The sequence below is a fragment of the Equus caballus genome, chromosome 27 (assembly GCF_041296265.1).
Source record: "Equus caballus isolate H_3958 breed thoroughbred chromosome 27, TB-T2T, whole genome shotgun sequence".
Taxonomy (NCBI): domain Eukaryota; kingdom Metazoa; phylum Chordata; class Mammalia; order Perissodactyla; family Equidae; genus Equus; species Equus caballus.
In genome coordinates this window covers 18,280,299-18,352,387 of record NC_091710.1, presented here as the reverse complement: position 1 = coordinate 18,352,387, position 72,089 = coordinate 18,280,299, and the positions used below count along the sequence as shown (strand labels likewise).

Genomic DNA, 72,089 nt, shown 5'->3' with positions numbered 1-72,089 from the left:
AACAGAAGATCAATAAGGAAACGTTGGCCTTAAATGACACATTAGACCACATGGACTTAGTAGATACACACAGAACATTCTATCCAAAACCACAGAATACACATTCTTTTCAAACATACATGGAACATTCTCCAGGATTATCACAGATTGAGCCACAAAATAAGTCTCAGTAAACTTAAGAAGATTGAAATAATGCCAAGCATCTTTTCTGACCACGACAGTATGAAACTAGAAATCAACTAGAGGAAGAAAATCAGAAAAACCACAAATATGTGCAGATTAAACAAAATGCTACTGAACAACAATTGGGTCAAAGAAGAAATCAAAGGAGGAGTCAAAAAATACCTGGAGACAAATGAAAATGAAAACATGACATGCCAAAATTTATGGGATGCAGTAAAAGCACTACTAATAGGGAAGTTTATAGCATTACAGGCCTACCTCAACAAACAAGAAAAATCTCAAATATACAATCTAACAGTGAACCTAAAGGAACTAGAAAAATAAGAACAAACAAAGCCCCAGATCAGCAAAAGGAAGGAAATAATAAAAATCAAAGCAGAAATAAATGAAATAGAGAGTAAAAAAAAATAGAAAAAACCAATGAAGCCAAGAGTTGGTTCTTTGAAAAGATAAACAAAATTGAAAAAAACTTTAGCTAGACTCACCCAGGAAAAAAAGAAAGAAGGCTCAAATAATAATATCAAAACGAAAGAGGAGAAATTACACTGGACACCTCAGAAATACAAAAGATTATAAGAGAATACTATGGAAAGCTATATGTCAAAAAATTGGATAATCTAGAAGAAATGGGCAAATCCTCAGAATCATAAACCTTCCAAAACTGAATCAAGAAGAAATAGAGAATTTGAATAGACCAATCAAAATTGGTCATCAAAAACCTCCCCAAAAATAAAAGTCCAGGACCAGACGGCTTCCCTGGTGAATTCTATCAAGTATTCAACATGACTTAATGCCTATCCTTCTCAAATGCTTCCAAAAAGTTGAAGAGGAGAGGAAGCTTCCCAACTCATTCTATGAAGCCAACGTTACTCTGATACCAAAACCAGACAAGGACAGGAATTCTAATCAGGTGACGTCAGCGACATGGCAGTGTGAGCTCACCTGGGACTCTCTCCCCTCCAAACTACAACCAAAAGGGAACAACTGAATTTCAACTAATACAGAGATCATCAGAGACCCACAGCAGCAAAACAACGATGGAGGGTGGAGGCTGGAGCCCCCCTCAGAGGCACTGGAATGGGGTAAGAGAGAACTCCACTCCCTCCCCTAGAGACTGGGATCACTGCTGCAGGTGAGGGAAGGAGCAGGGGAGGGGCCACATGGCCACGGGATCATCCAGGACTCCCACTGCCCATGCAGCGAGAACCCACTAACGGGGGAAAGCTTTCTCATGCAGGGACCCCATCAAGCCAGGGCCCTGGGGAAACCAGAGAGCGAGAGCTTATCGGAATCCAGGCCGGCATGCGAGAGAAAGTGCCCCTCATCCCCCAACCTGCATTGCACGCCACCATCGTGGCTGAAGGCAGAGGGCTCAGAACACATGGCTCTCGGCTCTTGACCCCCCCATCTAGTGGCGACAGGCTGTAACTGCAACCGAATAATACCATCATGTGCAAAAACCACTCCTCTACCATCCAGCAATTTATGAAAGCTCTAGACCAGAAGGAAAACAATAAAAACACAGAATTAAGTCCTGAGGACTTGGAAATAGGTAAACTAAGTGAAAATGAGTTCAGAGTAGCTATCATCAAAAAACTCAGTGAGGTAAAGGGAAATATGGAGAAACAAGTCAATGAGTTCTGGAGTTACTTCACAAAAGAGATTGAAATTATAAAGAAGAATCAATCAGAAATACTAGAGATGAAAAATACAATGGATCAGATAAAACAGAATATGGATTCCCTGAATGCCCGTGTAGACACCATAGAGGAGTAAATTAGCATAATCAAAGACAGACAGGTTGAATGGCCCCAGACAGAGGAAGAAAGAGAATTAAGAATTTAAAAAACTGAAGAAAATCTCCAAGAATTAGCAGATTCAATGAGGAAATCCAATTTAAGATTATCAGAATCCCTGAGAGCGTGGAAAAGGAAAATGGAGCAGAAAGTGTGCTTAACAAAACTATAGAAGAGAACTTCCCAAATCTAGGGATTGAGAGAGAAATGTGTGTGGAGGACGCTTTCAGATCTCCTAGATTTGTCGATGTAAAAAGACCTACTGCAAGGCATATAGTAGTAAAAATGGCAAAAATGAATGACAAAGAAAGAATACTCAGGGCAGTAAGGCAGAAGAAAATAACCTACAAAGGAACTCCTATCAGACTTTCAGTGATTTCTCTACAGAAACCTTACAAGCTAGGAGAGAATGGAATGACATATTCAAAACTTTGAAAGATAAAATTATCTTAAGATAATACTCTATCCAGAAAAAAATCCTTCAGATATGAGGGAGAAATTAAATCTTTTCCATACAAACAAGTTAAGGGAATTTGTAACCAAAAGTCCTCCACTACAAGAAATCCTCAAGAAGGCTTTCATCCCTGAAAAAAGAAAAAAAGGGAGAAAGGGGTCACAAACCACAGAGTAGGGAGACAAATAGACAGAATCAGACTAGGATAGCAAATATTCAACTATAGCATTAGTATAAAAGGAAGGACACCACCAAAGTAAAGAGAATCTTATCACTCTAACCACAAACTCATAATACGAGTTGGAATAAGAGATGAAAATAATAATTTAGGAGGGGAGGAGGAAAGGGACTAAATCAGTCTAGGCCAAGTAAGTAAGAGATCACCAGAAAATGGACTACATTATACATGAGATTCTAAATACAAACTTCAGGGTAGCCACTAAACTAAAAAACAGAACAGAGACACAAAACACAAATAAGGAAAAATGTAAGAAACCCAGCATAAGAAATTGCAGAAGTCAATGGGTAGGCTAAAACCCACAGGATGAGAAACAAAGGTAACACAGGAAAACAAGATAATGAGCAACAGAATGACAGCATTAAGTCCTCATACATCAATAATCACCCCCATGTAAACGGATTGAAGTCTTGAATAAAAAGACACAGAGTGGCAAAATGGATTAAAGAACAAGATCCAACAATTAATTACAACAAATTAATTACAAGAAAAAAGCTGAGAAAGGCACAAGGATGTGGAGACTAAACAATACGCTATTGAACAAGCAATGGATCATTGAAGAAATTAAAGAAGAAATCAAAAAATACCTGGAGACAAATGAAAAGGATAACATGCCATACCAACTCATATGGGATACAGCAAAAGCTGTATTAAGAGGAAAATTCATCGCAATACAGACACATCTTAACAAACAAGAAAAATCCCAAATAAGCAATCTTAAACTAGACCTAAGTGAATTAGAGAAAGAAAAACAAACAAATCTCAGAGTCAGCAGAAGGAGAGAAATAATAAAAATCAGAGCAAAATTAAAGCTATTGAAATGAAAAAGGCAGTGGAAAGGATCAATGAAACAAAGAGCTGGTTCTTTGAGAAGATAAATAAAATTGACAAACCCCTAGCCAGAATTACAAAGAAAAAAATGGAGAAAGCTCAAATAAATAAAATCAGAAATGAAAGAGGAGAAATAACAACAGACTCTGCAGAAGTACAACGGATTATAAGAGAATACTATGAAAAACTATATGCCAACAAAATGGATAACCTAGAGGAAATGGATAAATTCCTGGGCTCCTACAATCTCCCAAAGCTCACTCAAGAAGAATCAGAGAATTTGAACAGACCAATCACAAGGAAAGAGATTGAAACAGCAATCAAATACATCCCAAAGAATAAAACCCCGGGACCAGATGGCTTTCCTGGGGAATTCTACCAAACTTTCAGAGAGGATTTAATACCTATCCTTTTCAAGCTATTCCAAAAAATTAGGGAAGACGGAACACTTCCTAACACATTCTATGAGGCCAACATCATGCTGATACCAAAGCCTGACAAGGACAGCATGAAAAAAGAGAACTACAGGCCAATATCGCTGATGAACATAGATGCAAAAATTCTAAACCAAATTTTGGCAACCAGAATTCAGCAATTCATCAAAAGGATCACACACCATGATCAAGCGGGATTCATACCAGGAACACAGGGATGGTTCAACATCCGCAAATCAATCAACATGATACACCACATCAACAAACTGAGGAATAAAAACCACATGATCATCTCAATAGATGCAGAAAAAGCATTTGACAAGATCCAACAGCCATTTATGATAAAAACTCTGAACAAAATGGGCATAGAAGGGAACTACCTTAACATTATAAAGGCCATATATGACAAACCCACAGCCAACATCATACTCCATGGGCAAAAAGTGAGCGTCATCCCCCTGAAAACAGGAATGACACAAGGATACCCTCTATCACCACTCTTATTTAACATAGTACTGGAGGTCCTGGTCAGAGCAATCAGGCAAGAAAAAGGAATCCAAATAGGGAGGGAAGAAGTGAAACTCTCGCTGTTTGCAGATGACATGATCTTGTATATAGAAAACCTCAAAGAATCCGTCAGAAAATTTTTAGAAGTAACCAACAACTACAGCAAAGTTGTAGGGTATAAAATCAATTTGCATAAATCAGTAGCATTTCTATATTCTAATAGCAAACTAACAGAAAAAAAACTCAAGAACACAATACCATTCACAATCGCTACAAAAAGAATAAAATACCTTGGGGTGAATTTAACCAAGGAAGAGAAAGACCTATACAATGAAAATTACAAGGCCTTTCTGGAAGAAATGGATGATGACATAAAAAGATGGAAAGACATTCCATGTACATGGATTGGAAGAATAAACATAGTTAAAATGTCCATACTATCTAAAGCAATCTACAGATTCAACGCTATCTCAATCAGAATCCCCATGACATTCTTTACAGAATTAGAACAAAGAATCCTAAAATTCACATGGGGCAACAAATGACCCTGAATTGCTAAAGCAATCCTGAGAAAATAGAACAAAACTGGAGGCATCACAATCTCTGATTTCAAAACATACTACAAAGCTACAGTAATCAAAACAGCATGGTACTGGTAAAAAACAGGTGCACAGATCAAGGGAACAGAACTGAAAGCCCAGAAATAAAACCACACATCTATGGACAGCTTATCTTTGACAAAGGAGCTGAGGGCATACAATGGAGAAAAGAAAGTCTCTTCAACAAATGGTGCTGGGAAAACTGGACAGCCACATGGAAAAGAATGAAAATTGACCATTCTTTCTCACCATTCACCAAAATAAACTCAAAATGGATCAAAGACCTAAAGGTGAGACCTGAAACCATAAGGCTTCTAGAAGAAAATGTAGGCAGTACATTCTTTGACATCAGTATTAAAAGGATCTTTTCAGACACCATGTCTTCTCAGAGAAGGGAAGCAATAGAAAGAATAAACAAATGGGACTTCATCAGACTAAAGAGCTTCTTCAAGGCAAATGAAAACAGGATTGAAACAAAAAAACAAACAACCCACTAACTGGGAAAAAATAATTGCAAGTCATACATCTGACAAAGGCTTAATATCCATAATATATAAAGAACTCACACAACTCAACAACAAAAAATCAAACAACCTGATCCAAAAATGGGCAGGAGACATGAAAAGACATTTCTCCCAGGAAGATATATGGATGGCCAATAGGCACATGAAAAGATGTTCATCATCGCTGATCATCAGGGAAATGCAAGTCAAAACTACACTAAGATATCACCTTACACCCATTAGAATGACAAAAATATCTAAAACTAATAGTAACAAATGTTGGAGAGGTTGTGGAGAAAAAGGAACCCTCATACACTGCTGGTGGGAATGCAAACTGGTGTAGTCACTATGGAAAACAGTATGGAGATTCCTCAAAAAATTAAAAATAGAGCTACCATACGACCCAGCTACCCCGCTACTGGGTATCTATCCAAAGAGCTTGGAGTCAGCAATTCCAAAAGTCCTATGCACCCCAATGTTTCTTGCAGCATTATTTACAACAGCCAAGTTGTGGAAGCAACCTAAGTGCCCATCAACTGATGATTGGATAAAGAAGATGTGGTATATATATACAATGGAATACTACTCAGCTGTAAAAAAGAACAAAATCATCCCATTTGCAACAACATGGATGCACCTTGAGGGAATTATGTTAAGTGAAATAAGCCAGATAGAGAAAGACAATCTCTGTATGACTCCACTCATATGAGGAATTTAAAAATGTAGACAAAGAGAACAGATTAGTGGCTACCAGGGTAAAAGTGGGGTCAGGAGTGGGCACAAAGGGTGAAGGGGTGCACCTACAACAAGACTGACAAACAATAATGTACAACTGAAATTCCACAAGATTGTAACCTATTGTTAACTCAATAAAAATTAATTTAAACAAGATTTTAAAAATAAATAAATAAAAACAGATGAGGACAACACAAAAAAAAGAAAATTAACTGCCAATATCACTGATGAACATTGATGCAAAAATCCTCAACAAAATACTAGCAAATGGAAAACAACAATACATCAAAAAGATGTACACCATGATCAAGTGGGATTTATTCCAGGGATGCAGGGATGGTTCAACATCCAAAATCAATCAACGTGATACACCACATTAACAAAATGAAGAATAAAAATCACAGGATAATCTCTATAGATACAGAGAAAGCATTTGACAAGATACAGCATCCATTTATGATAAAAATTCTAAATAAAACAGGTATAGAAGGAAAATACCTCAACATGGTAAACGCCATATATGACAAACCCGCAGCAAATATCATTCTAAATGGTTAAAAACTGAGAGCTATCCCTGTAAGAACAGGAACCAGACAAGGATGCCCACTGTCACCAATCTTATTTAACATAGTATTGGAAGTCTTAGCCAGAGCAATCAGGCAAGAAAAAGAAATAAAAGGGATCCAAATGGGAAAGGAAGAAGTGAAACTGTCACTATTTGCAGATGTCATGATTTTATATATAGAAAACCCTAAAGAATCTATCCAAAAACTTTTAGAAATAATAAATGAATACGGCAAGGTTGCAGGATACAAAATCAACATACAAAAATTAGTTGTGTGTCCATACACTAACAACAAAGTAGCATAAAGAGAAATAAAGAATACAATCTCATTTACAATTGTAAGAAAAAGAATAAAATACCTAGGAATAAACTTAACCAAAGAGGTGAAAGATCTGTACACTGAAAACTAGAAAACATTGTTGGAAGAAATTGAAGAAGACACGAGGAAAAGAAAAGATATTCCGCGCTCTTGGATTGGAAGAATTAACATAGTTAAAATGTCTCTACTTCCTAAAGCAATCTACAGATTCAATGGAATCCCTATGGAAGTTCCAACCACATTTTTCACAGAAATAGAACAAAGAATCCTAAAATTTATATGGAACAACAAAAGACCCCAAATAGCCAAAGGAATCCTCAGAAAAAAAAGAACAAAGCTGGAAGTATCACATTTCCCAATTTCAAAATATACTACAAAGCTACAGTAAGCAAAACAGCATAATACTGGCACAAAAACAAACAAACAGATCAAAGGAACAGAATCGAGAGTGCAGAAATAAACCCACACATGTATGGTCAGCTCATTTTCAACATGGGAGCCAAGAACATACCATGGAGAAAGGAGAGTCTCTTCAATAACCAGTGTTGGGAAAACCAGACAGCCACATGCAAAAGAATGAAAGTAGACCATTACCTTACACCATACATAAATATTAACTCAAAATGGAATAAAGACTTGAAAGTATGACCTGAAACCATGAAACTTCTGGAAGAAAACATAGGCAGTACGCTCTTTGACATTGGCCTTAGCAGCATATTTTCAAGTACCATGTCTGACTGGGCAAGGGAAACAATAGAAAAAATAAAAAAAATAGGACTACATCATCAGAAACCTTCTGCACAGCAAAGGAAAGCATCAACAAAACGAAAAGACAATCTAACAATTGGGAGAAGATATTTGCAAACCGTATATCAGATAAGGGGTTAATATTCAAATTATATAAAAAATTCATACATCTCAACAACAAAAAACTAACAACCCAAGTAAAAATTGAGCAAAAGATCTGAACAGACATTTTTCCAAAGAAGATATACAGATGGCCAACAGGCACATGAAAAGATGTTCAACATCACTAACTTTCAGGGAAACACAAATCAAAGCTACAATGAGATATCATCTCACTCCCATCAGAATGACTCTAATTAACAAGACAGGAAACAAGTGTTGGAGTGCATGTGGAGAAAAGGGAACTCTCATACACTGCTGGTGTGAGTGCAAACTGGTGCAACCACTATGGAAAACAGTATGGAGATTCCTCAAAAAATTAAGAATAGAATGACCCAGCTATTCCACTGCTGGGTATTTATCCAAAGAACATGAAAACACAAATGCGTAAAGATATATGCACCCACTGCAGCATTGTTCACAATAGCCAAGACTCAGAAGCAACCCAGGTGCCCATGAAGGGATGAATGGATAAAGATGCGGTATATATACACAATGGAATACTACTCAGCCATAAGAAATTATGAAATCAGGCCATTTGTGACAACATGGATGGACCTTGAGGGTATTATGCTAAGCAAAATAAGTCAGAGGGAGAAAGTCAAATACCAAAGGACCTCACTCATAAGTAGAAGATAAAAACACCAACAAACAATCACATAGAAACAGAGATTGGTGGTTACCAGGGGGGAAGAGGGGATGGAGGAGGACGAAAGGGGTGATTAGGCACATGTGTGTGGTGACAGATTGTAATTAGTCTTTAGGTGGTGGACGTAAACCACACAGAAATCGAAATATAATGATGCACACCTGACATTTATATAATGTTATTGTCGACGAAAATAATCCATAACCAATCTATAAATGAAAATTTGGGTGAGTTTATTCTGAGCTTAAATCTGAGGATTATAAGCCGGGGCCTTTCTTCCCGAAGGAAGAAAGGGCACAAAAGAAGTGGGGTGCGCAGACTGGTTATATACCCCCAGAGAGGATGTTTCACATAGGATTGAAATGTCCCTTTTACAATAGTCTCCAGACTGCTCTGTCAGCGATTGATGGAAATAGCAGGTAGGTCTTCTGTCTCAGTGAACACAGCAGGGTGGCAGTCTGTTGTCTCCAGCTGAGTGGTCACAGGTGAGCTGGGTGGTCAAAGGTGAGTGCAGCAATCAGTTCCTAGCCAAAGGAAAAATGCTTATCCCTAAGGAAATGCTAATGTGGGGGGAAGTTGCACCTTTATCTCAAGGGCCTTTGTTCTGGCCATAGGAAATGTCTAAGCAGATATACAATGCATGCTCAATGGCCACAGTCAGGCCCTTTTGGAAAAACAAAGTCAGGCCAAATTAGGTTTATACCAAATGGCTTCCTCATATACTCTAATATAGCCTATTGCTTGCCATTTTTATTTGTCATTATAAACCAATGTTACTGCAATAAGAAAGGAAGAAATGAAGGAAGGAAAGAAGGAAGAAATGCAGGAGGGAAGGAAGAAAGAAAGAATAAGGGGAATGAATTCATTGGAGGGTTTTACAAAAAGGTGTGATATGATCATGTTTGCTTTCTTAAAAGCTATCTCTGGCTGCTGTCGGGGAAAAGCAGCTGATACACCTTTGCAAAAGTCAGATGGGAGATGATGGTGGTTTGGACCTGGCTTGTCTTAAAATGTATATCCCAACATTTTCTAATCTTTGAACTAGGACGTGAAGTAACTAGATATGGAGAAATAGCAGAGAAAACAACCGCGCTCCAGAGAAAAGGAGCCATGCTTTTCTTCAGGGTTTTCTGGCTCTTAAAATAACACCTTCTCTTTTCCTTCCTAGTACACACAAGTCACTATTGATGCGGGGTCGGTGAGCCGAGGAGTCGAAAGAAAGATTTCTTAGACTCTTAAGATCTGGCAGTAGTGCTCTTTTATTTAGAGAATAGTGTGGAATAGCATGGGGACAGGACCCATGGGCAGTCAGAGCTTCTGCTGCCGCTTCTGCTGCCCCCGCTGGCATGGGGACAGGACCCACGGGCAGTCAGAGCTCCTGCTGCTGCCCCGAGTTGAGGGTTAGGGCTAATTTTATAAGGCATGGGTATGTGAGTCATCTCTTTACAAGACGAAAGAACATGAAAAAAAGTTAAAATGGTATCAGTGCAGGTGGGGTCTGGTCAGTGGGTGATCCCATGACTTTTAGACAAGAATCAAATCGGATTAAGTAAAGGTCAGAAGCCACCACCCTAAACCAGTTACATGAGATTGCCAGACAGCAACCAACTTAAGTTCTTGCCTTCCCCATTAAGAGCTTCTAGAGATAAGACCATTCCCCCTTCTTCTTGGCACAGAGAGGGAGGCATCTTCACAGATAGAGGTTTCCCTTAGAAATGTAAATGTTTCCCAACAAAGGGGCAAACAAATTCCACTCCTTGGAGCCTGAATCTCATCTGTAGTTTTAAAACTAACCAGCCTAAAAATCCTCATCATAAGCCATTTTAAAATTAAGCAGCCTAAAAATCCTCATCAACTATGACTCTGCCCGGGTTGGTAGTTACCACACAGGCCTCAGCACCTGCTCCCTTCTCAACCTGCTTTTCTACTTTCGCTCTGCATGTTCTACTGAGAATTTTCTCTTATGGGCTCCTCTGCCCAGCTGGACTCATTCTAGAAGCAGATGTATGCTGATCATTGCTATATGAATTTCCAGAGTCCCCCACTGGCCCAGTGTGAAATCTTATGTGTATTAATCATGTCAAGTGCTTTGAAAATGGAACATCTGTCTCCTACCTCAAAACTGCATTTCTAACAAATTCCACAAAACAGCAGTCTCTCATACCTGACTTCTGCCTAGCATGTAGTATCAGTATGGCCAGGATTTTCTAAGATTATCCAGATTTTATGCTATTTGATGCTGTTAGAGAAAAACAATTCACCATGGATCTTACAACTGCATCTAATAGCTATTTTAAATCCTTTCTGGAAAAAAAGGCAAGGTGTTAATAAATCTAATTATGATTTGAACTTTAAATTTATAACATTTTTCTACTACCTAAATTCACACATCAGAAGAGACCTTGATTGTAGTGAAAATAAGGTTGCCATATCTATGAACCATATTCTCACTCAATAGGAACAACAGTGTAAAGAGCCTGGCACTCATATATGAAGGCATCCAAAGTTGGATGATCTAAGATGCACATATGAGCCAGATACAGACCAGAACAAGGTCTCTTGCATTGCGGACAGGAAGATCTGGAAAATAAACATGTCAAACAGCCAGATATAAGAGACTAGTTAGTGCTGGAATCTACTGGGAACTAGAGTAGATGTATCCACCTAAAGCTGTTTCTATTAAAAAGAAAATTAAGCAAGGTACTGCCAAACAAAACATGCTTACAATCATCAATTGGCCAATAACTGCTAGTTTGAAAATTCTGGTCAAGGGAAAAATAAAGTCAAAGGCTTCAAGACGTCCACTGGAAACTTCAAATGCAATTAAAGAGAAACTACTGCTAAAATATTGAAAGACAAAACGAAATGGATGTATGCTTGGGACATAGTGGACAATTATTTAAAAGTCTATCCTCTCTTCCACTTTCTGATGTATTATTTATGGTGATCGTATAAATACAAAATTATTTCTTTCACTCTCTCCCTCTCATCATCTCCTCACCACCTATCTCTTTCCTCCTTACACGCAAGACATCACCATAATATTAGCAGTGTGAGGTCAATCAGTGGAAGCAAGGATATTCACAATCTTTGCTGAACTGCTGTCCTTAATGTATACTGCAGCATCTGTAAGCTCAGAATAGTAGGTCATCAAAATATGAAGGGAAATATTAACTGTAACGCCTGGTGCATGATAAGAGCACATTAAAGGTGGACTTCCAGCCTTAACTCTTAATCTCTTTTCCAAATTTGGTAGATTTAAAAATCCGCTATTCTGAGCACAGCGTTATGCTTCCCAGGGCTACAGCAGTGCATTGCTTTGTCTCTTGGGAGGAGATGTTTTTGCACAAGTCTAAGGAAATGCAACACACGGGAAATGCCATTTTAACACATTTCAAGGGAGGGGAGAGAAGCGCTCTTCTTCCTTTTGGCACAATAGAATTTTGCTGGAGTGGCAATGTTGCATAGATTTAAAACAGATAAATAATGAAATTTTCAATGTAAGGAAACTTGAGTATTTTAACATTTATATAGTGTCATTTATTCCTAGTGCCATTTATTCCAGAAACCTTCACACATATTACGCACTATCCTTAACCCAAAGTTTACTTTTTGGGAATGTCCAGACCACTTTCCTTTTTTCTCAGCTTTGCTTTGTTAGACAGATGGAAATAGGGAGAGAGAATCAAAATGGAGGGAAGGAACTGGGGCTTTTTCGGTGGTAACAGATGGCTTTTGCAATGAATAAAAGACAATGAAAGTATATGCGTTGTGGCTTCTTTGTGTATGTCCCAGAAACTTCCTGTAAGATTCAGATCCACTGAACCCTTATTGGGTTCGCAAAATCCTACATTCAACAGACATTGATGAAATCCAGATGCTGTTCTAAATACTGTAAACAAGGTGGTAACCGAGACAGACAAGGTCTCTGTTCTCATGGAGCTGACATTAAAGAGTGGGAGACAGTCAATAAACAAAGAAACCAGAAAAATGACATATATAGCATGCAGAGTATTAGCTGAAGGCCTGGATGTCTCCTTAGATTATATGATCAAAGAAGATGACACACAGGTTAAGACAAGAGTGACCAAGAGGAGCCAGCCCTGGAAAGATTCCAGGGTTGGGGCACTCCAGGTACTGGGAACAGCTGGTGGAAAGGCCCTCAGGTGAGCGTATTAGTTTCCTATGGCTGCTGTAACAAATTACCGCAAACCTAGTGGCTTAAAACCACACAAGTTTATCGCCTTATAGTTCTAGAGGTCAGAAGCCCAACATGAATTCCACTGGAATAAGATTAAGTTGTCGTCACTTTTGCTTTTCTTTCAGAAGCTATAGGGAAGAACCTCTTCCCTTGCCTTTTCCAGCTTCTAGAGGCCACGCGCATTCCTCAGCTCACGGTCCCCTCTTCCGTCTTCAAGCCAGCAAAATAGCATCCTCGAATCTCTCTGAAATTGACTCCCCTGCCTCCCTCTTTCACTTCTCAGAACCCTTGTGATTACACATTTGGCCCATCCAGATAATCCAGAATAATCTGCCCATCTAAGATCCTTAAGTTAGTCACATCTGCAAAGGATGTTTTGCCATGTAAGATAACATATTCACAGGTTCTGAGGATGTGGACATCTTTGAGGAGCCATTCCTCTGTCTACTGTGGTGGGAAGGAGCCCTTCTGTGTTCTAGGTACAGACAGAACCAGGCTGGTAGGATTGGAGGAGTGAAATAGAAGTGAGGGAGTGAGGCCCAGTTCTGACCTCCCAGTGGTGGTAAAGATGTCCTTACCATACTCACTAGCTAACTGGACATCCCAAAGATCTGATACTGCTATGGGAGCATGAGGACATTCAGGCTTTGGGGTTTCTGACCTTGGTTGATTAAAAGTAAACCAGGATTGCAATTCCTTACTCTAATGCTCTAGTTTTAACTACCACAAAACTTTAGCATTTATTATATACATCTTATATTCTGCTTCACAAATCATAGAATTTCATATCTCAAGAAAATTTGAAATATTTCCTCATTGGGTTGTTAATTTTTACAAGAAAGGACATTGAGATCTAAAGAAGTTAAATGTCTTTCCTAAGAAGATGGACCTGAGACCAGAAGCTGACTGTGCAGCATCCCCATGCATTTCTCTTGTGCACGACAACAGTTTAGATGTGTCTTACCTTTCTAATTGCAATGGCTTCTGTGGGCACAGGGTGTTACGTTGCTCTGGATGTTCCCCAGGTAACCAAGCATGCACTACTTTGCATGCACAGAACAGTAGGTGGTGAATAATACTTGTTGATTGAAAGGTTGATTCGGTCCATTGCTCTTTCTTTTCACCCATAATAGATATGGTGACACAGAAACCTCCTGATTTAGAGGATGCCTTAGGCACTTATATCATTTGCAAAATACTCTAAATGGACATCATGCCAATCAGACAAGACAAACCAATCATATGAGGGTTTTCTTGAGACTTTCCTAATTACTTAACACTCTTGAATGAGGGTGCTAAACAAAACTTGCTACCCAAACATTAATTATTTGAAATCCACTAGTTATTCAGATTAATTTATTTTGGGGGTTCTCTTATGGCTGCAATAGATTTTTTACATAAATGTCTTTATAGTTCAGAGAAATTTGAGAGTTTCCAACTCTCCCTATCAACCAATCTCCTCCAAATTTTACCTGTGGCAAAGGATATGTAGATAGAACAGTTAGCAAAGGACTTGAGGAAACTCAAAATATCCTGGAAAAAAAAGAAATAGCCTCAATGATTAATAAAAATTTGGGAGTCTGGCCTGGTGGTGCAGTGGTTAAGTTCACACGTTCAGCTTCAGTGGCCCGGGGTTCGCTGGTTCGGATCCCAGGTGTGGACATGGCACCACTTGGCAAGCCATGGTGTGGTAGGCGTCCCACATATAAAGTGGAGAAAGATGGGTGTGGATGTTAGCTTAGGGCCAGTCTTCGTCAGGAAAAAGAGGAGGAGTGGCAGCAGATGTTAGCTCAGGGTTAATCTTCCTCAAAAAAAAAAAAATAGAAATTTGGTTCTATAGATTAGAAAATTGACTGACTTCAGAGGTAAATTTTACACTTTAGCTTTTTACTCTGAGCTTTGTAGATAATTCAGTAACTACCAGCAACTTCCAACTTTCTTACAATTTTTTTTAAAAAATAACCTATTAAAGCAACTTCTGAAAAAAGCCTCTTACAGCCTGTCCTGGGTAAGAAAGCTGGTTTGGGCGGATCACAGAGGCAGGACTTCTTGGGTGTGGAACAAACCGTAAAGTTCAGGGAAGAAGGTTTGCTAATTTCTAAGCAGGTGGGTGGAAGGTGATCTACATTCTGGACTTTATATGTCACTGCCCCTTAACTTTCCCAAGATCTCCACAGTGCAAATGAAGTTTCTAGATCCTTCTTCAAACTGTGTAATGTAGTTATCACTTCAAATTATTCAGCAATATCTTACCGAAGATAATTTATAATCTTGCATGTGCTGCGTAAATCAGTTTACTGAACCAAAAGCAAACCTCAGGTTATTTATATAGAGGGCCAGCTTCCAGAATGTTCAGTTGATTTATTTCATTTCAGTGACAAGTTAAGAGGAAAACATGTATAAGGAATATTTTCTATGTTAATCACAGGGCTTTTGGCTTTGTTAAAACAAACACTGAAGTGTGTTTCCAGCACACTTTAATTCCAGGTCTAGAAAGTTCTTAGAACATGTAAACCCATATATCAGGTATTTTAAAAAGTAGTTTATTAGAGCCATTATATTGCAATGTTATATTTTCTACGGTAACTGTATTAGAGAATTTTAACTTATTCAAAATTAAGAGCTTGTAGCATGCTGACTGACTGAAAATTATAAAATATGGTCCTAGAGCTTAAGAAGCTCAAGAAGTGCAAACTCTCTGAACAGGTTCAAATTCAACAAATATTTACTGCTCGTTTATTGAAGGCTAACACCTACAGAAACCCATAAGGTTTGGCTTTTTTATTCAAGGAATTTAAGATCATGTTTGTGCCATGCAAAATAGTATATGATCACATATGAAAAACATGAAGAAAATAAATCTACAGATTTGAACTGGGAGTGAAAAGTTTTCAAAGCAAACTTGAGTACGAAACTGTTGATTGATGAGTAAGATTTAAAAGATGATGAGAGTGGAGAAGACATTGAATACTAATTATAAAGATGACATAATAACAGATTATTGAGCGTCTCCTGCATGCCAGCTAGAAGGCCAAGTTTTTCATGTATGTTTTCAAGCCTCAACGTTGCATTACATTAAACATGCAAAGAATCATTATCCCCACTTTAAAGATGAAGCACCCGATTAGCACAGCTAGCTAATGACAGAACCAGGACTCAAACACAGATCCAGTCAGCTCCAAAGACTATATTTTCCACCATAAAAGAGCATAAGCACAGAAATAAATATGTTGTGATGAGGTGGCTTGAGGGGAAGGTACATTATGCATGATAATGGGCCATAAATTTGGATGGGTCTTATGGAAGTAAATTGTGAAGGGATTTGCATGCCAGGATAAAAAGTTTAGACAGGCTCCGTGATGCAGTAGGGAGCAACTCTTGGTTCTTGGCTAAATCTCTAATTCTAATAAACACTATATGTTCTCTTTAGATTTCTGGTTCAGCTTTCTGTCCCCAGGTAGAAATATACATATAACCTCTTAGCCTAACACAGTGCCTGCCATATTGTATGTGCTTAATAAATAGCAAGTTTCCTTTGTTTCTGGGACTCTGGACTCCTTCTTTATTCTCTCCCTTTAAAAGAGGCCTCTGCAGATTAGGTAGATCAACAGCCCAGCTTTTTCTCTTCACTCCTCTCCCCACCAGAACAACAACCCAAAACTCAGATTTTTGTTGCCTTCTTTGCATCTTTATGGAGTATGGCTATCCTTATGAGATGAAGCCTGAACTAAAGGACTGTTGCTGCTACAACATGGATGGACAGATCACAGGTAAAGCACTGTCTATCAGCAATGAAGGGGAAACTTAATCCTACATTTTAAAAGATGAAAAACTATTTCAAGAGCTATGCCAGTAAAATAAGTGCTTCAAGTACTTGAAGTCAGGAAAGGATGAACTAAAAGGAAACAGAGCCATCATATACCTTTACATAGACCTCGGAAATGGAAGAAATAACTGGGAAAGGGAGCCGATAGTTTAAAAGTAAGGATAGGAGAAGCTGCTTGAAGGAGATAAGGGATGAAGTAGCTAGAGATGAGGAAACATACATGAGGTTTGGAACTTTCATATCAAATAGTTTTGGAGTGCTATTTAGGAACAGGGCAAGAAAATAAAAGGTGATAACCAGTAACTAGGCATTCATGCATGCACTGGTATTGAGAACCAGCAACTGGATGAACATCATAAAAGATATGTTATTCTTTTCTCCATGCAGAGCAACTCTCCTTAGATAATCAAAGGCAGTTAACCTTAATTTATGCCAAAGAAATGCAAAATTAGCACCAAGAAGAAATTGTGGGTGGAAATTAGGGAGCTGTGGAGTTGATTGATTATGTCAAGCAATAACTAATTGATCTAACTTTGTACTCTAACTAAATAGTTTAATACTAGGCAAAATTTACCACTACTTTTTTGTTTTTTCTTATAGTATCAGTATATTTTCCTATAAAGAAGAAATCAGAACATGATGAGAGGAAAGGGGATTTTTCAGGAAATTACAGGAGAGATTGGTGTGATGGCTCAGAGAAAGCAAAACAGAAGCATCCTTCTTGGAGAAAGTTCTCTCCCTCTTTTCATCCCCTTCCTGCTCTCAGTGTGGCCATGCCTTTGTCCTTGCCAATTTTCTTTTCTTCACTTCTTTCCTTCAACTTTCAATCTAGAAACCAGTGAATCATTTTACAGATGAAAATATTGATGACAGAAAGTGAAAGTGAATGTGCCTATCACTCAGGCAGTTGGTAACGATCCTGGTACAGAGGCTTGTCCTCATGGGCCAATCCTGTCCAGTGCTCCTTCTAATCTACAGCAAAATTACTGCCTGCCCTCATCTCTTCTCTCCTGTTTCCATGTATGTAAGTGCATGCACATGTGTGCATGCATGTGTGTGCATGGGGAGAAGAAATGAAGAATATAGGCAGAAAGAGTTGCCATTATATAGAAGTTTCATAAAATATTGAACTCATTAGTTCATAAATTCTCAATTATTGGTCAGGAACTAGGAACTAAATGGGGTAATTATGTTTGCTTCACTGAATTCATCTTTACCTACAAAGAGAAAAAAACAAATTCAATAAACTCTCATCGTTAAACTTGGACTACTATAGTGGGCATAAAATCAGACTGATTTTGTCTTGTATCTTATAGCTGTCAGCTATGTAAGCTACAATAACTTTTGCTTGTACCTTGTTAAGCCTTCCTTCCTGGAGAAGCTGGCAAGATTCTGGGATTGAGAGGCAGGTAGAGTTGTGCGGAGAGGATATAAAGCAAGGTTCAATTACCATGTTCTGCTTGGGGTGATTGGTGTTTTGTTTTTGGTAACTGGGACTGAATTTGAAGGCCATGTCTGGAGCCCAGGCTGTCCTCAGTGGGCTGCCAAAGCATCCAGCTTCATTGCTTTCAGGGTAAAGGTAATTAGGTGTTCTTGAGGAGTGCTACTATTTTTCAGATTGAGTAAATCCCAAACGGATGCAGCCCTAACCCAGGGCCTTGGGAAGAGCAGTTGGAGGGCCAGGCACAGTGTTGGCTTGCTCCAAGAGGAAAGCACTGAGCAAAGAGAAAGCTGCAGGAGGGAGCAAGCCCAGGAGTCCAAAGTGCAGTGTTTCAGTAACAAAAATATGCTGACATGGGAACAGTGAAATTCCTCCCACCCTGCTGTAAAGGGGGCTGGCCCATGGAAAGCCAAGTCCAGAAAATGAGATATATATGTGTTGCCCGCAGCCAGCCACAAAGGGCAAGGAATGACAGGTACCGCCAAGGCTACTTGGTGGTTTAAGCAATCAAAGTTTATTGATAGAGGGAAACAGAACAAGGAGCAGGGATAAAAGGGGAACAGCAAATCGGTAGAACAACAAACCGGGGAAGTCCCAATGGTTTGTGTGGCAGGTGGGAGTGCCGATTGTCCGGGTCTGAGGCAAAGCGTCCTTTCCTCAGCGAGACTTCCTGGGCTGATTGTGGTGTGGATGTTGTAAGTACCGATTTGTTGTTCCCCCTTTATCCCTGCTCCTTGTTCTGTTTCCCTTTATCAATAAACTGTGATTGCTTAAACCACCAAGTAGCCTTGGTGGTACCTGTCATTCCTTGCCCTTTGCGGCTGCGGGCAACAATTTTGGTGCTGTGAGCAGGATAAAGCCCACACTTGATTTGCCCCATTGTGGGATGGGGAATTGCTTGCTTATTCAAAATTTGGCAAATTGATTTGAGACACTCTGGAGCTGATCACGCGTTACAGGTAACCCACGCTGCTGTGCCCACCTGGAAGTGATTTTGGCTCCCAAGTGACTGCTTTTCTGGTGAACCCATTGGGCTAGTTCTGAAGAAGCAGCTGTTGTAAGTACTGATGCAGTCTTAGCCAGATGATCCACGTGCTAATTATATAGGTGTTCTGTAGAGGTAGGCAACACATGAGCATCAACATGGAATACAGTAATAATCATCGAGGAACTCCACAGCCAGATGTCTTGCCATAATGGCTTTCCCCAAATTTCTCGGTTACCAAGCATCCATTCATGTTTAGCCCATTTTGGCATCCAGACTGCTAACCCATTAGCTACTGACCATGAGTCAGTGTATAGATAACATTGTCCTCCTAACTGTTTGATGGCCTGATAAACCACATACAATTCTTCATACTGGCTACTCATTCCTTTCCCCTGGGTCTCCAAGGTTTTTTGAGATATAGAGTTATAGGTGACCGCCTTCCTGCAACGGGCTCTGGCTATCACCCAGGCTGAGCCATCTGTGAACCAAGCAGGCTGTTTTTGTTCTGCCATTAGCTGCTAAAAAGGCAATCCCCACCGTATGGGAGATTTTTGCTCCTGCTGGTTTTCTTTATTAATTTCTAAAGAACCTGGAAGTGTGGGATCAAATACTTGTTCATGCAACAATGCTTGCCCTTTGGACCCTGGCTTCATTCTGTCCTGAATATACCATTTCCATTTAATTATACTGGCTTCTTGAGCATGTCCAATTCCGTGAGACACAGGTGTCCCCTGTACCCAGGTTAAAATAGGTATATGGGGACGTAGTATAACCTCGTGCCCCACACTTGAAGCCTCACTTTCTAAGAGAGCCCAATAACACGATAATAACTGTTGTTCAAAGGGAGTGTAATTACCAGCAGCCTCTGGGAGCTTCCACCAGAGAGGCACTTTCTTCCCATCCTGTTTTTGCCAAGTGCTCCAATTTGCATATCCATTTGCCACAAGAATCTGCAACTCAATTGGCCCATCCCTTAGGGGCCACAGGTGCAGGGCTGTTTGTATAGCCTGTTTAGCATTTTCAAAAGCATTTTTCTCTGGTTTACCCCACTGAAACTGATACTTTTTCTGAGTGGCTCGATATAAGGGGGCCAGGATTTGACTTAAATGTGGAATGTGTTGCCGCAAGAATCCAAAGACAATAAATTTTTGTGCCTCCTTTTTATTTCGAGGAGGGGCAAAACTCAAAATCTTTTGTTTTGCTTTTGGCAAGATTTCTCATTGTCCTTTATTCCAAATTACGCCTAATAATGTGACAGTTTGTGCTGGCTCCTGGATTTTGGTGGGATTTATTTTTATCCTTCATCCTGTAAGGTTTCTAAAACTGCTTGTAAAGCACAATTTACCTCTTCCTGATTTAATCCCTGAATTAAGATGTCATCCATGTAATGGATTGGCTGTGTACTAGAACTCACAAAAGCATGAGATAACATTTCCACCACCTCTCTATGACAGATAGTTGGACTATGTATATATCTATGTGGCAATCTAATGAAAGTATACTGTCTCCCAGCCAGGTGAAAACAAATTGGGATTGAACTGTTTGTTTTTTTTTTAAAAGATCTTATTTTATTTCCTTTTTCTCCCCAAAGCCCCCCCATACATGGTTGTATATTCTTCGTTGTGGGTCCTTCTAGTTGTGGCATGTGGGACGCTGCCTCAGCGTGGTTTAGACGAGCAGTGCCATGTCCACGCCCAAGATTCGAACCAACGAAACACTGGGCTGCCTGCAGCGGAGCGCGCGAACTTAACCACTCGGCCACGGGGCCAGCCCCAGGATTGAACTGTTTTAACAATGGGTATAGAGAAGAAAGCATTAGCCACATCAATCACAGCATACCAAACACCAGTGTATCAGGATCCCAATCAGGACCAGTCTATGCAATTGCCATATGAACCTTTATACATTCACCTGCCCCCAGTGGTGGCAGTATTTATATTTTGCCACACACACAGCCGCCTTTTCAGCAACATGCTGGTAGGTCCTAGCCTGATCTCCCAACACATAATTCTGGCACTGCACCATAGCTAGCGGAGACTGGCAATCAGACAGTTCCTTCTCTAATAACACCTTCTCCTTTAACATGTGATCCCGGTCTTCTATGGCCTTCTGGTAAGCATGTAACAAACACCATCCTCTTCTAGCCAAGAAGGCAACATCATCTTTTCCTTTTACTGTCTGCAATGCATTCATTACATGAATGGGCTCCCACATAGGGAGCTTATTATTCCATGCCTCACACAATCCTGATCTACAACTCCATTCCTGGGCCAACACAGAAAACTGAGGGTGCTCCCATCCTGGGATCTCAATAGGAGCTTCAGTGGTCTTTGATTTCTTAAACAAGAAGGCCACAGATGCAGATCCTGCTCAGTGTGCCAAAATTGGTGCCCGCAGCCGCAAGGGCAAGGAATGACAGGTACCACCAAGGCTACTTTATGGTTTAAGCAATCACAGTTTATTGATAAAGGGAAACAGAACAAGGAGCAGGGATAAAGGGGGAACAACAAATCGGTACTTACAACATCCACACCACAATCAGCCCGGGAAGTCTCGCTGAGGAAAGGATGCTTTGCCTCAGACCCGGACAATTGGCACTCCCACCTGCCACACAAACCATTGGGACTTCCCTGGTTTGTTGTTCTACCGATTTGCTATTCGCCTTTTATCCCTGCTCCTTGTTCTGTTTCCCTCTATCAATAAACTTTGATTGCTTAAACCACCAAGTAGCCTTGGCGGTACCTGTCATTCCTTGCCCCTTGCCATTGCGGGCAACAATAGGGTCTGTGGATGATCCAGGAATGACACAGACCATAAAAGCTGGGGACTCAATGTGTCTGAAGGATTTATCTTTGTTTTTAATTTCCCTTCTCTTCTTATAAATATTCCAAATCCAGATACCAGGAAACATGTCTAGGCTGCATCTTGTGGTGATGGCAGGCTTGCCAAAATACAGTAGGGATGAGGGAGGGCAATGTGCACAGAGAAGCCCAGATCTGCTCCAGTGATGAGTTTGCAAACTATGTGTTTGAGCAAGTTAAGGGATATTTTTCTTATCGTTAAATGTATGGGTCCTTTGTACATTTTAATACAAGCCCTTCCTCAGATATGTGTCTTGCAAGTATTTCTCACAGTCTTGGGTTGGTCTCTTCCTTCTCTTAGTAATTTTCAAAGAGTAGAAATTTACTATCCACTACCTCATTTTATTCAGTTTATAACCATTATGAGATAAGCAACATTTCCAGTTTGAACATAAGCTCATATTTAGCTTTTAAATAGACATCTGTATGAAATTCTGTGACTCCAGTGAAGAAAGCGGTAGTGAAGAGATACATACCTTTGGGGACTGGGTGGGAGGGGGACAGCTAAGTTTCCACATCCCAGCCTTGCTCTCCTCCTAGTGCTTCCCCTGCTTCTCCTCCTCCTACTTTCTCTCCCCTTCAGTATTGCTGGAGCTTAATGGCTTGTCTTGCTGAACACATGCTTACACTGTTGCACATCTTACCCCTCACTGTGCAGTTGGGAAACTGTGGTCCAGAAAGAGGCAGGCAGTGGCCCAGACCACAGGAGGTAGTCAGAGTCCAGAAGATTAGAGAGAGCTCCAGCTTCCTCGGCCAAGGCTCTGCCCCTTCCCTTCAGGTTTCTTCTGGAAATGAGAGGCCTTCAGATTCTAGGGGAGCCCTGCCCACCCCCTCCCCATATGGGGTCATTTTCCTCTCTGCATCCTCACATGTTCACAGGCACACCCACTCACACTGACTTCTCATGTGGGGATCACGGAGGAACAGTCAAGAAAGAGCAGATACCGGGGAAGTGACAAGGCAGGAGAGAGGGAGGCTGGAGACAGCTCTCCCACGGGGCAGTGGAATCCGTTCTCCTAGATATGTGCACTGGGGCCCAGAGATGGGCAGAGGGATCCCCAACATTCCCAGGTCTCTACCTGTTGCAGATCCATCCCTGGCCTAGCCTGGAGAGGACAGGACTGGAGTCCTGCAGTCCATCACCGTGGACACCTGGGACAGTGATGAGCCCACCCATCCTCCCCTTGTGGATGAGAATTTGGGATAGGGAAGAACACGCCAGAGCACTGGACACTAACTTAGAGTCCAGGGACAAGAACAATCCTTGTTGGACCCTCGGGGTCCTTATGTTGACGAAAATAATCCATAACCAATCTGTAAATGAAAATTTGGGTGAGTTTATTCTGAGCTGAAATCTGAGGATTATAACCCGGAAGAGTCTTTCCACAAAGGAACAGAGCACTCCAAAGAAGTGGGGGTACATAGGGCAGTTATATACCCTCAAAGAGGGTGTTTCACATATGATTGAAATGTCCCTCCCACAATAGTCACAAGATTGCCCTGTCGGCACAGCACTTGATGGACACAGCAGGTAGTGGGTCTGCTATCTTGGTGGGCGTAGCAGGAGGCAAGTCTATTGTCTCCAGCTGGGCGGTCACAGGTGAGCACAGCAATCAGCTTCTAGCCTAAGGAAAGATACTTAATCCTTAAGGAGACGCCAACATTGGGACGCCAACGTTGGGAGGGGGAGGGAAGTTGCACCTTTACCTGAAGGGCCTTTGTTCTTGCCATAGGGAAAATCTAAAGCAGATATACAATGCATGCTCAAGGGCCCCAGTCAGGCCCTTTTGGAAAGACAAGGTCAGGCTGAATTAGGTTTATATCAAATGGCTTCCTCATATTCTCCAATATATCCTATTGCTTGCCATTTTTATTTGACACTTATCTGGAAGTAATGGGGAATTACTGTCCCGGCTGAGCTTAGGATGCCTAATGAGTGAAGAGGAACCCTCGGGGGTGGAGATAAAAAGGGGGTAAATGTATGCTCCTGAGGTTCCTTACACGCCCTGAAGCCTGTGGGTCTGGCTCCTTTACCCCTGGGACTCCGGAGAACCTCTACCTTGAGGACACCCAAAGAAAGGCTCCTTTCTGCTTGGTGCACTTCCTGCCTGGGCTGCAGCCCTAGTGCTGGCAACCAGGGGGCAGACAGCCTCCGTGTCAGTGGTGCCCACTGAGATTGTTTTGGTTTTTGTTTTGTTTTATTGAAATATAATTGATATACAGCACAGTATATAAATAAACAATGAAAAATTATATTTGAAAGTTGCTTAGAGAGTAGATTCTAACACTTCATCACAAGGAAAAAACTTTTTTTTTTCTTTTTGGTGATGGATGTTAACTAAACTTATTGTAATCACTGATGCGGGGTGGGTGAGCCGAGGAGTCGAAAGAAAGATTTCTTAGACTCTCAAGATCTGGCAGTAGTGCTCTTTTATTTAGAGAATAGTATAGAATAGCATGGGGACAGGACCCATGGGCAGTCAGAGCTTCTGCTGCCACTGCTTCTGCTGCCCCCGCTGGCATAGGGACAGGACCCATGGGCAGGCAGAGCTGGTGCGTGGGGACAGGACCCACGGGCAGTCAGAGCTCCTGCTGCTGCCCCGAGTTGAGGGTTAGGGCTAAATTTAAGGCATGGGTATGTGAGTCATCTCTTTACAAGACAAAGGAAAAAAAGTTAAAATGGTACCAGTGCTGGTAGGGTCCGGCCATTGGGCGGTCCCACAACTTTTAGATAAGAATCAAACCGGATTGAGTAAATGGCAGAAGTCGCCGCTCAAATATTATCTTCAGCTAAAGACAAAGGAGGATTTTGGGGTGGGGGGTCAGTTACATGAGGTTGCCAGACAGTAAACAACTTAAGTTCTTGCCTTCCCCATTAAGAGTTTCCAGAGATAAGGCCATCCCCACTTCCTCCTGGCGCAGAGAGGGAGGCATGGAGATTTCCTTCACAAATGCAACTGTCTCTGATCAAAGGGCAAACAAATTCCACTCCTCGGAGCCTGCTTCTTATCTGTAGTTTTAAAAGTAACCAGCCTAAAAATCCTCGTCATAAACCATTTTAAAATTAAGCAGCCTAAAAATCCTCATCAATCATTACGTAATTTATGTATATCAAATCATCATGCTGTAAACCTAAAATTTCCACAGTGCCCACTGAACTTTGCTTGGGCTTCTGGGGCAGCAAGGAGTTATGCAACAGTCTTTCTGCCTCAGAAACAACTTGCACCTCCGATTACTAGCGCTCATCTCCACAATCAAAGTGGGTCAGAAGCAGGATGAGGGGTGCAAGATCTTCCCATTGCTTCACTCAGCAGCTGTGTGCCGAGCACTCCCCCTGTGTCAGGTGCCCAGGGGGCCTCAGTGTGGGCAGAAAATGGCCAAGTGGTCCCTGCCTGCCAGGAGCTCTGCAGGGAAAATGGACAACAGCAAAGACATGAGAAAGAAAAGAGCAGGTGCTGCAGTAAACACAGCAGGGGACTGTGCGGGAGGGCTGGGTGTCACTGGGAGGGAGGGTCTGCAAGGCCTCACTGGAGTGACATTTGCTGGGACCAGGATGACAAGAGGGAGCCAGCCCTGCACGAGTCAGGAGCAGTGTGTCAGGGAGAAGGCACCACAGGGGCAGGGTCTCGCAGGCAGAAGTGAGTTTGGCCGCGGGAGGTTACAAAGGTGGTGGTGTGGCTGGAGGAAGCCTGGGAGGAGAGAACAGGAGATGGGGTCGAATGCAGGGCCAGGGCCTGGGGCCTGGTAGGCTGTGTTAGTTATCTTTTCCTCTCTAACTACATTGCCCCAAAACTTTGCATTTTAAACTATAAACATTTAATATCTCAAGTTGTGTGGATGAGCAATCAGGCACATTTTTGCTGGGTGCCTCTTCCTCAATGTGTTTAACAGGTTGGGGCTGAGGCCTCAACTGAGGCTCAACTCGCAGAGGATTTGCTCCAAGTTCACTCCCAGCTTTCAGGATTCAGTCTGGACTGAAAGCCTGATTCCCACTCCATCTGTTGGCCTGGGGACTGCCTCCACTCTCTGCTATCTGGGCCTCTACATAGGGCAGCTCCTAGCATCTGCACTTGATTCCCCAGTTCAAGGAATATGACCTAGAGAGACAGAGACAGAGACAGGGACAGAGAGAGAGACACAGAGAGGTAGAATACCAGAGAAGGAATAAGAAGGAAGTAGACGACTTTTTGTAATTAAAATTTAGACAATGCATCCCATCACTTTAGCTGTATTCTGGTCAGAAGCTAGTTTCTAACCACTTAGTGGTTACACAGAGATGTATGTATGATGAGTGGGGACCACTGGGGACCACTATGGAGGCTTCCCATATCATAGACTGAGAGGATGTACTTGAGTCTCATTCTAAATATAACAGTAAACAATTGAATGGTTTTAGGGCAGAGGATGACAACATCTGAATTTCCATTAATTTCAACCCCCTCGTGATGCTGACATGAAAATGAGGCCAAGTTGGAAGTGACTCTTCCAATATCACATTGCTGGAACCCAAGCCCTTTTCGAGTGATGTCCCATGATACATCCCACCTCTTCTTGTAATTCTTCCATCTCTAAGTTTGTGCCTTAGATACACATGACATCATCCCTCTGGTATTATAGATATTATTTCATATACACCTGGTGGTGTCCTTAGAAAGTAGATTCTAGCCTGATCCCCATTGTGTAGGTTTGGAGACTGAGAAGGACCTGAGAGGCGTAATGACATTCCCAGGACACACAACTGGTAAGAGAAAGCAGGTCTGAATTCAACTCCGTCTCCTCAAAGCTAGGACCCTAGTTGCATTTCCAGGGAGCTGTAGCTAGGGTTGTGTTTTCTCATTGTGTACAGTTAAGAAGATGACATGGGAGAGGACGGTGAGCTGTAACAGCCAGTGGGACAGGAGACCTCTAGATAAGTCTGACTGAAGGAAGCTGCCCAATCTTAAAAATATAACTTCACTTCCTTGGTGCTAGGCCACAATGGGTCTTAGAACTCTGGTCACCAGGTACCCACAGTCCCGTCCAGCTCACTTCACTGGAGATGCTGAAAAGAACGAGATGCTTTCCTGCTGCATCCTGACTTTCAGAGGCTCTGGGTTCAGGAACGCCCAGAGAGAGAATCTTTTCTGTTGCTGTAGACATTAGCTCAGCCTTCATCCCAGACGCCTAAGGCCATTTGGCAGAAGGAACCCAAAGGCAACAGACCAGTGCAGGCCAGGACACAGCTGTGATTCCACCTGAGCAGCCCCACCCGTTCCCCTCCTAGTGTGTGTGTGTGTGTGTGTGTGTGTGTGTGTGTGTGTGTATTGAGAGGGGAAGGCAGGGGATGAGGGGCATGCTCTTCTTGGACAGGAGCAGGTTGTTAGGTGTCAGAAGCCTGGTGGGCCTGTCATGTTCATACCCCAGGTCATGGCTGGCAGCATGAGAAGGTGAGCTCCTCTACTCATATGTTGCCTGAGCCCTAGGGGTTTCTTCTTCCCTCCCTGACTAGAGTTCTTTGCAGATGCCCCTCTGTGCCTGAACTGAGGACAGAATTTCTCACGGGAGTGTCCCCTTATGATAATGTCCAGGCAGGCCCCTCATGCCTCCTAGACTGGTTCCTGAGTATATCTTTGCAGAACTCCACTCAAGAGATCACTGAGGAGCTGGCCGATGGGTTCAGCTACTCCACTTCTCTAGACAAGAGGCAAGCGCACCAGCCCGTGAACGCCATCCAGTGCTGGTCTGAGGTGAGAGCAGGGTCTTCGCACTTAGGACGTCTAGATAACTGGGGTGGGACTAGAACCCAGATTCAAATCTGGGGATGCCCCTGGGGCCCTCCCAGGACTTTCCCACGTGAGTGTCCCACAGGCGGGCTCCCAAAGAAATCTGGGCATCCACATGTAACCCACCTGTTGTGTGGTAGGGTAGAAAGACATTCTTCACATATTTGTTGCAATAGTAGAGAAATGTTTAATGTCATTTTCACTTTTCATGAGGCCATGTGTATCTTAGCATTTTGTCACTGTTTCAATTGTTTTAACGGACCCACCCCAGGTATCCCATGGAGCCGTCAGCTCAACTGTCCTTGCAGACTTTCTCCAAGCCTTATACATCATTGCACTTAATAGGGTGATTTATACATAAAGGAAGGGTGTGGGATTACTTGTCTATGCGCTTCTCTGCAACTTGTCATCTCACAGAACCCATCAAATCATTGTAGGCCTGCCAGGTCAGGAGCTGTGGCCTTATGTGACTTCTTAATATCCCATAAAGGAAGTCATTTGCCACAGCAATTCAGCCTTTCAATGTTGTTGGACCTTGATGTGATTCAACTCTGTTGCCATTTCAGCAGTGCTGCAGGGAACATCGTGTGTCCTCATAGACTGTGTTTGTTTGCTGGGTCTGCCATAACATAGGACCACCGATTGGGTGGATGGCCCCTGATGCTTACTGGCCCAGTACCGGTCTCTGCATTTGTAGAGCTCCACCCAGGACATCGCTGAGCTGGTTGACGGGTTCAACTACTCCATCTCCCTAGACAAGGGGCAGATGCATCTGACTACCAACAATGGCCAACACTGGTCTGGGGTAAGGGTGGGCACATCTTGGTCTCCACACCCAGAACCCCAAGATGACTAGAGTAGACCCAGAACCCAGATTGGAATCTGGTGACTTCCCTTGGGTGTTCCCAGGAATATAGTTTCCTCAGAGCCTTCCCCTCCATGTCAGGAGCGGAACAAGCCTCAGGTACTTTAGCAGGAATGTCATACAGCCCATGCTATGGACAGTTCTCAGTTCTGACCTGTGTGATCTTGAGCAAGCACTTGAAATCCCTAACCCTCTATTTCCCAATATCTACAGTGAGGGAGTTTGTTGATGACTCACTGGAATAATGCTCTTAACACAGGCTATTAATACAGGAAGTGCTATTGTTTCTCAGCTAACAAAATGCCTTGAAGGTACTAGTTGCTTATCATTCCCCCCAAAATTAAATTATACTTTCAAAACCTAGAACCTTTTTCTGTGTAGGCACACACGTCCCTTCTCTTGCCCAACTTCCTGAGATGATGGGAGTCTTTAGTCTGAGCTCCAGACCTTTATCCTCCTGGTGGCTCATGTGATGCCTCTGACTATATGTCCCTCCTTGTCCACCCAGTGTGAAAAGAAGTCAACCCTGTCCCTGGATGAGGACTGCACAATGCTGACTCCCAACAGAGGCACAACAGAGAAGCTGGTAAATAGAGTCCCTGGCACCAGCCTTCACAGGTAGAAGCATCTTCTTTATCACCAACATCATCAACTTTCTGTAGACCGTGTAGGTCTTCAATACCACCCAACAGATTTGGGACCACCTGTTCCATAGGTGAGTGCTGCCCCCTTCACAGCACAGTGGTGAGTCTCTGGCCTACCAGCTGTGTGTCTAGGGAATGTCAACTCACCTCTTTGAGCTTCACTTTGCTGTCCTGAGAAGTGGAGTGGTAAGAGAATGAACTTCATAGGACTATTGCAGGAAATCATGGGATCAGCCATGGCAAGTGCTTGTGTGGAGCCTGGTTCTGCAGAAAGGGCTGCTGGACATGCTGTATGTCTTCATGTTTATTAATTCTCTCTTCCCCAGGAAGAAGTTCTGTCTCACCTCAAACTAGCCTGTTACCTTTCTTACTTTGAAAAAGCACATGAAAAGCAACCTGTTTTCCCTTTTGAAAAGGAGTTTTGAGATTCCATTCATCTGGTCTTGTCCTTGTCCTTTGTGTAGCCAAATCAGGGATCTCTGGGGGCAGGAGAGAAGCCCCAGCACGACTCAGGTAACTGAAGGATCTTATTAGGGTTCATTCATTCAAAAATATATATTAAACACCTACTCCATGCAGGCACTTTTCTACACTCTAAGATAATTGAAGAAATGAAGCAGACTCATTATTGTTGGGGTTTTTTTTGTTTTTTGTTTTTTTTTTTGCATTAAGAACTGGTAAGTAAAGAAAAGGAGAAAAATCTCTTTGTGCACACATTCTTTTGAATCCTATATTTGACTTTCTTTGTTTTGTCAAAGGTTGCAAAACTCCCTCAAGTTTCCAATAGCAAATGGCTGTGGCCAGCATCCAGCAGGTCACCTCTGCTTCCCAACAGCTAGGACCTGTAGACATGCCACCATCTGGGAAGTTCCCGCATAGACTTTTCAGTGAACTTCACATTTCCCAGGTTAAGTGCTCTTGGTTTTCATCTTGAGAAAGTAGAATTTTAATTACTAGAGAATCTCTTTTGATTTTCATAATGCAGAAAATAATTAACTTTGGGGAAAAGCTTTGATATCCTTAGACTAGCAGGAAAAAGACTTCTTCAATCTCCGTGTCAAATACACTGAAGGAGCTCATTTCTAGCATCATTCCTTTAGCCAATAATCTTAGGTGTGTCCTACAAGCTGAAGCCACCACACTGTGGATATGTGGTGGGAAATGCAGACATAAAACAGAATCCACTTGTAGTGACCTTGGGTCCAGCGGTGTAAGTCCTCCTGGGGACAGCGATGACTGACCTTCCTAACAGAGGAAACATCAGGCTCTTACCATTTTATTTACCACTACAAAATGTGGCCATATAAAAGCAGCGCTTTAAAATATTTTATTTTGTTCAAAATCACACTGGCATGTAGATTTCAAGAAACCAAATAGTATCAAAAGCTGAACACTGCCACCACCACCAGTCCCTAGTTGTCAACCCTGGCCTTTTTCCCAGAGACATCCAGTTTTAGCCTAAAAGCAACAATGGTTTAGTTTTCTACTTTTGTTTGGTTAGAAACCAGAAGTTATATTTTGATACGTCATATTTTCACAAAAGCATTCCTGCTAATTAAGTTTCTAAACCCCCCTCCTTACCCCCAAGGATGTTTAATTTGCCATGTCACTTGATCTGTGTTTTCTAGGCAATGTGTATTTTCTAGCTGTTTTGGTTCAGGCTTCTCCACAGCCTGTGACCCTCACTCAGGTGACAGCAGCCAGGTAGCTCGTCCAGATGATCCCCACAGGGACCATGACAGTGTGGGTGGTCCAGCAGAAGCTCATGCAGCAGCAACTTGTGATGACAACAGTGGCCCAGCTGCAGACCCCTGCTGTTCCCAACCAGCGCAGGCGCCAGCCAGCTCTGAGAGTCCAAACCAGCAGCCTAACTTACAAATGAGAGTCCCTGATGTCAGGTTAACGATGCCCACTAAACCTCCCTGTGCCTAGTCAGGGAAGTGGGATGGCCTCAGCATGGGCCATCCATTCATTCCACCATCTAGCCAAAATCGGGTAGATTTTATTTATTGTTGAACCTTGGTACAGAGTTATGTGAGATGTTCATCACTTGGAAAGCTATAATTGAAACAAAGTAGTATAAGTGTAACTGCCAAAGGGGGTCTTCTACTGACCACAAGACAAGCCAATAGTCAGGAGGCAAGGTGGTAGACAGAAAGGGTCTTTTTATTACAGCTTGCCAGCAAGGGGGAGGATGGTGGACTCACGTCGTAAAGAACCATCTTAAAACTCCAAAATTTTGAAGCAGTTATGTAAGGCAAATGGGCTAAAAAGGGGGGTCTCGGGATGTTGACCATCTGGAGTTGTAGTCCTTGAGACTACAGTGTCCCTTTCTCTCTTCACTGGCAACAGTTATCAGCAGAGGTTTTTTCCTGAAGGTCGTTACATCCCTGGAAATGCTGAAAGAACAACGTTATTGCCTTATCGGAATAATAAGGTCTAGGTACAAGCCAAGGCTACAAAAATAGCAGAGCAAGCAGATGTGTACTTCTCTACGCTGCGCAATCTAGAGCATTACTAACAAGGGAAAGGGGGTGTCTTGTTATAGTCCCAACATAATTCCCTTCTATAAGATGGCTTACCTTATGCTAACCTGTATTAACCATTGGCTGTACTTAGCTATTTAGGCGGCGTGAACATAATCATCCTATTACAATGCATCCTACACTGTGGGAGCAGTGATTCTCATTGAACACCCCCTTTTCTGATTGACTAATTGAAAAATTGACAGTGGCAATTGTTTTCTCAATAACGTTACCTTTTAATTTCTCTTCCAGAGCAACAGTGCTGGGCCTTGAAAGCCATGTCGAATCCCGCTGTTAGTGTACAGTGTGTCGCACTTCACAGGAGCCCTCTGGAAGGTGCAGCGAGTCATAAAACAGGCTTTGTGAAGCTAGAACATAAGAGGCCTTTGACGGAGCCTGCATCTGCTTGGCTCTTTATACCTGACTGGAAAGGCATCACAGCCCTGAGAGGGGAGAGAGACTGACTAAGGTGGGTCATTTCAGATCAGAGGAAGCCAATGTGTTTTTCTTTCCCTCCTAAAATGTGACTTGTTTGAACTGTGAAAGAGAATGTTTAGTACTGACGCCCATTGAAGCACATTTGTGACACATTCCAGCTTGTGCTGTAGGGAAACGATCTCTGATTGAATTTTCATCCCAAAGAGCAGCCAGTGTGGCTTACCCAGAGCCTCCCCCGTGTGACTTGCTTCCATGCAAACACAGCCTTCGGGATTGCTCCTCATCCCAGCACACCCGCGGTATTTCCCAGCTTTTGGATGAAGCTCGTGTTTGGACTCAGCGTACTGAAGCAGCTCCGGTGAACTTGTGAGGCTCCCGTCTCGGGTGGTGTGGGGCCCAGAGCACCACGCAAATGTTGTTCTGTTGTAGACGTCACTGCTGAGTGCAGGGTGAGGGAAGGAATTAGGGCAGAGGCTTGTCATTCCTCCCTTGTTCTCATGCCCTCCCCAGGGTGATCTGTAGAGATGAGAGACCTCCTTGTACAGGGTGGTTTATTTATGAACCTACAAGTATTACCCACAGAAATGGGCATGGTGAACTCTTCATTGCAGACCTGTAATGCCGAATTTCTGAGCCGGGTTCTCATACATGAGCAGAAGCGCTCACTCATGATTCTGCCTAAAGCCGGGAACTCTCCAAGCTGTTTGGGGAGGCACAGTTGAGTGGCAAAGAGGAGGCTGCATGTTTGCTAGTTTTTATTTTTTCACTGCAGCAAAATAATAGAGTGACTGCAGTGAGCTTGATTGGCTGATGATGTCTCCTTACCCAGAAGTTTTCCCCCAAGCAAGAGGTACATGCCCCATGACACCCTCTCCACTCTGGCTCCATGCCTCTCTTACATTACTCAGTTCAGGAAATCAGGTTGAATTAGGTCTGTGTGTACTAAGGATCAGTTAGGGCCTACTGAGAGATTTTTAATTTTATTTTTATTTAACCTGTTCCCTCCCCATGGTATCAGTTTCACACAAAGGAAAGCCTTCTGTCATGTAGTTTTTTGTTTCCCATCAACTTACGTGGACAACAAGATGGTGATAGTTAGTGCAGCCAACTGGGCAGCTCATTGCTGACCTCTTGATTGGAAATTTGGAAAAAGTAGAAATCAAATGTTGAAAAAAGGGGAGAGATTTAACATTTTAGTTAATTGAACATATCAAAACAGAGCCCTATAATCTATTTTCTTATAACCAAACTTGCTCATTCTGGCTTGGCACGTGCTGCCGTGAACACGCACGGCGGGCGTGCAGCACAGCTCTCTGTGCACGCCTGGTGTCTGGTTCCTGAGGAAAGTGCCTGCTCTGTTTATCCTGAAGCATGCAGAACCAGCAGAGATAGGAATCCCTTTGTTCAGCTTATTTTAATTTCTGCATCCTGTTCATTTTCCACTTGTCCTTCAAGGGGGGTTGGCGGCCTCTTTTTAGATGATGATAAAATGTTGAGTGCACATACTTTAGAGTATCCCAGACATAGCTGCCAGAATATAAGTTCCCATTAATCTAGAGACTGGAAGAGAATTTAGAAACATCTCTCAGAAGCTTTCTAGGGGAACAGAACTGGGGTTCTGAATATTTGCTGTGTGGAAATCCTGCCCTATCTTATTATGTGAGTGACAGTGTCTCTCATCCCTGAAGTGCGTTTTCTTCAGCGAGTCCCTAATGCACAATATGGAACAGAAAAGAGTTTTACTTGTATCACTCGATTTAGCAACATCTAGTTGTCACCAGACCTACAGTCTTTAAAAGTCATTTAAGTAAAAAATTCTTCAGGGATAGTGTTTTTCAGCCTTCTGTTTTAAAGGTTAAACTTTCCATATTTGAGAATTAAAATGTGTGTAGGTAATTGTCAGCTAGGCTTTCTCAGATTGTCATTGTTAGCAGAATCCTGCATGACTTTGTGAACCAGGGGTCCTACCAGCACAATATGTAATGACTGAAGGAAATCTTAGAACATAAGTGATAGAGACAGCAGCCAGAACACTGTTAAACTCCAACTGGCCACCACGGAAAGCAGTTGTCCTTTCAATCTGTTCTGTTAAGGCCAGGCTCTTTCTCAAGCCTCCCCCAGGAAGCAGGAGGTCAGATCTGAGCCCTCCTTCAGATTTGCTGCCTAGTGAGGCAGAGGCTTTCCTCTTTGCAGTGTTTGTGATTTTTTGTTAACTGTTGTAACCAAAGAGCTGTTGTGTTTTAAAACATAAAGGAAGAAGATTGGAATTGTAAATACTTTGTAAACATAACCGTTTGTACTTGAATAGTAGTGTTTTAAAGGGCACTGATATCTCACCAAACAAAAAGTATAATAAATGATCTTTTTATATGCTTGTTTTGTCTTTTATAGAAAACTAGTATTCAAGTTAAATAAGATGCTAATTGTGTTTATTTCACTTGTATGAAGAAAAAAACTAAACAAAACAAAAGAGGAACAAGCGGTGATGGAGGCAGAGTTTTCTTCTCTCCCTCTCCCCCAGGCTGTGGGAGGAACTAGAAGGAACGGAGACTGCGCAGAGGTCATGAGTGAAAATCACCGTTTACCTCTGCAGCGGCCGCTGCACCCCAAAGCCACAAGTGGAGGGAAGGCTGCTGCCCTGTCTCTGGTGACCTGCTGCACACAGCACCTGGTCTCCTGGAGGCTGGGTCGACCCAGGGCAGTTTCAGACCTGGAACCTTCCTGCTCTCAGACGCTCCACCCGACACTCCACTAACCAGGCGGCCCACAGGTGCTTCTTTCTTTATCTTCTCTTTCACTTTCAGACTCCTTTTCCTTTTGTAAAACAAAAGTTTCTGATTACAGAGAAAATTACCTACTTTTTATTAAAAATGTATACTTTATACAAAGTTAAGAAGTGCTCTAAAAAATCTGTGGTTAGTTTTGGTATCTTCTCTTTCACCACAGAAATGGAGGCACAGGGGCCACATGGGCCTGCAGCTTCAGGCTCCCCTTTCATATCCTCCCCACCCTGAGCCAAGTGCTCGGGCTCTTGTGAGCACCAGCTGCACCTGGAGACCTGGCTGGGGGCAGGTGCAGGGGCCTCACTCAGGACCCTTTGCCAAGCGCCCACCGGGCGCTTTGTGTGGGGAAGACAGGGTGCTTGGGACCCCGGTGCTCCATGGATCAGTGGGTCAGGACTCAGGAGCCTGCCTAGCCACGTAATGGGGGCCAGTGACTTCACCCCTCAGTGCCTCAGTTTCCTCCTATGTATCCCCCCCCCAAGGCAGTTGTGACATTCAGAAAGCACTCAACCTCTGGCGCCTGCGTGCAGTCATTGATTCTTTTGCTGTGATTATTTTCAGTGGAAAAAACTGTGTGCTTTCAGAGCCATCACTCCATCACTGTGACCCTACAATGTCATCTCAGCCAATGGTACAGATCGCAGCAGGCCCAGGGTGGGCTGATCTGGACATGAGGCTGTCTTTCTGTGTGTATCCAGTGGGGGCTGGGCTCACTCAGGTGAAGTGATTCTGCATCTAGCCACAGTGGGTAGTGATGTGGATTAAGGCTGCCCCAGCTAGAGAAGCCCAAGGTGACCTGGCCTACATGTCAAACTATATGACCCAGTGAGTTATTTTATGGTATGAATTAGGGCTGCCCCAGGGAGAGAAGCCGAGGGCATCCTCACCTACATGCCGATCTATATGGCCAGGTTCGTATCTAAAAGTTATATGACCGCACAATAACCAGACCCCATCTGCACTGAAATCATTTAATGACTTTTTACATCATATTTCTTTTTCCAGTAAAAATAAGTCACGTACCCATGCCTTATAAAATTAGCCCTAACCCTCAACTCAGGGCAGCAGCAGGAGCTCTGACTGCCCATGGGTCCTGTCCCCATGCTATTCCATACTGTTCGCTAAATAAAAGAGCACTACTGCCAGACCTTGAGAGTCCAAGAAATCTTTCTTTCGACTCCTCAGCTCACCGACCCCGCATCAGGTAGCACCTCTGAACCCATGAGTCTTTTGCCACCACCTCCAATACGTATGAGTACCTAAATTCAGGTTAACATAAAACACACCCTGTAGGCTACCCCACAGGCCACCCAACTATGCCAGCTGTAGAGGTCTCACTTAGGTCTTTCTCTTGACTCTAACCTATCTTCCTCTCAGATGTTCAGATCCCATGTCAGCGCCCTCTCCACTCTGGCAGCTATGATTCAGGGGCCCTCGGGAGAGATGGGGGAGCCCCTGCCACAGACTCTGGGCAGCAATTCTCCCCTGCTCTGCCCTCGGCCCCCATCACCCAGGGGCCCTCGGGAGAGAAGGGGGACCCCCTGCCACAGGCTCAGGCAGTTCTTCCCTGCTCTGACCTTGGCCCGCATCATCCACACCCTAAGGTAAACTAATCTTTCAAAGTTTCCATTTTACTGGATAAATTTTGTACGTACATTCAGTGGAACAGACTGCAGCTATTAAGAACAAAGTTAGAGTTACATATTCTGGAATGGAAAGGTCTCTCTAAGGTGTAGTAAGTAAAAATGTGCAGAATTGTGCACGGAGTGTGCTACCAGAGAGGAACTACTTGTATGCCTGCACGTAGAGTAACCTGGAAACATGCTGTGTTAACAGCGGCTGCCTCTTGGAGGGAGATGAGGGCATGCTCAGGGATAAAGGGTGCTTACCTCGTACTATTTGGCATAGTCTCTTATTGTTTGAATAATTTTGCCGTGTGCATGAATTATTTATTTTTTAAATACAACCCTAAAAATAGCCTGTTCATCAGAGGCTCCCCAGCTCAGGAAACTTAATTGTTTATGGGGGCAGGTTCCAGCTTCCTTTACTGATCCCTTGTAGCTACCTTGACTCTCAAGAGCTTTCAGCCTATCATTCTGCTCCCTGGATAGCCTTCATTCTCTCCCCGACTTTCAATGCTGTGTTTTTTTCTGTTCTTCTCTGTTGCAAACTATTTCTCCTTTCCTCCTTCTCTGAGGACCAGCCCACATAGCAAAGCGTGCACTCATTCATCCATTCTCTCCATAATGTTGTTTTCCAGTAGTATCTTATATTAGACAGTAGCATTTCTCATTTCCCCAGCTGCAATGCCGTTTTAGTTTATCCCTATTTAATGAGCATTTATTAAAGCATATTCTATGCCAACTTTTATCACTAGTGGCAGAAATTTAAAAAAAATCAACACCAGGCTCTTTCCTTCAAGAGATTCAAAGCTAATGAGAGAGAGAGAAATTATTGGTTTGTTCAGTTGATGTTCATGGAGTGCATAGTATGTAGCAGTTCATTGTTTAGGCCCTGGAGCTATCGTTGTGAGCAAAATGGAAGGGAAGTTACATTCCAGCAGGCCAGAGGGATGATAAAATAATTCAAAAGGGGATAAGCACTATGAAGAAACAGAAGTAAGATCATGACGGCCGTCTGCGCCCAGAGCCGAGTCCCGTCCTTCCTCACGGAGAGCTGGCCCGCGCGTGAGCGGGCCTGGGAGCGCTCCGAGGTCGAGCGTGTCACTGCCTTGAATCTCAAGGTACTCTGGGAAACCTTGATTTCCCAAAGTAGTTTTTTTTGTTTCTTGGAATGAGGAGTAAAGTTATTTAAATATAACAAAATCCACCTTCATAAGAATTCGAACAATGTAGAAAAAGAATTCTTCTGTCCTCTGCCCTCCTTAGTCCTATTGACGCCCCTCCCCCTTTTTCTTCACTTAGCAATATGTCTCCAACATCTATTCAAGTCCGGAAATAGATAATTATTCCTTTCATGGCTGCGTAATTGTCCGTAATGAGGACGTGTCATACTTGCTCAGTCGTTCCCCATCGATGGGTTTTCCCACAAGTCGTACTGAGAAGAGCGCTCTGGTACATGGGTTCTGCTCCTTCACCTCCACTGTCTTGATTCCATTGGTGGAAACTAAATTGGGATAGTGGGCCAAAGGATACGCGTATCTAAAATCTTAATTTTCATCGGTATTCACACAGTATTGCATAGAATATTATGGCAGTTTACACTCCATAAGGGCAAGGGAGGCCCTTGACTTCCTGTCTGAAGTTACTGCCGGTTGAACGTGTGCAGCCGCATCCTGCCATGAATTTATGCTGCTTTTCCGCGCTTGGCTGTTGCCGGTGGGGTGGCCTCTTCCGTAAAGGGCTCTTGTATTCTTCGCCATCTCTTTGGTGAATTTTTTTTTTTTTTTTTACTAATTTATAGGAACTGTGTGTATATTAGGGATATTTATCCTTTGCAGCCATAAACAAAATGTTGCATATATTTCCCCCTTGATTATTTATTATCTTTTTGTTAGAACATCTTTATGTAGTTATTTTTTCATTTAAGACATCTGGGTTTCCTGCCATGTTTATTAAGAGAGTTTTCACCTTCTCAGGATTGTAGAAATATTCTCAATTTTATTCTAATAAAGTTTCTCTAACCCTCCTCTCCTTCTTTTTCTTTCTTTTGAGGAAGATAACGTTGAACTCTTCCATCTGAAGTGGTGTGGGTAAGGAACTAGTGTTTCCTTTTTCTAGATGCCACTACCATTTCTTCACTAAAGGATTCTTTTTCATTCAAAGTAAACACCACTGTCTTTACATTTTTGGTTAGGACTCTGTATTCTTTCCCTTTCCTCTATTTTTTTTTGGGGGGGGGAGGGGTCGGTCTATTTCTGTGCCAGGACAACACTGATTTTTTATTATGGAAGCTCTAGAATAAATATTAATATTTTGTAAGTCAAGAACCGCTTCTTTATTCTTTATTCTTCTCAAAAGAGTGTTGCCTCTTTTCAGGCATGTGCTTTTTCATATGAGATTTAAACTCTTTTTTTCTATTTCTAAAGCAAAACAAAATCAAACTCGTTGTAATTTGTAATTCTCCTTGGAATTGCATTATATGTATATGTTTTCTTCTGGGAATTTTTAGTTTTAGGTTTTATATTTATGTCTATGATCCACTGAAAATTTTTGTGTCTACTGTACAACGAATAGATCAAAGTTCGTTTTTTTGCATATGGATATCCAGTTGTTTCAGCATCATTTTTTAAAAGACTATCCTTTTCAAATTGTCTTTGCACCTTTGTGAAAAACTGATTAACCGTAAATGTATGAATCTATTCTGGTCTCTCTATTCTGCACCGTTGATCTATTTCCATGCTGTCTTGATTGCTGTAGCTTTATATTAAGTGCTAAAGTCGGGTAATCTAAGTTTTCCAGTGTCTTTTTCAAAATTTTGGCTCTTCCCGGTCCTTTGCATTTCCTTGGAGATTTTAGAATCTGCTTCTCAGTTTCTATAAGGAGCCTACTGGGATTTTGATTGACATTGCTTTAAATTTTTAGATCAGTTTTGGGAGAATTAGCAATATTGAGTCTTCTGATCCATGAACATTTATTTACATCTTTTAAAATATCTCTTGGCAATGTCTTGTCATTTTAGTGTACAGGTCTTACACATCTGTTATCAGGTTTATTACTGATTATTTAATATGTTTTGATGCTATCATAACTTTTAAAATTTTAATTTCTGATTCTTGTCAATTTATAGAAATATAACTTTTGTATATTGAGCTTACATCTTGCTAAATTCACTTATTAGTTCTAGGAGTCTTTTTGTGGATTCATAGGATTTTCTATATAGATAATTATTTTGCCTGAGTATGAAGGATTTTAATTCTTCCTTTACAATCTATATGCCTTTTATCTATTTTTCTTGACTGATGGCACTGGCTACTGGTGAGAGTGGACATCCTTGCCTTCTTTCTGAGTTTAGAGGGAAAGCATTCAGTCTTTTACCATTGAGTATGAGTTAGCTGTAGGTTATCCGTAGATGCCCTTTATCAGGTTGAGGGAGTTTTCTTCTAGTCCTAGATTTCTGTGTAGAACCAGATTTCCATCTTAGATCTGGTAGGAAAAGTCTCTAGCTTTCACCAGATTCTATGAAGCATCAACAGGGTTAAGAATCACAGGTCTAATCTGGCTGTTGTAGGGCTTTCCCATGATCCCACATGTGCTTATGTGTGCTGGTGACAGTTGGGGCGGGAGGGGCAAGTCCTGTAGTAGAAATGGTTTAGATGGTTGCAGCAGGGGTGAACACCAAGGGCCTCTTGATCTATGTCAGGGGTTCTCAACCCTATGAACCTATCTGGTTCACATTTGGGGCCAGATGATTCTGTATTGTGAGGCTGTCCTATGCATTGTAGGGTGGTTAGCACCAGCCAGGCCTCTACCCACCAGATGCCAATAGCAGCCCATCCCCTCTGCAGACAACCAATTGTCACTAAACATTGCCTAATGTCCCCTAGGGACGTACTCACCCGCAGTTGAAAACCGCTGATCTATTTATCTTAGGAAGAGACTATACTTGTCATATTTCCACAGGGAAAGGTGTTCTGAGTTAGAAATAACATACAAATAAAATTTTGAATTTTATCTTCTTTGCATCTTTTAAGAAGTTATTTTACCAAGTTCAGAGTAGTGCAAAATTTTGCCTATGTGGTAGTTTACTTACTAAGAAAAAGAAAGTTTTAAAAAGAAACATTTTCTTTCCTGAATATTAAAAAAATACCAATTATAGAACATTTAGAAAGTGCATAAAAGTGTAAAAAGAATCATTATAATCCACCTAACACAGCAACAACCACCTGTTGACACATTTGAATCTTTTTATTAAATCTTTAAAAATTCCATAATTTTGTGTCTTGAATTTTTCCGTTTGAAATATAACATAAAATTTTTATTTCTTGGGGCCAGCCCTGTTGCCGAGTGGTTAAGTTCGCATGCTCCACTTCAGCGGCCCGGGGTTTCTCCAGTTTGGATCCCGGGTGCAGACATGGCACCACTCATCAGGCCATACTGAGGTGGCATCCCACATGCCACAACTAGAAGGACTCACAAATAAAATATGCAACTATGTACTGGGGGGCTTTGGGGAGAAAAAGGAAAAATAAAATCTTTAAAAAATTTTTATTTCTTAAACTTTCTTTATAGTAATTTTATTAACTATGTACTGTGTCATCCTATGACTGACCCAACATTCCCTTCTATTTGGTGTTTAGTTTACATCCATTTTTTATATGAAATGCTGTCATAAACATCTTAGAGCATCAAGCCTTGGGAAAGGCAGCTGCAAAAGTTGGTGGTATTATTGCAACTTTTAAATGTTTCCCCTGAAATTATGTTGTATTATGATGGGAAAAAATGAGATCTGAGCTGTCTTATAAAATGTATTTGTCTATAATACATATACTTTATTCAAAAATATTCGGCAGTGGGGAATCTCCCGTGTCCTGGGCTTTAGTCCCAGGTCATGACAGTGCAGGACCTGGAGGTCGGCCCACAAGGAGCTTCAGGTCCCCTCTGTGCCATGTGTCCAGCCTGTCTCAGGAATGGCTACTTTGGAAACTGTCTGTCTACTTCCATTCACTGTTTTCCACCAAGATAGCCAGTCACTAAGCAGTAATCACTGAGTCCCCCTAGGACTTAGTTTCTACAGGGTAGATGTGAAAAACTGTCAGCTGAGTGTTCAGTCTTCACACAGGCTCAAATCCAAAGACCTGGTGCTCCAGCACTGGGGTTAATGAGCAATATCCAAATCCAGATTCAGGCCAAGGCCAAGTTTGGGTCGGACCTATCCAAGTGCTCGGCTCAGTGGTAGGCACGTGGCCTCCAGCTGGAGAGCCTGGGGCTGAAGACGCCTACTGCCTCTCAGCTTGGGCAGGTGTGCCCCTTTCGTGGCCTCAGTTTCCTCTGTGTAAAATGGGATGATGGTGGAATTAGCCTGGTGGCTTTCTCGTGAGCAGTCAGTGAGGTGAGGGATGGAAAGCCTTTAGCATCTGCCTGGAGCACAGAGGGCTTCTCTCAGTAAGTGTTGACCACTGCCCTTAGTCTCCTCTTGCTCCTCCGTGTCACTGTCCTCAGGACCATCAGCTCAGAAGCCACTAGCTGGTAGAACTGAATTAAGTAGACCCTTTGGTTCCTGAAAAATGGGATGTAAGAAAGTGTTAACATCTCCTGCTGAGCAGCTCTTTTAGTCTGAAATTACGCCACTGTAAGGGTTTTTCCCACCTAAAGTAATCAGTTTGTGCCTGTTATTAACCATGGCAGCCGGCCCACGTATTCTTAAAGCAGGTAATAAGGGTATGTGTTTTGATGCAGTAATCAGACTTTCTAAATGCCTATGTGCAGCACTCAGAGGACTAGAAATAAAATTTGCCTCACTGAATCTCATCTTTTCTGCATTTGTTTAGGAGTTATTTCACAAAGAAGTGATAATGCACCATGCCAGCAGCCCTCAGGATGTCCAGCACCAGCTGCAGAGGTTGAGAGCCTTCACAGGCAGCGAAGGAGGGGAGCAGCAGGTCCATGCAAATCCACCCCAGTCTCCCACCACGTCCTTCACGTCATCAGTGAGCCCATTCACACCCTAGTCACCCAGTTCCCAAGTTCAGCAGCTGGTGAACAGGAGTCCAGCGGCTGGGCAGAATGTGAGCACCACCCTTCAGAACGTTGGACCAGGGGTGGGAGGAAGCCCATGGATCACTCTCACCGCTATGTCACTCCCCAGCCCCACTTCTCCAGGTTTTCAGTTCAGTGCCCAGCAAAGGCAGTTTGAGCTTGGATCTGTGTCATACATCCAGGTTATTACCTCATCGCTGTCCCAACAGGTGCAGATCCAGAGCCCCACCCAGCCCAGCCCTGGGCTGGAGCTGGGCCTGCGGAGCATGCGGGCAGGTGACCCTAACCCTGGCCTGGGCCTTTGCAGCAGCAGCAGTCCCACCTGGTGAGGCAGATCAGCTGGAGCCCATCCAGTGGGGATAATCTGTTTCAGGAAGGCTACAGCCTTGCCCAGATGGCTTGGGGGCCCTGGTTCAGCTGTAGCACACAGGGACTCCCACCGCGGCCAGAAAATGGAGACTGTACAGCCCGACACATGGTCCAGGAAGACTATCCAGCACCTGAGACCCCAGAGCCCTGAGGCCATACACAGGGCATCCTGTAGCCCCTGGCCAGCCCTGCCACATCACCACCATGAGTTCACCACCCCAGATCAACAGCATCCAGGGGCTGGCGTTCCAGCAGAAGCAGGCGCTGCAGGGGCCACTGCTGACTAGACTTCTGTAACCTGGGGTCAGGGTCAAGGTTGGGGGGACTTCAGCTTTTTGGATGACATGCCCATCCCCCCACCAGCCCTTTCAGGACCATGGTGCCCCTGGGCCTCTCCAGCCTTCCTCTCATGTCTGCAGGGAGTGTGGAGGTGAGAAAGGCTCCCAAGAAGTTGGAGGAGATCCTCCGGCCTCCCAGGAGCTGGCTGGAATGAGCAGGTAGTGCCTGGACCATCACTAAGAGAGATGGAGGCACTGAAGGAGACCTTCAAGGAGTGTTTCATTAAACTGGTTTTCTTGCAACAACTTCAGGGGAACATGATGGGTTTCTTAGCTTCTAAGAAGGAACATTATGTCCTATCACAAGCTCATCTTAGAATGATTTGGACCTTAAGGAAGAGGAGGAGGAGGAGCACTCTTAAGTTATTAACAATGAGCTAAAAACGCTCATGTTTAATTACTTGTCATGGAAATGGATATCATGGCTTATACCACCACAAGTCAAATTCAGAGCTACAGCATCTTAGAGCAGGTGTTCTAGACATTTTACTTTTACACCAAAACACTGTTATAGTGACTTGACAGCTGTCTCAGAGATGTGCTGAGGCCTCCCCGTTCATGAAGGATGGTTTGGGGACCCTGCACATAGCTGAGTCTGCTAGCACCTGCCTGTCAGCCGCTTACCCCTGCAAGAGTCCCTCCAGGCCTTCCCATCGCTGTTCCAGGCTGTGCTGCTCAGAGTGGTGGTGCCCGCAGCCCCCCTGCCGTGCCCAGCCAGCAGGACTGGCCAGTATCTGAAGCTGAGAATCCTGAACATGCACGTCTTGGTGTTAGAGTCTCTGTGTAAGTTATAGGTCTAACTTAGATCAAAATATGTAAGGCACAATTGACAGAATTTAAGGGAGAAATTCTGAAATCCACAATTATATGATGAGATTTTAACATTTCTCTCAGGAAATAATCAGGAAATAAAATAATTATAAGGATATAGAACATGTGATGCACACAAATTAACATAAATTATCCTGTTTGACTACATATATGTGTACATATATAACATACGTACACATGTATGGGTGTGTGTAAAAAACTTTCACTCAACAAAGAGATCTGGTGTTTTCTAGCAGAATCCAGATATTTTCTAAAAGTCCATCCTTTGTAGTTAAAAGATACATATTGTGACTTTATGAAGAATCAAAGTTTTAATGCATGAATTACATTATTTTTTCCTCCTGTTGTTGAAATGAAGAAGTGTTTGTCTCTGGTTCACTGGCTTACATCTATTAACTTTACAGCTTGAAACTTTTTTATTTTTATTTGCTTTTCTGATACATCTGCTTTTTTATGCTTTTTGTATGTTTGTGGGCTCTTTGTGATAGATTTTTCTCCTCTCTCTTCCCCCTTTCTTTGTCTGCTTTTTACAAAAGAAGTAAAATTTCCAAATTACTTCTTTCCTAGGGTAAGTTTATTTTGTTCTTTAGACATATTTCAGGTGATGAGTAGCAAAGAACAATGATTCTAGATTTCTCAATATAACAAAGTGCCTGGAAACTACAACTCCATTACTATGTTCCTGTATACTTAAATTTTTTTTAACTGTGGTAAAAACACATAACCTAAAACTTACCATCTTATCGATTTTTAAGCATACATTCAGAGGTATTAAGTACATTCACATTGTTGTAAATCCATCACCACCATCCATCTCCAGGACTTTTTCATCTTCCCCAAACTGAAACTCTGTCTCCATTAAACACTAACTCCCCATTCCCCACTTCCCCCAGCTCCTGGCACCCACCGTTCTCCAGGGACCACCCAGAAGTGAAATCATACAGTATTTGTTTTTTGTGACTGGCTGATTTCACTCAGCACAATGTCCTCAAGCTTCATCCATACTGTAGTATGTGTGAGAATTTCCTTCCTTGCACAGGCTGAATAATATTCCACCCATGCATATCTCACATCTTGGTAATCCATTTATCTGTCAGTAGACACTTGGGATGCTTCCACATTTTAGCTATTGTGAATAATGCTGCTGTGAACATGAGTGTACAAATATCTCTTCTAGATCCTGTTTTCAGTTCTTTGGGATACATATGCAGAAGTGGAATTATTGGATCATATGGTGATTCTTTGTTTAATTTTGTGAGTAACCACCATACTATCTTCCAGAGTGGCTATACCATTTTTCATTCCCACCAACAATTACAGGGTTTCCAATTTCTCCACATCTTTGCCAACACTTTCTTTTCTTTTTTTTTAAATAGTAACCATCTTAATGGGTGTGCTGTATACTTTTATAGTGTAATAGAAAAATATGTACATAAAGCTGAAGACATTCACAGTTTTAATATTCCATCAGCTAGCACCATTGAAGATACAGAACTGACTAGTGAGGGAGGGCACATTTACAACACAGCTTTACTTTAAAGTGACAGATGTGGTAGTGGCAGCACAGGCAGAATCCCAGAGGAAGGGTCCCCCTGGAGGAATCAGAAGGACAGGGGGCTCTTGTGAGCAGAGGTGGGGCTATCTGGATGGAAAGGTGCTCTCCATCTGTGCCTGGGGGCGCTGGGACCACACATGGACTGAGAGTTGCTCAGCTCCCTTCTCACACCCATGTTCTTAACAACTGAAACTGAGTTCAGTGTGTCTCAAACCCACTGCCTGTGGAGAATGTGAATTTTCTTTAATTTTTGTAAATCAGTAATTATCTCTGGAAGCATTTAGGAAGCCCCAGTTTTCGCCTTAACAAATATTTTGTCACCACCTCTTTAGGGATCTACATTGTAGCATACAAAAGAACTAAGATTCCAAAGTTTCTGCCCTTGAGTCTTCTTGGAATATAATTTAGAAAATACTGGAAACAGTACAGGACATTGCATAGTGATGCGTGAAACTGCTTTCAGCAAAGTGCCAAAATGTGTGGAATATTCATTAGGTGCTGACATTGGCCAGGAGTATGAAATATAACTCATGTTTGCGATTATCTCTTTATGGACTGTAGCTAAAATATTATAGGCTTGTGTGAAACAATTCGACTTATTTACATATATCTACATGTATACACAATTTTTGTAGACAGCACTTCTAAAATTTTTATTTCAACTTTAAATTGATATTATTGTGTAGTCAAACTTTCTATAACTGTTTCATTTCATATGCTAGAGCGCTATGAACATTTTCCCCAAATTATTTTGAAAAATTTCAAACACAGAAAATGTAGAAAGAATGTACTATTCGTTCAATGAATACTAATAGACCTTTCACCTAGACTCACATTTGCCACATTTATGTGTTCTCTGTGTGTCTGTCTGCTTGACTCTATCCATTATCTCTCTTTCCATCTATCTATCATCTATGTATCTATTATCTATCCATCATCTATTTATCATGTCTTTCTATTATCTATCAATTGTCTATTATCTATCTATCATCAACTGTTTATTTTCTATCTATAATAACATATTTTTTCCAAATCGTCTTAAAGTTAGATCATAGTGGTTCTTTCCTGAATACTTTATCATGTTTCTCCTAATAAGGTCGTTTTCCTGCATAACCATAATGCTATGTCACACCCATTAACTCTGATGCAACTATAGTCAAAACTTCCCCTTTGTCTGAGAATATCCTCTGTAGCCAGGTTGTTTTTGGCCCAGGATTCAGATGAGGGCCGTGTGATGCCTTTAGCTGCCATGTCTGCCTAGTCTACCCTCATCTAGAACGGTGTTTGTTTTTTCCTTCTTTCTCACAACACTTACAATTTTGAAGAGCCCAGGGCAGTCACTCTTAGAGTTGCCACAAGTTGGATTTTTCTGAGTTTCCTCAATATTAGGTTAAGGTTAAACACTTTTGCCAAGACTATTGTATACACGATGGTTGCACAAACATTACTTTAAAATCTAGGCTGGTGGATTGTCAAGGAGAGGCAGACTTGCGGGCCCCTGGAGATGCAGATGCCGGCTGGCTGGGTGGTGCTGGAACGCTGCTGGATTGGTGCTCCAGCTGGCCAGTGCTGGCATGTGGCTCATGTCCTTGCACTGTCTGCTGGGATCCCTTGAGGAGGCGTGCTCTCTTTTACTAGCTGGGGCTTGGCCTCAAACCCACGGCTTAGCAGTTGTCCATTTCTTTATAACTCCTTGCTCCTTCTATTCAGAATTCCTCTTCCTAAGGTCCTCTGTCTTGCTGTCGACCCCCATCAGAGCCCTTTCCTGGACGAAAGCCAGCAGTAGGAACTCGACATCAAGCATTGAGCTTTCTCAAGAGGCTGCCTGAGCAGGGGGAAGACTCGGTGGGCTGGGATGCCTGCCCCGGCACCTGAGGGCTACAGGGGTGGCTGTGGTTTGTCCTTCCGTTCTTTGCTGGGGTGAATTTGGCCCCTCCAGCTTGCCTTACACAGCATAGTATATATTGACACATTTTCGAATTCTCTTTGGACTCACACGAGAACAATTTTTTTAACACTTTAACTGAGTCCAAAAAGCACAAGTATTTAATTTTACAGGCAAAGTATTTTTTAAAGTATCTTTTTGAGCTTTGTTAGCATTTCTAAAGCTCAGCTGGTTGCAGCATTCTGGGGTATATGTGACATGGTCCTGCACGCTGGTTTTCATCATAAACCTGCATAAATCTCCATTCTAGATTGCTCTCCGAAACTGAACTTTCTGCTTGAGGAAGGATCTCAATTGGGAGATTAAAACAAATTTTTTTTTTTAAACATTGGCGCCTGAGCTAACGTCTGTTGCCAATCTTTTTTTTCTTCTTCCCAAAGCCCCCCACTATCTAGTTGTGTATTCTAGTTGTAGGTCCTTCTGGTTGTGGCATGTGGGACGCCACCTCAACATGGCTTGATGAGCGGCACCACATCCACGCCCAGGATCTGAACCGGCGAAACCCTGGGCGGCCGAAGCAGAGTGCGCAAACTTACCCATTCGGCCACGGGGCCAGCCCCAAATGTTATTTTATATTACAATAATGCCCTAGGATCAATACATATACACTTCATATCTCAGAAATAGTCACCTATATATTTATGAAGGTGCCCTAGATCACTTTGATGCAGTTGAAGATGAAGAAGTCTCTGTGTAGGGAGTCAGGGAGAAGTGCGCCAGGAGTGACTGTGGGAGCATACAGAATGCAGCCCGCCCTCAAAGGAGGCAAAGACTGAGGGTGTGCACTTGGAAGACAAAGGTTCATTGTGCCTTATCCCAAGTATAAAAATATAAAAATAAAGCCAAATACTTTTAGTACATTTCAGATTCTCCTATGCTGTACCCCCTTGTAGTGTTCTACATGATTTTGTCCTTATTTTAGTTGAGTTGGTCTTACAAAAGATATTTTTATATATGGTAGATTTATAAAACCCAAATCTCTGTACTTTCTACTCAGTAAATGTTTAGACTCATGATTTTCCTTCTTGTATTATTCACTGATTATTATGATTTTGTTTGCATGTGAAGTTCTTGCTTTGCCATAAGATCCACCCACACTTTAAGTTTTTTGTTAAAGCATGTTAAAGACTACAGATTTTTTCCAAAAACATTATTAACATTATCATTTTTTACTTTAGTTTACGCAACTGTTTTTCTAAGCACTAGACTTTGTTATTTTTTGTTGTTGCTGTTGTTGGTTTTTTTGAGGAAGACTAGCCCTGAGCTAACATCTGTTGCCAATCCTCCTATTTTTGCTGAGGAAGACTGGCCCTGAGCTATATCCGTGCCCATCTTTCTCTATCTTATATGTGGGACGCCTGCCACAGCATGGCTTCCCAAGCAGTGCCATGTCGCACCCTGGATTCGAACCAGCCAACCCTGGGCAGCTGAAGTGGAACGTGTGCACTTAACTGCTGCGCCACTGGGCCGGCCCCTAGACTTAGTTTTAACATTAACATCTTTGATGTTTTTATTCTAACTTACACTTTTTGTTAATGTGCTAAGTGCATTTCTTACCCAGATGCTGCTTCTGAAGCCTAGTTCTATTGCACTATCTTTAGCTTGTGATAAACAGAAAAGTATGAAGCAAATGATAATAGTTTTTTTTTTCCTTTTTGTCAAGTTCAAAGGCTAGTCTGGAGTTTTTAGTTGTTGTTGTTGTTGTTTGGTGAGGAAGATTGTCCCTGAGCTAACATCTGTGACAGTCTTCTTCTATTTTGTATGTGGGACACTGCCACAGCATGGCTTGATGAGTGGTGCATAAATCTGCACCCAGGATCTGAACCCAAACCCCAGGCTGCTGAAGCGGAGTGTGCAAATTTAACCACTACACCACCGGGCCGGCCCCTAATCTGGAGTTTTTTGGAATTTATAATCATTGGCTGACAGAGCTAAGCTGTGAAATTTTGTTCTTTTTTTGCTGTAGAAACTCAAGAGACAGTGGGGAGATATTTCTTTGAAAATCAATATAATATGTCAATGCACATTTACCTTCTGAAATGTTTGACTTTTAATAGTACATACACACAGGGACTCCACTACCTAGAAATATAAATTCCATAAAAATGGAAGCATGTAAGAGACTGCAAACACTGAAGCCAGGAGATATGCAGCAATTAATCAGCATTAAGCAAACAAACAAAATGAAAATTGCCAGGCACCTTTAGCCCGTTATTTCATAACTTTTTATCATTTTAATCAATCAACAAGTTTGTAATCAATGGATTCTATGGGCTCAGTAAAGTGACTGTACCTTATTTCAGTGATCATCAGACCTGTTTGTTCTTATTTAGAAGGAACTAATTTAACATGCTGTTGGCCATTTTGGCCAGTTAGTGCACTGCAGTGGGACGTGTGGTGAGGATGTCCTCTCACGTGGGAGGTCATATCAGCACACAGGGAGTGGCGGTACCTGGGTCAGCCAGGGGCTCCGGGACAAGGCTCGCAGCTCAGGGTTTGTCAGTGCACTCACTAACCACAGATGAAAGACTAGGTCACCCCGTTTAACATCAGGATACTTGGGGAGTTGAATTATTCAACAGCAGGTTTGGAATCAGAACAAAGTGAGATGGATGATCTCAAAAGATGTAGTTTACCCAGTCCTTGAAAGGTCTAGCTTAACTGAGGTTACCTCTCTAGTGACTGTCATATAAATGTATGTGTTCTGCTCCCTTGAGCTATAACTCTGTGACATCACGGTAGCCTGCATTTCTGATGAAAGCAGGTATAGTGCAGCATGAACTCTGAAGACGGAGCCTGGCTCACTGTCCTGTGCTGTGATTGGAGTTTGATGTCACAGATTCTCCTAAGAGCCCTCGACTGGAGGTGGGCCACACTAGGATGGCTTCCAGCACCCAGGGGTGATCAGGAGTCCCTCACCAGCTGCTGCTGCTGACAGCACAAGGTATCTGTGTCGAGACACCTGGCAGGTGCTGGTCCAGGAGCGCGGGCAGTGGCACTGGGGATCCACCTGGCATTTGGGGACCACTGCAGACTCTGCCACATGTAAATAGTTTTTTGGCCGATTGTGCCTATTTTGTTTCCTCAGCCATTTGTACAAGCTAATGGTGTTTGCACAGGCTTAGAAATCATCCTCAAATGTGCTGAACACTTACTGCACTTGCATGTAGTCAGAAGGATGTTTAAATTTTACTTTCAATTCCAGAGCCATCTGTTATCTTTCAGGCTTTGCAGGACTTGTAGCCGTAGACAATGGATAAATGAGCAGGTGGGCTGTGTCCCAACAAAACTATTTATCAAAGCAGGCAGCAAGCTGGATTTGGCCACAGGCTGTAGCTTGTCCATCCTTGCAATGGAGAAAAAGAGGAGAGATTGATTCTGAAAAGAGGAACAAGGAAAGCTTCTTGGAGGAGGTGGCAATTGAGCTAGGCTTTAGAAGAGTGGTGTTTGGGCAATGGGAGGCAGAGGGGGCACCTTCCAGGGTTGGGGATCCTGTAGGCAAAGGCAGAGATGGGAAGAGACAGGCAGGTGTAGACAGGTTTGAGCCTCTGGTTTGAGTAGCACCTGAAGTGGGACTAAAGAAGGACAGCATGATGGTGGAGAAAAGAAATGCGAAGCGAACGGCTTCTGTGGATCCTTAACAGTGCAAGTGGGTCCCTGCGTGTGAGGAAGACTGCCCTTTAGAGGGTGAGGGACTGACAGGGGAGGGAGGGAGGCGGCTGGGGAATGGGCAGACATGGCAGAGCTTTGGGGCAGACCCCATGGGAAGCGACGGGGGCTGGGTTCCTGGCCATGGGCAGAGAATAGCCACCTCTGGATTCTAGAAATTACCTTTTTGTTGTTGTTGTTCTAAAAGGTAAAAGAAAACTTTTAAGTTGGCTACTTTGAGAACTTTTAGAACACGCACAAACTGCTGTAATCGTGATTTAAAAAAAAAACTGTGATCATGTGTTATAACACAAAACAATTCGAGGTGTTTCATTTTTTTACCATTTGTAAATGTACAGATCAGTGGCATTAAGCACATTCTCCTTGTTGTGCAACCATCAGCACCATCCATCTCCAGACCTTTCATCTTCCCAAACTGAAACTCTGCACCCTCAAAACACTAACTCCCCATTCCTCCCTCCAGCCCTTGGCTCCCGCCATTCTGCTTTCTGTCTCTATGAGTTGGACGACTCTAGGGACCTCATGTAAGTGGAATCCTACAATATTTGTCCTTTTGTGTCTGGCTTATTTCATTTAGCACAGTGTCCTCAAGGTTCACCCTGTTGTAGCATGTGTCAGAATTTCCTTCCTTTTTAAAGCTGAATAATATTCCAGTTTTTGTATATACTATATTTGGTTCATCTGTTCATCCACCTGTGGACATTTGGGGAGTAACGAAGCTTGGGGAGCAGAAAAGTCCTTCAGTGTCTCCAGGTCAGTTTCCATCATGCTTTGAAATGTTGAGGGTTTGGGTTTGGTTTCTCATGCTTACAAGAGTAATGCCTCCACTGCTGAGGCCGCTCAGCTTGCTGGACAGAAGCAAAGCTAGCAGCAGTAAGACCCCTCCACGGGGTCTGGGTGCAGAGCCACCAGCTTGCACACTCCTCCTGCAGCTCCCCAGCAGGCTGCTCCTGCCCCTCCCCACTGCCATGTCTCTGCAGCTCCCACAGCAGCTCATGCCAGGGCTGCTGGCACAGTGCCAAGGTCCAGGAAAGACCCAACCACTGGCCATGCCCCTTGAGTCCCTGCTGCCGGGCCAGCTCTCAGGGCCCCAGCAACCTGTGCAGCCAGCACTCCATGTCCAGGCCCAGGGCAGGCTGTGTCCCAGGTATTCAGTGGGAGCTCTCCCTACATCCCTGGGCAGACCAGTCCTTGCCAGGCCCCACATGCCATCAGGCCAGAGTGTCCTCTGGTTGTGCTATTAAAGATTTGTGTTTATGTGCATTCCCAGTAAATTCAAAGGGGTAGTTCTCATTTGTGAAATGTTTTTCACTATTAAGCACTTAAAATTAAATGGTTAGGGTCATAGGACAACATCTTGCTAAAGGTTCTAGTGGAATAGAAAATGTAATGAGCTATCTGAGCTGCAGAGTCTGCTGGCCTTGTGAGTAACTAGCTGTTTCCTGGACAGACTGTGGCACCAACACGGCCATCATCAGACGCTGCCCAGTGGCATCTGGTGGCATCTGGTGGCACACTGCCTGCTTGGTCTCCTCCAGCCGTGGCGCCCCATCCATCTGTCCTGTGCAGACAGACAGCACCCCCCACCTCCCAGTAAGCAACAAATTGATGTCTCTGTAGTATCCAGACCTGCAGGCCTAGCTGTGGCCTCAGTCCCCAGGGCTCAGGACACAGCCTACACTGCAGTGGTCCATCCACTGGACAGCCTCCAGGACTGGATCTGCAGAGCAGATACAGCAGATACAGCTAGTAAGAGAGTTTAGTTCTCAGTGGGATGAGTAGTTTTTTACTAAGCCACTTAGAGAAATGCGGAAATTGAAGTGTCTGCATATACTTTTCAATATGGCAGACTTCAATGGAAGAGTTCTTTTGAAAATTAGTCCTCTCCGTGTATCTCGTGCTGCTTTGGCTAGCCCGCTCAGAGTTAAGAGCCAGGCAGGATCAAAGATCTAAACAGTGCGTGAAGCACTGCAGAGCTCCCTCAAGCACCCTGCCTGCGTGGTCTACATCTGTCCCTCTTCCCGACCTTGCCAGCATCCCCCTTGTTCTGTTAGCCCACCTTTCCTGCTCCTTTCCTTGTCATTCTTTATTTCTGCTTGGTGCCGGGCCGCACTGCTTGTGTCGTCATGTTTAAGCCCGGGCGCAGGGGTGAGACGGGAGGGGACACAGAGGCTTCAGGTGCTCGGGGTGATTTTGGTGCTCGGCCAGCAAAGATGGTATGAGTTTTACCTTTGAGGTTTATTTCTTCAATATTGCCCTATGTTTAGAATAAATACTAATTGTAGAGGTAACTCTGGTTGGTTAGGAAACAGCTGATCCCAAACTTGGAGTACTTAGTATACTTTAGTTGGGGTAGCATGCTGATGATTAGAAGATAGGTAATAAAGATTAACTTAGTCCTTAAGGAAAATAATATAAAAATGCAGCAGACACAAGCACATTGTTCTGTAAAATAAATGGGTAACCCAGGTGCTGCCTGCAAACGGAGAGCCCAGCAGCAGTTCTACAAGCGCAGACAGGGCAGAATCACTTAATAGGTTTAATCAGAGAATAAATTTAGGTGGTTAGAATCTTCAAATTTTCGAAATAATGCTTAAAATTAAGATTGTCTTATAATCCCTTTATTGAACAAATTGAAAACCACATACAGAGTTTTGACTGATTTGTCAAGGTCACATGGATAGTTGGAGCAAAAGCCAGAATTTAAACCTAAATATCACCCCAGTCAGGGTGTGAACCACAATATCACCTGAGTCAAAATCTGAACCTACTATCACTCCAGTCAGAAGGTGACCCTAAGTATTGTTACTAGCAAGAGCCTGCTGCCCGATGCACATAAAATCCGTACTGTGGCACTGGATTTTGAGAAAAGAAAGAGCTTTATTGTGAGGTCAACCAGCAAGGAAACAGGAGGCAAGGCTCTCAAATCTGTCTCCTTGATCCATGGTTCGGGGTGAAATTGAAGGAGTTAGGGACTGCTAAACTGCATTTGACCCATTTAAGTGGATTGGCTCATCTCGAATCAGTCCCTAAATGGTAATCAAGCCACTTGGGGGGCTAGAAGCCAGATATGCCTTACTGAAGGACTTCTCACTCTGTAAAGGGCTCAGGTGGCAACATTTCCAAAGACTTTTGCTTCTGGGGTCATCCTGGGGCTGTGGGTTCTCACCTGGCACATGCACAATGCTGTCTCTGCTGTTGAACACCAGGTCTGATTAATCGACAGCCTGTGTTAAGCAAGCAAAACTAGTTTAAGCTGGTCAATGTTTTATGTGCTGTTTCAATATCACCCCAGTCAAGGTACGACCCTAAATGTCACCCCAGTCAGGAGGTGACGATAAACATCACCCCAGTCAGGAGGTGACGCTAAACACCACCCCAGTCAGGAGGTGATGCTAAATATCACCCCAGTCAAGGTGTGACCCTAAATACCACCACAGTCAGGAGGTGACGCTAAATATCACCCCAGTCAGGAGCTGACCCTAAATATCACCCCAGTCAGGAGGTGACCCTAAACATCACCCCCATCAGGTGGTGACCCTAAATACCACCGCAGTCAGGAGGTGATGCTAAATATCACCCCAGTCAGGAGCTGACCCTAAACATCACCCCCGTCAGGAGGTGACCCTAAATATCAGCCCTGTCAGAGTGTGACTCTAAATATCACCCACCATCTGGTCATCTGCTGGTGTGAAATAATCTTATTGTCCTTTGGCAGCTAAGGAAGCTAGTTATGCGAGAGAGAGAGACAGAGAGAGAGAGACAGAGAGAGAGACAGAGAGAGAGACAGAGAGAGGCAGAGAGAGATAGAGACAGAGAGAGACAGAGAGAGAGACAGAGAGAGAGCGTGAGAAAGCAAGGGAGGCGGGCGGGGGAGAGGGGGAGAGAGAGAAAGAGTGTGTAATGAATTCTATGCTCAACAAGTTTAAATCTTATTATCTGAATAAATTTACATGTCCTTTTATATGTTTTTTAAAGTTGAAATATCCACACATCAATTTTATAGTATTCTAAACACAGCTAAAGAAAAGATTTTATAGTCCTTCCAATGGAATATTGCAGCACTACTGTTACATATGCACAATATAAGCTTATATTGATTAGCTTGGTGGAATACTACTGAATAGAAGTTTCTTTTATTAACATTTCAATCTAAGAAAAAATATATTTGGCAGGATAATCTGGGATTTTACATTCTAAGAGGCTTTGTACATCTCTTGAACATGTTGAAGTATAATTCTGTCAATATGTTTATAATGATATTTTACATATGATCTCATCATTTTTATATAGAGAAAATGTTTAATATGTCAGTTTTGTCAAAAGTTTTGCATGCTTTAAATGTTTTATTTAATATTTATTTTCAAACATTTAGAGAGTTTTCCAGATATCTATCCTTTATTCCATTATGATCAAAACATACTTTGTATGAGTTCAATTTTTAAAAATTTGCGGGCCCAGCCCCAAGGTGTAGTAGTTGAGTTTGGTGCACTCCACTTCGGCAGCCTGAGTTCACAGGTTCGGATCCTGGGTGTGGACCTACACCACTCATCAGTCATACTGTGGTGGCAACCCACATACAAAGTGGAAGAAGATTGGCACAAATGTTAGCACAGGGCTAATCTTCCTCAGCAAAAAAAAAAAAAATTTAAGTATTTTGCTAAAGGTTTTCTTTTGCTGAGGAATATTGTCTGTCATAGTGAGTATTCCATATGTGCTTTAAAAGAATGTGTATTCCCTTGCAGGACATTTAGTCCTGTCCAAATGTCCATAACACAGTTGGTCCATAAGATATTTGGTTCATGTCAGAACGGCCTTGGCATTTGATCTTGTCCAAAACATCCATGAGCATATTTAGTCCACACGTAAAGGTCCTTGATATCTGGGCATATTTGGTCCGGTCCAAAATGTCCATGGAGACATTGGGTCCAACTAATATTGGCAGGACCGTTTGGTCCTGTCCAAAACGTCCATCAGACATTTGGTCCTGTTCAAAACCATTTGGCATGGACCAAATATACTCATGGATGTTTTGGACAGGACCAAGTGTCTGCTAATCCTTTAATCCATTTTGAGTTGAGTTTTGTGTATAATGTAAGATAGGGGTCCAGTTTCATTCTTTTGCATGTGACTGTCCCGCACCGTTTATTGAAGAGGCTATCCTTTCTTCATTATACATTCTTGGCTCTTTTGTCATAAATTAACTGACCATACATGCATGGGTTTACTTCTGGGCTCTTGATTCTGTTCTATTGATCTATGTATCAGTTTTCATGTCTAAACCACACTATTTTGTTTACAACAGATTTGTAATGTAGTTTGAAGTCAGGAAGTAGGATGCCTCCAGCTTTGTTCTTTCTCAAGGTTGCTTTGACTATTCACCATCTTTCGTGGTTCTTTACAAAATTTAGGATTGTTTTTTCTATTTCTTTGAAAAAAACAGCCATGGGAATTTTGATAGGGATTGCACTGAATCTGGAGATTGCATTGGATGGTATGGACATTTTACCAATATTAATTATTTTAATCCATAAGGACACAATATCTTTCCATTTATTTTGTGAACATTTGGTACATAAATCTTTGCCAGCAACTCCTATTATTTTCTTCATGTAAATTCCGAGAAGTAGAATTACTAGGTCAAATGCGATAAACATTTTACAGTTTCTTAGTGCATATTACCAAACCATGCTGCAGAAGAATGGTACCATCTACATGTTCCCAAGAGTACCATGAAAGAGTGCCGGTCTCACTGCATCCTCACTACCTTGACTACTGCAATTCTTCTAACTCCTTGCTAATTAGATATACAGAGCATAATATGTTACTTTTGAATCTGGATGCAGTGCCCATGGAGATTCTGACTAATGGGGAATAAAGGAGGAGAATTCTAAGGGTTTAGATGGGATTTTACTCAGTTGCAGATGTTTTCTTCCCCACAGTATTATCTTGGGGGTTGAATACAAGTATCTGCCTGTATTGACTTTCCTCCTGCAGTTTGAAGCCTCCACCTGACTCCCTCTTGCTTCCATTCAGTACTTTATTACTGTTCTCCCATTCCCTGCCCTGTTACCATCTGTCTCCAGAGAGCCTCAGAATTAGTCATGGATTTCCACCAGCAATTTGCCAGCAAGTCTAATGAAAAGCACCAATTGGCCCATAATTTTCAGCTGGTCCCTGAATTATAAATTACTTAATACAATTTGTCTGATGGACAAACTCTTATAAAAACATGAACTCAGGGTTCACTGCTTATCAAGCCATGCTGTGGCAGGCGTCCCACATGTAAAATAGAGGAAGATGGGCACAGATGTTAGCTCAGGGCCAATCTTCCTCAGACAAAAAAGAGGAAGCTTGGCGGCAGATGTTACCTCAGGTCTAATCTTCCTCAAGTAAAAAAAAAAAGTGTGGAATGCAGTGAAAGCAGTACCTAGAGGAAAACCTGGGGCAGTGAATGCACAGATCTGAGAAAAGAAAGATCCGAAACAATAATCCAAGATAGAAAAAGAACAATGTAAGCCTAAAACAAACAGAAGAAAGAAAATAATATAAACTACAGCAGAAATTAATGACATTAAAAATGGGAAGTCAATAGAGAAATCAATAAAACCAAAACTAGTTTTGGTCTTTGAAAAGACCAAAAAAATAAAATGGATAAACCTCTAGCCAGGCTAAGGAAAAGAGAGAGAAACACAAATTACTAATATCAGAAATAAGAGAATGGCTATGACTACTGATTGCACGAACATTCAAAAGATAATCAAGATATCTGAACAGGGGAATGACGTTCCCTGATGGGTTCTTGTGGATCTACAGCAAATCTTGAAATAAACTAATTCAACTCTTTCGCTAACCCTTTCACATCTGGCTTTTAATTTCTATAGGCAAAATACTGATGAAGATATGATTTAATGTCTAAATAATTTCCAAATATTAAGACTCTATTATGAATAAACTAGACATTACTAAAATGCAAAACTTTTGAGATTCCAAGGACAGAATTAAGAATGTGAAAAGACAATCCACAATATAGAGAAAACTTTGCAACTCATATATCTAATAATATATCAGAATATATCAAGAATATATAAAAAACCCTGACAACCCAGTTATAAAAAGACAACCCAATTAAAAAATGGGCCAAGGAGCTGAAAAGACATTTCTCCAAAGATATACAAATGGTCATGAAGCAAATAAAAAGATGTGCAACGTCATTAGCCATCAGAGAAATAGAAATCAAAACCACGGTGAGATATTATTTCACACTCACAGGATGGCTATAATCAAAATGACAGATGATAAGTGTTGGTGAGCAAGAGGAGACACTGGAACCCTTACACACTACTGAGGAATGTAAAATGGTGCAGTCGCTTTGGAAAAAAGTCCTTCAGGTATTCAAATAGTGAAACAGAGAGATACCATAAGACCCAGCAATTTCACTCCTAAGTATACACTCAAAAGAAACAAAGCAGATGTTCATGCAAAAACTTGTACATGAATGTTCATAGCAGCAATGTTCATAACAGCCAAAAACTTGAAAGAACCAAAACGCCCGTCAACTGAAGAATGGATAAACACACCATGCTACAGCCATACAACGAAATATTATTCAGCAATCAAAAAGAAATAAAGTACTGATGCATGCTACAACATGGATGGACCTTGAAAACACGCTGAGTGAAAGAAGCCAGATACAAAAGGTAACACATCATGTGATTCCATTTATATGAAATGTCCAAAGTAGCCCAGTCCATAGAAACAGAAAGTGAATTTTTGTTTGCCTAGCCCTTAGGAATTAGGGGAAACAGGACTGCCACCTAATGAGTAAGCTATTTCTTCTGGAGGGATGACGGAAAGCTTCTAAAGTCGATCGTGGTGATGTTGCACAATTCTGTGAGTATACTAAAAAACACTGAATTGCACACTTTAGAGTGTGACTTGTATGTGAACCACATCTCACTAAAGCTGTGAGGCTGATTAAAAGACTGCTTGATGGGCCAGCCCCGGTGCCCTAGCACTTGGGTTCAGCATGCTTTGCTTCGGCGGCCCAAGTTTAGTTCCTGGGCACAGACCTACACCACTCGTCAGGAACCATGCTGTGGCAGCGACCCACATACAAACTAGAGGAAGACTAGCAACAGATGTTAGCTTGGGGCAAATATTCCTCAGTGGGGAAAAAGAAAGAAAAGACTGCTTGAAGCATCGTCTACGTAGAAAGTAACCCCTAGAGGAGAACAGAATCTTGTTTGCTCACTTTAAACGATCTGAACTAGGGCAATGAAAACCCAGAGGAATTCTATTAGCTAATATTCTAGGTACTAGGACATCCTGAAATATTCATAAAGATTTCCGTGTTTTAATTTTTTTAAAAAGGCACCTAAAGTCTAAAAAACCATATTCACCAGTGTCAGGAAAGCCTCATCATCACTCAGGGGGAGGGGAGCACAGGGCAGTCACCCAATGCGAAGGAGGCACCAGAGTTTGAGTCACACGGATCTACACCCTGAACATGAAAGCGGATCCATATTTATTACTGTCCCGCCCCCAAAGATGATGCCAAAAGTCAAACAGCCCAATTAACAATACTTTGTCAAAAGCAGCAGTTCGTGAAAAAGCAAAATATTAAGACATAAATAGGGCCTGCCCAGTGGCGCAGTGGTTAAGTTCGCACGTTCCGCTTCAGCGGCCCGGGGTTTGCCAGTTGGGATTCTGGGTGTGGACACGGCATGCTTAGTGAGCCATGCTGTGGTAGGTGTTCCACATACAGAGTAAAGGAAGATGGGCACGGATGTTAGCTCGGGGCCGGTCTTCTTCAGCAAAAAGAGGAGGATTGGCAGCAGATGTTAGCTCAGGGGTAATCTTCCTCAAAAAAAAAAAAAAGATTAAAAAAAGTAAAAAGCTAATGGAGAAATAAATTTTTTGCAATCATGAAGAACTGAATCTTCCAGGTTCTCAGTTTTATAACTAAAAACTTCTGAAGATTCTATTTTATAGGCTTTGGAGTAACTCCCCTCCTCCTGGTCGGAGTGGATTCCAGAAGTGACAGATGCCTTAAGGATAAAACTGAGAAGAATCCAATAGTATTTTTAAAAGGCTGCGTGTCGGCCATGAACCTAATCCTAAACTATATATACGAGATAAAAGACATAAAGGCAAATTATCGTAACCTGCAGGCAAAGGAACAAAGGATCAGAAAAGATTCAACACTCTCACAGTGAGATTTCAAGGACAGGTGTCCACTAAAATGCATCAGGCTTTAATGTACCTTTCATAAGCGATCAAAATCAAAACACAAAAACATCCCGGATTTGTTAAACAGGTGCGTACCTGTTCCTGATACCAATCTCTGCACTACCTTCAGTTCACACGACCATCACTGACCTCGTACGCTTCCCTGGGCGCACACTGCTCACCAGGGCCAAGCTGCCTGAGGCGCTGCTCAGCCAGGGGACACCTCCAACCTGAGCCTACCCCACTCCTGTCTTGGGCGGGTTACAAGGACCCCCACCTCACCCCAGCCCAGGGGCTCCTAGATGGCTGTCGTTGCCTAGTTTTAACAACGTTGGGGGGCATAGGGTCACCAAGCACAAATGCATAAAGAAGCTACTCTCTACATGCATTACGACCCTATCAAGGAACACTAAAAAGGAAGGATGTTATTTCCAGAATAAAGGAAACAGCATTTGCCAACCCTCCCCTGTCATCTGTGTGTACACAAAACATAAATCGAATTCACCCACACCTTTCTGAGGCGTTTCTTCCTCTCTAAAGATGATAATAAACCTCCCTCCCCGGAGTGTGGTGAGGATGAAGCACAGGGAAAGCACTGAATCTGGTCCCCAGCACATAGTAAGAGCGAAGAAGTGTCAGCTACCTCATTCTCACACACGTCTCCCCGTCCTCGATCTTCTCACGCCCCTCCATCAGGGAAGACTGTCACAGGCCAGCATGGAGCAGAGGCTGGCCATGGGAACCAGGCCTTGGAGAGGCCCTGGTGGAGACACCAGGTAACGAGGCAGGGGCCGCAGGGCTTCATTAGTACAATGCAGCTCGAGTCCACTCTGCACACGCACCTGAGCACTGACCTACTTCATATCAAGCACAGCGCTGGGTGGCCACTGTCAGCAGCAAGACAGCTCCTGCCACTCAGGAACTGCAAACCAGGGAAAGGAGATAAATGACGTCCTCAGATAACCAATGATCATTGATTCTAGTGCTTCTTACATAGGTTTAAACAAAGACAAAAAGAAGCAGAGCTGAAACATATTCAACAGAAACTGGGAAAGAAACCATAAAAATGAAATCACCTAGCTCAGTGAGCATGGGGAATCATTTGCTTGCGGAGATTTTGGCAGTGTGCTCGTGACCCATGAAGGCTGCTGGCTGAGCGTGCAGTCGAGGAAGTGGAACAGAGCCACTCTGCAGGGCTAACCAAGCACACTGGCAGGAAACCTCCAAGAGCAAGGGCTGTCATTACCTGTCCCCACAGTAACTGTTGTAGAATCTGACCCTCACCCAACATCTCCCCTGAGGGGTCATCTTGTTAACAGAGACCCATGCGAGCACAGCTTGCTTCCAGCTCTGCAACAGCAGGATGTCAGCTGGCCCACACATCTCAGGACCCAGCCTTGGTCCTGCTACCCAGCAGGTGCCCTCCTGCCAACTAGCGAGCCCACCTTGATCTGCCCGAAGCCAACGGTGTGAGCAGAAGGGGAGGTGACACCTGTAATGATAGGCAGGAGGTGAAGTCCAGAAGGAACCAGGCGACCAGAAGGAAACACTGAGTCAGTCCCAGCTCTGGCCAGTCCCAAAGAACACTGATGGTCATGGCTGAAAGAAGTGGTGTCAGCAGGATCGGGGTTAAGGACTGGTGGGCAACATGCCCTATTTGGGCTCCTCCGGAGAACGGGAAAGGGAGGCCAGGGTCTGAGACTATGGGCACTTCTCCAAGCGTCCTGGCCTCTAAGCAGAATCGGGTAGGGCTGAGGGCACACACGCACGCACGTGCACACATACACAAGGCCCTTGAGACACCAAGAGGGAAATGCGGAGGGCAGGGACATCCCCAGGAGACAGGCGATGAATTCCATCTTCAGACACTGCACAGAACAGCTGGGCAGCCAGGCCAGGCAGCCTCCCCGGCAGGGCCGCAGGGGAGCAGCAGCGGGGCTGCTGGGCCACGCTGCTGCCTGAGTGCAGGGCCTGACCCCGGGCAACACCGACCAGCAGTGAGGGTCTGAGTTTGAGAGAGCCCAGCTACGGAGGTCCAGGGACATCAGGAGAGGCAGTCTGTCTCCCCTCCGGGGGGTCTGAGCCAGATGGGTTAAATCCCCTCCCTTCCCTTGCCGGTCTGAGAGGAGGCCTCCCCCAAAGCTGCCCCCGCTGCGCTCCCTGAATCCCACCTGCCCAGATACTAGGGGTCTTCTCTCCCTCCAGCAATGTTTGCCCGAAAAAATGAGACAAGCAATTTCTCAGTAAGCGTAAACACTAATTAGACTCAAGCTTTCTCCTCCTGGGAACATTTGTTTGCTTTTTTTCTTCCCTCTCAGGGAATTTAACGAGGAGCAGTGCAGAGGGAAGAGGGGCGGGGGCACGCGCCCCTGGCTGGCCTGGCGGGGTCGGTGGGAGCAGGTGGGGGGCGGGGGCCCGGAGGTTGTCCAAGTCGCACCTTGCGGCCTCCCCCACTAGGGGCGACTGAGCGCCGAGGGGGGGGGGTGTCTCCCATCCTGAGGCCGCGCCTCACCCCACTCCCTCTAGCGGCATTCGCACCCCGAGCGGGGCCCAGGTGCTGCTGGCTCTGGGAGAACGTTGAGGCTGCTCGATTAACTCAGGCTGTGCAGCGTCCTCCAGGAGCGCGGCGCCCCCGGCGCGCCAGCCCAGAACCCCGCCCACCACCGCCCGCGAGGCTGCTCTGGGCAGAGCCCGGCCCCCCCCCCACCCCCGACGCCGCGCGCCCTGAACCCCGGGGTCTTAGGGAGGGGCCCCCACGCAGGTGGACGGTCCGCGGACCCCGGCGCCAGCAAGGCCGAGGGCAGCGGGGACCTGGGTTGGAAGGCGGTGAGAGGGCACCTGGGTCCCCGCAGGAGGCGCCCGCACCCTTGGACCCCGCGCCAGCCCTCGTGTCGGCCGCCCCCGGGCTACCCCGTCCAGGCAGCTCGTCCACCGCGCCCAGGGACAAGCCTCCCGCCACCGTGCAGACACACCTGGCGCCCTCGCAGCCGATGGCCTCCCAGTGTCGTCGCAGCCGGGTCCGCGGGAACCGCAAAGGGAGAACGAGCCCGGGGATGGAGTCCAGGCGTCAAGGGCGGGGCCTGGCGCGCACGGGGTCGCGGGGCGGGGTCGGACGGGCGCGGGGTCGCGGGGTCGCGGGGCGGGGCCTGCCGGGCACTGGGTCGCAGGCGGGGCCTGGGGGGAGCGTCTGCCGGGTGCGGGTCAGCTGGGCGCTACTGATGGCACCTGGGCTCTGTCGCCGCCTCAGGCGCGCTCGCAGACCGTAGTGCTGATCCTCGGTGACCCGCCGCCGCCACCCCGGCCACCGCCCTCCATGGCCATCTGTCGTCGCCCCCAGAAGCAGTCGCTCGCTTTTTCCCACCAGCAGTCGCTGCTGACCGCAGTGTGCACGGCAGCCCCCACTGCTGTTGTTTCCTCTCTCTGCTGACCCCAGACTCTTCCGGGCGGCTCCTTGGAGAGAGAGGCAGGGGCGGCCTCGCCCACCGCAGAGTCTGCAGGGGTCCGCCCCAGCGTTCAGCACCCAATCCTGGCCCCTCCACTCTGACCCTGCACCTCCAACCCGTGCTCAGAGCAGCCGGGGCTAGCACTGCGGGCCCCCAGCTCGGGAGACTGGGCGGCTTTCCAGAACTCTGGGATCTACGGAGCGCAGAGAGGATGCCAAAAGAGGAGCTGGTTCCCTAGTCCCTGGACACCAGTCCGGGTGTCCCCGGCTCTCATCTTCTCCCCAGCCTTTTTCAGACCCCGGAGTGCTGTGGCTCAGCTGTCCTTTGGCCTATGGGCACAGCCGTCCACGACCCACTCGCTGTCTCTCGGAACCCCATGCCCTCCCAGAAACCCCAAGTTCCTCCTGAGCCCCGCTGTTCACCAGACTTTCAGCTGATGGGGATGCTTCCAGAGGCAGCAGGGCCCCAAGTGATGGTGGCAGCAGAGGCAGCAGCAGTTACAGCCTTAGGAGAAAGGAGGGCTTCTGTGCCAGGACCCGTGGTGGTAGGCTGGCCGGTCTGTCTGGCCCAGGAGCCTGTCCTGCGGCACCTGCACAAATACAAATGTCCAGCCTGAATGCCAGTGATGCCGGGTCGGTGAGCTGAGGAGTCGAAAGAAAGATTTCTTAGACTCTTAAGATCTGGCAGTAGGGCTCTTTTATTTAGAGAGTAGAATAGCATGGGGACAGGACCCATGGGCAGGCAGAGCTGCTGCCGGCATGTTGCTGCTGCCGCTTCTGCTGCCTCTGCTGCTGCTGCTGCTGCAAAGTTGGGTGGAGAGTAAGGCTAAATTTAAGGCATAGGTGTGTGAGTTACCTCTTTACAAGACAAAGAATATGTAAAAAAGTTAAAATGGTATCAGTGCCCATATGGTCTGGCCATTTGGCGGTCCCACAACTTTTAGATAAGAATCAAACCCGATTGAGTAAATGGCAGAAGTCACCGCTTGAATTTTATCCTCAGCTAAAGACAAAGGAGGATTTGGGGGGGGGGGGGGAGTCAGTTACATGAGGTTGCCAGACAGTAACCAACTTAAGTTCTTGCCTCTGGCATTGATTAAGAGTTTCTAGAGATAAGACCATCCCCCTTCTTCCTGGCACAGAGAGGGAGGCATCTTCACAGATAGAGGTTTCCCTTAGAAATGTAAATGTTTCCCAACAAAGGGGCAAACAAATTCCACTCCTTGGAGCCTGAATCTCATCTGTAGTTTTAAAACTAACCAGCCTAAAAATCCTCATCATAAGCCATTTTAAAACTAAGCAGCCTAAAAATCCTTATCACCAGGACACAAAGTGCATGCTCAGGCAGCGAACTTGATCAGTAAATTCCTGCAAAGTAAAAAGTGGACACGTGAACATTGCAATAAATCATATCAGAGTTGTCAATGAAAATAATCCATAACCAGTCTGTAAATGAAAATTTGGGTGAGTTTATTCTGAGCTGAAATCTGGGGATTATAACCCGGGAGAGCCTTTCCACAAAGGAACAGAGCACTCCAAAGAAGTGGGGGTATACAGGGTGGTTATATACCCTCAAAGAGTATGTTTCACATATGATCGAAACGTCCCGTTTACAGTAGTCACGAGGCTGCTCTGTCAGCACAGCAATTGATGGAAACGACAGATAGGTCTGCTGTCTCAGTGAACACAGCAGGGTGGCAGGTGTGTTGCCTCAAGCTGGGTGGTCACAGGTGAGCGCTGCAACCAGTTCTTAGCCTAAGGAAAGATGCTTATCTTTAAGGAGATGCCACTGTTGGGAGGGGGAGTTGCGCCTTTATCTTAAGGCCATTTGTTCTTGCCATAGTAAATGTTTTAAGGCAGATATACAATGCGTGCTCAATAGCCACAGTCAGGCGCTTTTGGAAAAACAAAGTCAGGCCGAATTAGGTTTATACCAAATGACTTCCTCATATACTCCAATATATCCTATTGCTTGCCATTTTTGTTTGTCAGAGTGAATTGAAGAATGTTCAGATTCTTCCAAGAGTTTAGTATCTCTGGTTTGAAAACTGATGCAACTTTACAAAGTGAGTATCTACAAACTTAGAGGTAGTAAACTTAAAGATTACTGCAGTTGACAGAAAAGAACTTTTTTCATATGAAGTTTCAGAAGAACCATGTGTTGATGAGGAAGACAATTTTAAAATTAATATTCCATGTAAGTGAACATATAGTGGTAGAATAAATAAAAAGGCATTTTGAATTACATACAAATCCAGAGCCCACTTTTGCTTATTTATACAACCTCCGCAGGTTATGGGAAGTGTCAGAGAAAACATTAAAATACCAAAGTACAAATTTACATTTACAATTAAATTCAGATTACATGGAGTTGATTTGTTTGAAGAGGTAAATCTTTTTAGGAAATTCCACACAAATCATCAGCTCTAGGTGTAGTAAAATTTACTTTGAAGTAATTTATCAGAAATCCATCTAATGTTATCATAGCTGAGCAAATATTCTTAATGGCTCCATTGATGTTTGCACCAAGAAAAAGATCCTTCTCATCTTCATAAATTAACATTATTAGCAATTTTGCATTTGCCAAGAGCAACTGATATTGCTTTCAACGACATCAATTAAAAATAAAAGTTGCTAAAAGTATGCATTTTCATGACATAATAAATGAATTTGCATAAGTGAGCAAGAACAATCTTATGATCTATTTAGATATAATATTGAGAAAGTGTTGTGTGTTCTATGTATTATACAAAGTAAGACACTGAAAAGATTGTTTTGTAATGTTTAAATGTATGTTGTTACTTATGTGTCTTTTTTACTCCTGTTTTATAAGTAATAAAATATTTTAAAGGAAAATGCTTTCTATTTTAGTGGCTTTAAATGCATATTTTCCCCTGCTTTTAGCATAAGGGGTTCCAAACTTTCATTTTGCAGTGGACCCCACAAAAGATGTAGTGGGCCCTGCAGATGTGTAAAAGGTTTTCAGCCCTCCTGCAGGAGTGACAGCTCCAGTGAGTAGACAAGGCCTGTAGCCAGCAGAGGGCCTCAGCTCCAACCACACGCAGTGACACAGATGGGCCTCAGCAGCTGCGGGGGCCCTGCCCTGCTGGGACCTGCTTCCTCTGCGGAGTCCAGGCAAGAATGCCCCCTGCCAAAGGCAGCACAGGCCAGCAAGCAGCAGGCATCCCAACACAAGCCCTATCCAGCAGGGGGAAGACACACTGTCTGCAGCAAACTGCCTTCGTTGCAGCCTGGAGGGCAGAGGAGATGTAGGTAACTGCAGAAGGTGCCTTTTAAACCTGAACTACCTGAGAAATCCCGTGTTTCAGTAGATTATTTTTCTATCTTAAGCAGAAATGGAAACATAAAGTAGAAATTAATGGAATTTGTTGGAAAATGAGGGAGGATATGTTTGTGTACTTGTTTCCTGGCACAGGTAGTCCACGCCCAATACAATATTTCTCCTCGTGCTCTTCAGATGAGTCTTGTGGGAGGCAGGGTAGCCTTGGGGAGAGGGGAGGAGGAAACATTATTTTTTTTTTTTAAGATTTTATTTTTTCCTTTTTCTCCCCAAAGCCCCCCGGCACACAGCTGTGCACTCTTCGCCGTGGGCTCCTCCAGTTGTGGCATGTGGGACGCCGCCTCAGCGTGGTCCGATGAACAGTGCCATGTCCGCGCCCAGGATTCGAACCAACGAAACACTGGGCCGCCTGCTGCGGAGTGCGCGAACCCAACCACTCGGCCATGGGGCCAGCCCCAGGAAACATTATTTTTAAAACATATTTATTAATAAAAGGTCTATAGTCCAGAAGAATGTAAAATGAAAATTTGTCTCCCCTGTCCCCACTGATGTGGATTAAGGCTGCCCCAGCTAGAGAAGCCCAAGGTGACCTGGCCTACATGCCAAACTATATGACCCAGTGGACTTTTTTATGGTATGAATTAGGACTGCCCCAGGGAGAGAAGCCCGGGGCATCCTCACCTGCATGCCGATCTATATGGCCAGATTCGTATCTAAAGTTATATGACCGCACAATAACCAGACCCCATCTGCACTGAAATCATTTAATGACTTTTTACATCATCTTTTTCTTTTTCTTTTTTTTCCAGTAAAAATAAGTCACGTACCCATGCCTTATAAAATTAGCCCTAACCCTCAACTCAGGGCAGCAGCAGGAGCTCTGACTGCCTGTGGGTCTTGTCCCCACACATCAGCTCTGCCTGCCCATGGGTCCTGTCCCCATGCAGAGGCAGCAGCAGGAGCTCTGACCACCCGTGGGTCCTGTCCCCACGCACCAGCTCTGCCTGCCCATGGGTCCTGTCCCCATGCTATTCCACACTATTCTCTAAATAAAAGAGCACTACTGCCAGATCTTAAGAGTCTAAGAAATCTTTCTTTTGACCCTCGGCTCACCGACCCCGCATCATTTCTGGTGGCCCGTACGGGGACTTGCTTCATCGGCTTGTGAGCTCGAGTTCTGGTAAGTGCCCTTTTCTTCCTTATGCCTTTCTCTTTTTCAAGGATGGATCTAGATTCACTGCTCCATCGGGAACTTTCTTGGATGGCTGTATGAATCCACGTTTGCTGCCCATGGCTACTCTATGGGGCAAATTGTGGCATTCAGCTTGAAGAGATTCAGTACCTTAAGCCTCAGGGTGATGGAGAATGAATTAATCCATTCCTTCCTGACTCTATCTCTAATAGACAAATTTTACGTGGGCGCGGGTCGGCCACTTAAGTCATTAGGACGGCCGCCAATCTCCAAGACTCCCGTGGAAGGTTTCTTTTCCTAAGGCTGGATTGGGATCCCTCCCTCTGGCACCTGACCACGCTCTGAACTGCGAGGAAAGTCCCACTCGGGACTCCAGTTCAAGGGAAGTACCAAACTCTAACCTTTGGTGGAGTATGGGAACCCCTTCTTGGGAGAATGGCTCCAGGATGCAATTGGGTAGAATGTCCCCCAGACTGGCGGAAAATTCCTCACTGTCTTTCTCTTTCTCACTGTCTTTGTCCTTTCCTCTCCTGGGGACCATACGCCAGGCACCTATTCCTGCCAGGCAGAATAGGGAAGATGTTCAAGGGATGCCCCCATCATCCCTTGCTACAGGAACTCCATTGGGGGGATTTTCAAGGTAATGGCTCCCTTTCTCTGGGACCATACGCCAGGCACCTATTCCTGCCAGGCAGAATAGGGAAGATGTTCAAGGGATGCCCCCATCATCCCTTGCTACAGGAACCCCAATGGGGGGATTTTCAAGGTAATGGCTCCTTTTCTTTCTCCTTTTCTCTCCTGGGGACCATACGCCAGGCACCTATTACTGTCAGGCAGAATAGGGAAGATGTTCAAGGGATGCCCCCATCATCCCTTGCTACAGGAACTCCATTGGGGGGATTTTCAAGGTAATGGCTCCCTTTCTCTGGGACCATACGCCAGGCACCTATTCCTGCCAGGCAGAATAGGGAAGATGTTCAAGGGATGCCCCCATCATCCCTTGCTACAGGAACCCCAATGGGGGGATTTTCAAGGTAATGGCTCCTTTTCTTTCTCCTTTTCTCTCCTGGGGACCATACGCCAGGCACCTATTACTGTCAGGCAGAATAGGGAAGATGTTCAAGGGATGCCCCCATCATCCCTTGCTACAGGAACCCCATTGGGGGGATTTTCAAGGTAATGGCTCCCTTTCTCTGGGACCATACGCCAGGCACCTATTCCTGCCAGGCAGAATAGGGAAGATGTTCAAGGGATGCCCCCATCATCCCTTGCTACAGGAACCCCAATGGGGGGATTTTCAAGGTAATGGCTCCCTTTCTCTGGGACCATACGCCAGGCACCTATTCCTGCCAGGCAGAATAGGGAAGATGTTCAAGGGATGCCCCCATCATCCCTTGCTACAGGAACCCCAATGGGGGGATTTTCAAGGTAATGGCTCCTTTTCTTTCTCCTTTTCTCTCCTGGGGACCATACGCCAGGCACCTATTACTGTCAGGCAGAATAGGGAAGATGTTCAAGGGATGCCCCCATCATCCCTTGCTACAGGAACTCCATTGGGGGGATTTTCAAGGTAATGGCTCCCTTTCTCTGGGACCATACGCCAGGCACCTATTCTTGCCAGGCAGAATAGGGAAGATGTTCAAGGGATGCCCCCATCATCCCTTGCTACAGGAACCCCAATGGGGGGATTTTCAAGGTAATGGCTCCTTTTCTTTCTCCTTTTCTCTCCTGGGGACCATACGCCAGGCACCTATTACTGTCAGGCAGAATAGGGAAGATGTTCAAGGGATGCCCCCATCATCCCTTGCTACAGGAACCCCATTGGGGGGATTTTCAAGGTAATGGCTCCCTTTCTCTGGGACCATACGCCAGGCACCTATTCCTGCCAGGCAGAATAGGGAAGATGTTCAAGGGATGCCCCCATCATCCCTTGCTACAGGAACCCCATTGGGGGGATTTTCAAGGTAATGGCTCCCTTTCTCTGGGACCATACGCCAGGCACCTATTCCTGCCAGGCAGAATAGGGAAGATGTTCAAGGGATGCCCCCATCATCCCTTGCTACAGGAACCCCAATGGGGGGATTTTCAAGGTAATGGCTCCCTTTCTCTGGGACCATACGCCAGGCACCTATTCCTGCCAGGCAGAATAGGGAAGATGTTCAAGGGATGCCCCCATCATCCCTTGCTACAGGAACCCCAATGGGGGGATTTTCAAGGTAATGACCCCTTTTCTTTCTCCTTTTCTCTCGGGAACCATTCACCAGGCCTATGATGTCAGGCAGAATAGGCACCAGGCACCTGTTACTGCCAGGCATAACAGGGAAGGTATACAAGGGATGCAATGCCGGGGGACGCCTCCATCACCCCTTGCTATAGGAACCCCACAGTAGGAACAACGGGTAGGACGCTGCCCTAGGTTCAGGGGGGATTTTTCATGGTAATGGACCCGTTTCTTTTGTCTCTCTTGGAGTTACAATGGCCATTTTCGTCTCCGTTTGAGCTTTGCAACCGGGAAACAAAGAAATCTTTAAAGAGTAAAAGGCTCCACCACTGGGAGCCCCAACTTTGGGTTTCTGGGCCTGATCACCCCAGCAACCCTAAGTGGGGGTGCCCTCTCTTGACAGTTGACTCATTGAGTATTTTAGTCACCTACTGAGTCGGTTATGAGGGTAGGAGACCTGTGATTTATTCTGTGAACTGTTGTGCTAGCATAGTGTGCCCCAGTACAGGAACTGTTGTGTGACTCTTATCTTGATAACCCTCTGGAAGAGGCCATGAGGGTGAGGTCTGATCTCTTCTTTTCCTTTCTTTGTCTGTTTTGCTCACCATCTCTTCTGTTGTCACCAAGTAGAGGTTAAGTTCAGGCTAGACCTGAGCAGAACCTTGACCTTCTGTAAAATTGGAAAAATAAGCCTTTTGCCAGGGATTTAACTCTCAAACCTGGCTCTGGGAGCCCCAGCCTCCAGCCAGTTCCAGGCCTTTGCCTCCTGCTTCCCTACCTCAACTTTGCTGGCTCAGAGACAAAGTGCCCAGGCTGAGCGGGACTTGACTAAATCTTATAACTATGTCAACACCCGCAATCGGCCTCTGCACACCCGCAATCGGCCTCTGCACCCTTTCTCCAGCTGCTGTCAGTCAGACACTGGCTTTACCGCCACGGGGAAGGTTCCTAAGCATCCCCAGAGACCCACCCTGTGGATGCGTTCTAACTCCATCTGGGAGAAAATTTGAGGGGTTTCTCTGTGCCTTTGTGATGCAGTTGGACAGGTAGATCAACCTGGAATGTAATTTGAGTTACAATCCAGTTTCTGGGAAATCAAGAGCAACTGTCCTTAGAAAATCCTTGCAAGACTGGAAATACAGCTCTAGAGGCAGTTCAGATCCCACCCAGTTCCTTTATCACGAAAAGGATTATCATCTCCCCTCTCCAGGAACTACTATCCAGCCCATCACTAATTCCTAAGACTGAAGGAAAAAATAAAAGAAAGAAAGAAAGAAAGAGGAG

General features: G+C 43.9%; 1 long non-coding RNA gene across 1 annotated transcript; it reads right to left on the bottom strand.

Moving 5' to 3' along the window:
• Window positions 1–30,618: 30,618 nt before the first annotated feature.
• On the bottom strand, window positions 30,619–63,269 carry LOC138921131 (uncharacterized). The gene is made up of 3 exons (XR_011433423.1): window positions 62,095–63,269; window positions 32,066–35,084; window positions 30,619–31,706 (listed from the first exon to the last, which is right to left on the bottom strand). It is a non-coding gene; the product is annotated as an uncharacterized lncRNA (long non-coding RNA).
• Between the last annotated feature and the right edge of the window lie 8,820 nt (window positions 63,270–72,089).